The sequence below is a fragment of the Triticum urartu genome, chromosome 2A (assembly GCF_056163025.1).
Source record: "Triticum urartu cultivar PI428250 chromosome 2A, HENAU_Tu73, whole genome shotgun sequence".
In the NCBI taxonomy this organism is placed as follows: Eukaryota; Viridiplantae; Streptophyta; class Magnoliopsida; order Poales; family Poaceae; genus Triticum; species Triticum urartu.
In genome coordinates, this window is record NC_141874.1 from 757,994,304 (window position 1) to 758,066,392 (window position 72,089).

The 72,089-nt window shown below is 44.5% G+C and overlaps 4 protein-coding genes and 1 pseudogene across 4 annotated transcripts; 4 read left to right on the forward strand and 1 right to left on the reverse strand.

The window, feature by feature from the left end:
• Positions 1 to 13,528: 13,528 nt before the first annotated feature.
• Positions 13,529 to 16,154, forward strand: LOC147987894 (uncharacterized). Its single transcript, XM_087542537.1, has 2 exons — positions 13,529 to 13,755; positions 15,476 to 16,154. The coding sequence occupies exons 1-2, from the start codon at positions 13,529 to 13,531 to the stop codon at positions 16,152 to 16,154; spliced, it is 906 nt and encodes a 301-aa protein (XP_087398663.1).
• Positions 16,155 to 17,776: 1,622 nt separating this feature from the next.
• On the forward strand, positions 17,777 to 24,568 carry LOC147987895 (uncharacterized). The gene is made up of 4 exons (XM_087542538.1): positions 17,777 to 19,451; positions 19,575 to 19,901; positions 20,877 to 21,011; positions 24,117 to 24,568. Exons 1-4 carry the CDS (start codon positions 18,365 to 18,367, stop codon positions 24,566 to 24,568), a joined length of 2,001 nt encoding a protein of 666 aa, XP_087398664.1. The 5' UTR covers positions 17,777 to 18,364.
• A 4,242-nt stretch (positions 24,569 to 28,810) lies between these two features.
• LOC125538419 (uncharacterized) lies at positions 28,811 to 30,160 on the forward strand (annotated as a pseudogene).
• A 5,411-nt stretch (positions 30,161 to 35,571) lies between these two features.
• Positions 35,572 to 36,917, forward strand: LOC147987896 (uncharacterized). The gene is made up of 2 exons (XM_087540470.1): positions 35,572 to 36,785; positions 36,863 to 36,917. Exons 1-2 carry the CDS (start codon positions 35,572 to 35,574, stop codon positions 36,915 to 36,917), a joined length of 1,269 nt encoding a protein of 422 aa, XP_087396596.1.
• A 28,330-nt stretch (positions 36,918 to 65,247) lies between these two features.
• Positions 65,248 to 65,847, reverse strand: LOC147987897 (uncharacterized). The gene has a single exon (XM_087542539.1). It carries the CDS (start codon positions 65,845 to 65,847, stop codon positions 65,248 to 65,250), a length of 600 nt encoding a protein of 199 aa, XP_087398665.1.
• Between the last annotated feature and the right edge of the window lie 6,242 nt (positions 65,848 to 72,089).

The following is a 72,089-nucleotide window of genomic DNA, read 5'->3' on the forward strand; positions in this document are numbered from 1 at the left end:
TTGTCACTCCGATTGTCGGAGAGGTATCTCTGGGCCCTCTCGGTAATGCACATCACATAAGCCTTGCAAGCATTGCAACTAATGAGTTAGTTGCGAGATGATGTATTATGGAACGAGTAAAGAGACTTGTCGGTAACGAGATTGAACTAGGTATTGAGATATCGACGATCGAATCTCGGGCAAGTAACATACCGATGACAAAGGGAACAACGTATGTTGTTATGCGGTCTGACCGATAAAGATCTTCGTAGAATATGTAGGAGCCAATATGGGCATCCAGGTCCCGCTATTGGTTATTGACCGGAGATTTGTCTCAGTCATGTCTACATTGTTCTCGAACCGTAGGGTCCGCACGCTTAGCGTTACGATGACAGTTATTATGAGTTTATGCATTTTGATGTACCGAAGTTAGTTCGGAGTCCCGGATGTGATCACGGACATGACGAGGAGTCTCGAAATGGTCGAGACATAAAGATTGATATATTGGACGACTATATTCGGACACCGGAAGCGTTCCGGAGAAGTTTCGGATAAAACCGGAGCACCGGGGGGTTACCGGAACCCCCCGGGGGGTTAATGGGCCTCATGGGCCTAAAGTGGAGAAGAGGAAAGGGCTGCCAGGGCAGGCCGCGCGCCCCCTCTCCCCCTAGTCCGAATTGGACAAGGAGGGAGGGGCGGCGCCCCCCTTTCCTTCTCTCCTTCGACCTCTCCTAGTTGGACAAGGAACGGGAGGGGAGTCCTACTCCCGGTAGGAGTAGGACTCCTCCTGCGCGCCTCCTCTAGGCCGGCCGCACCCCCCCCCTTGGATCCTTTATATACGGAGGCAGGGGGCACCCTAGAACACACAAGTTGATCTTCGTGATCGTTCCTTAGCCGTGTGCGGTGCCCCCCTCCACCATATTCCACCTCGGTCATATCGTTGTAGTGCTTAGGCGAAGCCCTGCGTTGGTAGAACATCATCATCGTCACCACGCCGTTGTGCTGACGGAACTCATCCCCGAAGCTTTGCTGGATCGGAGCCCGGGGAGCGTCATGGAGCTGTACGTGTGCTAAGAACTCGGAGGTGCCGGAGCAACGGTGCTTGGATCGGTCAGATCGGAAAGACGTACGACTACTTCCTCTACGTTGTGTCAACGCTTCCGAGTCGGTCTACGAGGGTACGTAGACAACACTCTCCCCTCTCGTTGCTATGCATCACCATGATCTTGCGTGTGCGTAGGAATTTTTTTGAAATTATTACGTTTCCCAACACAGGGAACGTTCCTATGGATATAATCTGTTTCATAATTCAAATAGGTGTGAAGTGCCACCATCACAGTCGCCGTGCCCACAACGCCATTCTTTTGAATATATGATCCCTACCGAGTGGATCGAGAATATATCACTATGACACACAAACATCCAAAACTGCATTGAGACACAGTGTCGCCAAACAAACAACCTGAACTCATGAGCTCCTATCGATATAATGTGTTCCATAATTCAAATAGGTGTGAAGTGCCACCATCACAGTCGCCGTGCCCACCAACGCCATTCTTTTGAATATATGATCCCTACTAAGTGGATCGAGAATATATCACTATGACACTCAAACATCCAAAACTGCATTGAGACACAGTGTCGCCAATCAAACAACCTGAACTCATGAGATACGGTTTGTTCAGAACAACCAAGTGTTTGGCATCACTCACATGGCGACCATGTATAATTGAACTGAACAACAGTGTAACATTGTCCATCAAAAGCACTACTCATCCAACCCCGAAATACAAAAATGGTAGGTACATAATGAGAATGAGATGCATGGTAGGTACTGAACTATAGTCCCATGTAGGTATGGTTGTAGAACAAAGAACATACTACACATCAACATAATCCCTTCTTCCTGACAGTACTAAATAAGAGAACACACAGGAGTAAAATTATAATAACTGAATAAAAGAACACATAGGAGTAATTTATATTATGAATTGGACAGAAACTTTTGGATGGATTTTTTGTTACTTTCACTTTGCAATTTAATATATGCAGCAGGACACTGTGTACAATTTTCATTAAAGTAGCTACAAAAGGCCCCTAGTCAACATATTAACATCATGGGCAATGTTTCTGAATGGGTGAAACGTTACAGTGTGGCAAACAATTCTGAATTATAGCATCCTGAAATTGACATGTTTCTGTGAACATCTCAAACCTGGTGGATGCCTAAGATATATTCAACACGAATTGTTTCATTTTCTTTTATAAATGCAGGTTCAAAACTATCGCTTTTTAAGAATTTTTTCTGTACTTGTTCACTGCCAAATTATTCAGTATATTGTCAACTGAAAATAGGCTGAATCAAAATCCTCTACAATGGTCAATTCAGCAATGCCATTCATTTTCTGTAATAACAACAAAATTTGAAGTTAAACCTTCAATTTTGAAATCATCTGACAATATTGAAAAGGTTATTATAGGGTGGATTTTTGGATTTCCCGCAAGATACGGGCAGAGAACTGTGTATATAAGTAACCAGCAAGATGAGTCTGATCAAAACATCTTTGTCACACTAACACAAAGAAATAAGATGATAATGGTATTGTGATACTGCAGCAAAAAAAGAGTGTACTACTATACAAGACATACTACAGAATTAGGGACATCTTGTTCATGGTTACTACATCTTGTTCACGGTTACTACTTGCTTGCATCAAGAAGAGGTGATTGCTTGAGCCTATGCCAAGAGAAAAAATGGGTCGTCGTAGCTCCATTATAATTTGCACAAAGAAAAAAGATACCTGCGGCAAAGTAGGCCTAGGCAGCAGCTGAAGGTCTTCCAGCAAAGTCGATGGCAGATGGTTTTGCGGCAGATTCGACGGAGACGACGGTGGATGGTCTTCAGGCGAAGTCGGCGGAGGCGATGGCGAAATCGGTGAAGGCGACATTGATCTGTTCGTCTTCAGAACTTGTGATCTGATCCGGTGGAGGCTTTCTTTTTATGACACCAAAGAATATGTGAAATCTAGGTCGGGAGTAAAATTTTCAGATTCATCCAGGATGAGGGGATCATCCAAGGGGATGAGCAGCTCCTTAAATATGCGACTGATTTTTATAAGAAGCTCTTTGGGCCTGTTGAATTACTTCCCGTCTCCTTAAACATTCCTCTAACTGATATGCTTTCCGATGTGGACAAAAGTAAATTGGCTAGTAAATTTACTTTGGATGAGATAAAAACGGCTGTTTTTTCTATGAGGCATAATAGAGCAGCCGGTCCCGATGGTATGCCTATTGAATTCTTCCAAACCTTTTGGCACCTCATTTGCAATGATTTGTTGAGTCTCTTTCAAGATTTTTATGATGATATGATTGATATTTCTAGGCTAAACTATGGGGTAGTTACTTTGTTAGCTAAGGGTCAAGGGGCGGATAGGATTCAGATGTATAGACCTATATGCATGCTCAATGTCCCGTTTAAAATCTTTACCAAAGTCTTAAACAATAGAGCTATGGCTACTGCTCACAAGACGATTTCTAAGGTACAATCTGCGTTTATCAAAGGGCGTTATATTTTAGATAATGTTTTAGATAATGTCGCTGTTCTCCATGAGACGCTTCACTCACTACATAAGTCTAAATGCGCTGCTGTTATTTTTAAGGTTGATTTTGAGAAAGCTTATGATAAAATTAATTGGGACTTTATGCTTAGTACGCTGAAAATGAAGGGGTTTCCTGATAAATTTATTCGTTGGACAAAAGCAGTTATTCATAATGGTAAAGTAGCTATTACTTTAAATGACTTGATTGGCCCCTATTTTGTTACTAGGAAAGGATTGAGGCAGGGGGACCCGTTCTCCCCCCTATTGTTTAACCTTGCTGCTGATGTTCTTGCTACCCTGGTTCAAAGGGCGAAAGAACAAGGATTTATTAAAGGAGTTCTGCCTAGATTGTACGAGGGTGGTCTTACTGTCTTACAATACGCCGATGATACGATTTTCTGCTTTGAAGATGACTTAGAAGGGGCTAGAAACCTTAAAGTCATTCTATGCATGTTTGAGCACTTGACGGGTTTGAAAATCAATTTCTTAAAAAGTGAAATCCATTGCTTTAGTGCCGCTTTATTGAAACAAGAAGAATATGCTCAGATTTTTCACTTGTGCGGTCGGGGACTTCCCCTTTACTTATTTAGGCCTTCCTTTACATTTTAAAAAGTTGCATAATGCGCATTGGAAACCAGCTGAAGAGAAAATTGAGAAGAAGGCAGCAACCTGGCAAGGGGGTTTGCTTTCAATGGGTGATAGGATTACCCTCGCTGAGACTTGTATGAGTAATGTTCCTAGCCATTTGCTTTCTTTTTTTAAACTACCTAAAGGTGTAGGCAAGAGAATGGACTTTGTTCGTGCTCGTATGGTTTGGCAAGAAAGGGATGGAGTGAGAAAGTATCACTTAGTCAAGTGGGTGGACGTATGCCAACCTAGAGACCAGGGGGGGTCTAGGGATTACTAATTTGGAGATTAAAAACATCAGCCTCTTATGTAAGTGGTTATGGAGATTAGAGAACGAGGAAGGGGATTGGCAGGAAATGATTAGAGCCAAATATTTGAGTAGGAAAACTCTGGTTCAATGTGAAGCATCTCGGGGTAATTCCCATTTTTGGAATGGGTTGTTGAGTATAAAGGATATCTTCTATTCTTGCTGTCAAAGGGTGGTGGGTGATGGTTGTAAGACGAGATTTTGGGAGGACACATGGCTGGGGAGAAAGCCACTTTGTCAACTTTTCCCCCGCTTGTATAATTTAACTTTCTGTCAACATGTTACTGTTGCTAAAGTCTTTAACCAGGATTTTGATTGTATTAGATTTAGGAGATGTCTTTATGCAGAAACTCTTACAATGTGGAATGAATTACTTGATATGTGTAGTCAGGTTACTCTGCCGGAGGAGCCTGACAGAGTTAAATGGCTTTTAACTAAATCTGGATCCTTCTCGGTTAAGTCGCTTTATCATTACCTTATAGCTAGAGTTGTTGCTTTTCCTTTTAAACTTCTTTGGAGGTTGAGAATACCTCTAAAAGTAAAAGCGTTTATATGGTTAGTGATCAAAGGGAGGATCCTAACCAAGGATAACTTATCTAGACGAGGGTGGAAAGGACCAAATTTCTGCGAGTTTTGTGGCGTTTCTGAGAGCATTGATCATCTATTCTTTTCGTGCTCTTGTGCTAGGTTTTTATGGAATGTGATATGCGGTACACTAGGTAACCTGAAATTACCTTTATCTTTCTTTGATCTTTGTCAAAACTGGATACCATCCTATTCTGGAAAGGATAGGGCTATTGTTTCTATTGGTGCTGCTGCTTTGATAGGGACAATTTGGAAAACAAGGAACAGATCCTGTTTTCAACGTGTTTTCCTTTCAAATCCTATCAATGTAATATTTACCCTATGTTCTTTGTTGGATTCATGGATGATTCTATAGAGAAAAGGTGTGCAAAAAATGCTTAGGGAGGTTTCCAAGAGGTTATCTCGGGTAGCAAATGAAGTCTACAGAAGAACATATGGGTGGAATCCTTCTGCTCTAAGACTGGGTTTTGTGTCTACCTGAAATTGGGCGATTCTGTAGTATGTTTTGCCTATTGTTTTGGCTGGTGTGCAAATTGTAAAAGATGTTTAAAAGTCTGTTCTCTCTCCGGTAGTGGGTGATTTGGCATCCTATAGATATGGTTATATGTCTAGGATGTAGGTTGCTTATCAGTTGATGAGGTGATGCATCAGGTCTGATGAAAAAAAGTGGTGTGGTGGTTGTATCTAGACTTCTATTTTCTTAATGAAAATGGGGGCCATGTGGCCCTTTTATCGAAAAAAATCCAGGTCGGGCACCCATGGCAATCGTGTTGGAGTAGTTCTCCTGCACAAACATGGAACTGAATCCGATCCAAATCAGACATGACCGCCAGCGCCGGCCGTGGAGGAGGCTGGGTCCTCCCCCTTGCCTCGAGCCTCCCGCGCCATCCAGCCGCGCGCATCCGCTCGCGCGCGCTAGCCACAGCCGCCATGGCTAATGGTCTTCAGAGCGTCGCCGCGGAGCTTCTCCTATCGCTGCTCGCCTCCGTTCGTACGAGCCCCAAGCACCATCGCTGTTGGGCCTCCTGACGCCCCCCCCCCCGGCGCTCCTTCTACTCCGCCGCGGCAGAAGCCGTCTGCCAGCAAGGGCGCGCCCCCCTCACCTTCTTCTGCTCTACCGCGGCTGGAAAGGGAGCGGGCGTGGTCCGCGAGGAGGGCCCTGCTGCCGTTGTGCCGCCTGAGCCCCATGACGGTGCCGCTCCTTCCTGGGCTCCTGCGGCGTTGACGCCGACGGCAAGCGGCGGCCGGTGTCTGGCGGTGGAGAGCGCGAATGGATAAGCGGCGCTGGTGTGAAGCAGTTTAATTAAAGGATCTCGGGTAGAATTGTTACTAATACAGGGTTTTCTTTGCAAAACCGAAGCGTTTTCTTATATACCTACTTAAAATAGAACTGCGGGTTGAATTCTAGAAAACGGAGGGGGTTTTCTGCAAAATTGACGATGACGGACGACCAGAAGCCATCGCTGGTTTATTAGTAGGTAAAGATATAATCTAGTTTTCAAAATTTGTAAATTCCCGATGTTCGGAATTTGGGAACGGATCCAAACGATTAATGCTGCCGTCCGATCATGATCGCACGCTGAGGAATAATTGCCACTTTAATGAGATCCGTTTTTATGGAAACACTCAAGCCGTTGAATAATTGCCTCTTTAATAAGATCCAATTTAGGAAACAATTGACACCTTTAAATGACTTTCCGATCGCGTGTCGTGAAATTGTTGGCATTTTAATGGGATCCGATTTTACAACGGATTTTTCCGAGGTCGTGATTAATGACTTTCCAATCATGCGCCCCAAAATTGTTGACTCTTTAATGGGTTTTGATTATATAGAAAATTTTATTGTGGTACAAGGCCTCCAGATAAATTTCCAAAAATATCACTATAATGTACGTACCACAGACTTGATAACTCATTCACAAACACAGTGATAACTTTGACCCGAGAGGAAAAAGTTACTGAAAATATCCCTCGATAACATCGGTCTAAATAACATGTTAATGCACAGTTGATAACTCAGAAACAAACACCGAACTTACTTTTTGAACTGGGTATTAGCCAGCTGGAGCTTCCCCCTAGAACGGAGGCCAATGTCATTCGGGGGTTGGCAAAACTCCATATCTGAATTTTGTACAGGGCAAAACACAATACTTTTTTTAATTTGTGCTTTCTCTGGAAACAAATCTTCACAAATGTTCACAATTTGGGGGGGCCATGGCCCCCGAGATGCGCTAAGCTCCGCCAGAGTTGGTGCCTCCAGTTTTCTGTTTCGTTTTCCTTTTCTATTGACGGGAAGGCAGGCATGTTGTTTTCCTTACTAGTTTACGTACGTGACAGAATGTTGTCACTCGCGCTTGTTTTATATTTCTGGAACGGTTCGTGCAAAATGAGTAAATCTACACTCTAAACTACGTCTATATACATGCTCGACTACGTTCGCTTCCGTGCCGTCTGCTCGAGCTGCCGTTCCGCCACGGTCTCCCCGCGCGGCCGCGGCATCGTCGATCCACAGTTAAACCCGCGCCGTTGGACGATGATGCTTCGTGATGACGAGATATATTTCTTCAACCTCTCAACCGGAGTTTTGGTTTGCCCTAGAATTCCTCATGTAGGCCACAACGTTCTCTGCATGGTTGAAGGCCTCCTCTTGCTGAGGGGCAACACAACCATGGAATCATTGTTCGTGTACTCCACCCTTTCACCGGTGATATTGCGAATTTACCACCTCTCACGTCTCTCAAAAGAAGCTTGGTAGCCCATCATCTGGTTCCGAATGTGACATACGATTGTTCATCTGGCGTGAATGCCGCCTTGAGTGTCAGTGCGGATGGAATCCGCACGGTAATGATCGTGTTCAGAAACTTTCATGCGTGATATGTGCTACCACCAAGGACAAGCAATGGAGCGTATTAGCCAGCTGGAGCTTCCCCTAGAACGGAGGCCAATGTCATTCGGGGGTTGGCAAAACGCCATATCTGCATTTTGTAGAGGGCAAAACACAATACTTTTTCTAGTTTGTGCTTTCTCTGGAAAAAAATCTTCACAAATGTGCAGAATTTGGGGGGCCATGGCCCCCGAGATGCGCTAAGATCCGCTAGTATTGGTGCCCCCAGTTTTTTGTTTCGTTTTGCTTTTTTATTGATGGGAAGGCAGGCCTGTTGTTTTCCTAGCTAGTTTACATACGTGACAGAATGTTGTCACTCGCGCATCTTTTCTGTTTCCGGAATGGTTTGTGCAAAATGAATAAATCTACACTCTAAACTACGTCTATATACATGCTCGACTACGTCCGCTTCCGTGCCGTCTGCTCGTGCTGGCGTTCCGCCACGGTCTCCCCGCGCGGCCGCGGCATTGTCGATCCGCAGTTTCACCCGCGCCGTTGGACGATAATGCTTCATGATGACGAGATATATTTCTTCAACCTCTCAACCGCAGTTTTGGTTTGCCGTAGAATTCCTCATGTAGGTCACAACGTTCTCTGCATGGTTGAAGGCCTCCTCTTGCTGAGGGGAAACACAATCATGGAAACATTTTTGGTGTACTCCACCCTTTCACCGGTGATGTTGCGGATCTCCCACCTCTCACGTCTCTCAAAAGAAGCTTGGTAGCCCATCATCTGGTTCCGGATGTGACATATGATTGTTCATCTGGCGTGATTGCCACCTTGAGTGTCAGTGCCGATGGAATCCCCATGGTAATGATCGCGTTTCAGAAACTTTCATGCGTGATATGTGCAACCACCAAGGACGAGCAATGGAGCGTATTAGCCAGCTGGAGCTTCTAAAGGAAATATGCCCTAGAGGCAATAATAAAGTTATTATTTATTTCCTTATTTCATGACAAATGTTTATTATTCACGCTAGAATTGTATTAACCGGAAACATAATACATGTGTGAATACATAGACAAACAAAGTGTCACTAGTATGCCTCTACTTGACTAGCTCGTTAATCAAAGATGGTTATGTTTCCTAACCATGAACAATGAGTTGTTATTTGATTAACGAGGTCATATCATTAGTTGAATGATCTGATTGACATGACCCATTCCGTTAGCTTAGCACTCGATCGTTTAGTATGTTGCTATTGCGTTCTTCGTGACTTATACATGTTCCTATGACTATGAGATTATGCAACTCCCGTTTGCCAGAGGAACACTTTGTGTGCTACCAGACGTCACAACGTAACTGGGTGATTATAAAGGAGCATTACAGGTGTCTCCAAAGGTAGATGTTGGGTTGGCGTATTTCGAGATTAGGATTTGTCACTCCGATTGTCGGAGAGGTATCTCTGGGCCCTCTCGGTAATGCACATCATATAAGCCTTGCAAGCATTGCAACTAATGAGTTAGTTGCGAGATGATGTATTACGGAACGAGTAAAGAGACTTGCCGGTAATGAGATTGAACTAGGTATTGAGATATCGACGATCGAATCTCGGGCAAGTAACATACCGATGACAAAGGGAACAATGTATGTTGTTATGCGGTCTGACCGATAAAGATCTTCGTAGAATATGTAGGAGCCAATATGGGCATCCAGGTCCCGCTGTTGGTTTTTGACCAGAGAGATGTCTCGGTCATGTCTACATAGTTCTCGAACCCATAGGGTTCGCACGCTTAACGTTCGTTGACGATATAGTACTATGTGAGTTATGTATGTTGGTGACCGAATGTTGTTCGGAGTCCGGGATGAGATCAGGGACATGACGAGGAACTCCGGAATGGTCCGGAGACGAAGTTTGATATATGGGATAATAGTGTTTGGTCACCGGAAGGGGTTCCGGATGTTTCCCGAAATGTTTGGGTACGAGAACACTTTATTTGGGCCAAAGGGGAAAGCCCACAAGGTTTTTGGAAAGCGCAAAAGGAAGTTTTGCGGAGTCCAGGGGCCAGACGCCAGGGTCCCTGGCGTCTGGGTCCAGACGCCGGGATCCCTGGCGTCTGGCCCTGGAGTCCGAGAAGGACTCTTGCCTTTCGGGTGAAACCGACTTTGTGGAGGCTTTTACTCCAAGTTTCGACCCCAGGGCTCAACATATAAATAGAGGGGCTGGGCTAGCACCAAAGAGACATCAAGAAACACCAAGCCGTGTGCCGGCAACCCCGTCTCCTCTAGTTTATCCTCCGTCATAGTTTTCGTAGTGCTTAGGCGAAGCCCTGCGGAGATTGTTCTTCACCAACACCGTCACCACGCCGTCATGCTGCCGGAACTCATCTACTACTTCGCCCCTCTTGCTGGATCGACAAGGCGAGGACGTCACCGAGCCGAACGTGTGCAGAACTCGGAGGTGCCGTTCTTTCGGTACTTGGATCGGTCGGACGTGAAGACGTACGACTACATCAACCGCGTTGATATAACGCTTCCGCGAACGGTCTACGAGGGTACGTAGACAACACTCTCCCCTCTCGTTGCTATGCATCACCATGATCTTGCGTGTGCATAGGAATTTTTTTGAAATTACTACGTTCCCCAACAGTGGCATCCGAGCCAGGTTTTATGCGTTGATGTTGTGCACGAGTAGAACACAAGTGAGTTGTGGGCGATATAAGTCATACTGCTTACCAGCATGTCATACTTTGATTCGGCGGTATTGTTGGATGAAGCAGCCCGGACCGACATTACGCGTACGCTTACGCGAGACTGGTTCTACCGACGTGCTTTGCACACAGGTGGCTGGCGGGTGTCAGTTTCTCCAAATTTAGTTGAACCAAGTGTGGCTACGCCCGGTCCTTGCGAAGGTTAAAACAGCACCAACTTGACAAACTATCGTTGTGGTTTTGATGCGTAGGTAAGAACGGTTTTTGCTAAGCCCGTAGCAGCCACGTAAAACTTGCAACAACAAAGTAGAGGACGTCTAACTTGTTTTTGCAGGGCATGTTGTGATGTGATATGGTCAAGACATGATGCTAAATTTTATTGTATGAGATGATCATGTTTTGTAACCGAGTTATCGGCAACTGGCAGGAGCCGTATGGTTGTCGCTTTATTGTATGCAATGCAATTGTGCTGTAATGCTTACTTTATCACTAAGCGGTAGCGATAGTCGTGGAAGCATAAGATTGGCGAGACGACAATGATGCTACGATGGAGATCAAGGTGTCGCGCCGATGACGATGGTGATCATGACGGTGCTTCAGAGATGGAGATCACAAGCACAAGATGATGATGGCCATATCATATCACTTATATTGATTGCATGTGATGTTTATCTTTTATGCATCTTATCTTGCTTTGATTGACGGTAGCATTATAAGATGACCTCTCACTAAATTTCAAGATAAAAGTGTTCTCCCTGAGTATGCACCGTTGCCAAAGTTCGTCGTGTTGGGGAACGTAGTAATTTCAAAAAAATTCCTACGCACACGCAAGATCATGGTGATGCATAGCAACGAGTGAAGGAAATATGCCCTAGAGGCAATAATAAAGTTATTATTTATTTCCTTATGATCATGATAAATGTTTATTATTCATGCTAGAATTGTATTAACCGGAAACATAATACATGTGTGAATACATAGACAAACAAAGTGTCACTAGTATGCCTCTACTTGACTAGCTCGTTAATCAAAGATGGTTATGTTTCCTAACCATGAACAATGAGTTGTTATTTGATTAACGAGGTCATATCATTAGTTGAATGATCTGATTGACATGACCCATTCCATTAGCTTAGCACCCGATCGTTTAGTATGTTGCTATTGCTTTCTTCATGACTTATACATGTTCCTATGACTATGAGATTATGCAACTCCCGTTTGCCAGAGGAACACTTTGTGTGCTACCAGACGTCACAACGTAACTGGGTGATTATAAAGGAGCATTACAGGTGTCTCCAAAGGTAGATGTTGGGTTGACGTATTTCGAGATTAGGATTTGTCACTCCGATTGTCGGAGAGGTATCTCTGGGCCCTCTCGGTAATGCACATCACATAAGCCTTGCAAGCATTGCAACTAATGAGTTAGTTGCGAGATGATGTATTATGGAACGAGTAAAGAGACTTGTCGGTAACGAGATTGAACTAGGTATTGAGATATCGACGATCGAATCTCGGGCAAGTAACATACCGATGACAAAGGGAACAACGTATGTTGTTATGCGGTCTGACCGATAAAGATCTTCGTAGAATATGTAGGAGCCAATATGGGCATCCAGGTCCCGCTATTGGTTATTGACCGGAGAGATGTCTCGGTCATGTCTACATAGTTCTCGAACCCGTAGGGTCCGCACGCTTAACGTTCGTTGACGATATAGTACTATGTGAGTTATGTATGTTGGTGACCGAATGTTGTTCGGAGTCCGGGATGAGATCAGGGACATGACGAGGAACTCCGGAATGGTCCGGAGACAAATTTTGATATATGGGATAATAGTGTTTGGTCACCGGAAGGGTTCCGGAAATCACCGGAAGGGGTTCCGGATGTTTCCCGAAATGTTTGGGTACGAGAACACTTTATTTGGGCCAAAGGGGAAAGCCCACAAGGTTTTTGGAAAGCGCAAAAGGAAGTTTTGCGGAGTCCAGGGGCCAGACGCCAGGGTCCCTGGCGTCTGGCCTTGGAGTCCGAGAAGGACTCTTGCCTTTCGGGTGAAATCGACTTTGTGGAGGATTTTACTCCAAGTTTCGACCCCAGGGCTCAACATATAAATAGAGGGGCAGGGCTAGCACCAAAGAGACATCAAGAAACACCAAGCCGTGTGCCGGCAACCCCGTCTCCTCTAATTTATCCTCCGTCATAGTTTTCGTAGTGCTTAGGCGAAGCCCTGCGGAGATTGTTCTTCACCAACACCGTCACCACGCCGTCGTGCTGCCGGAACTCATCTACTACTTCGCCCCTCTTGCTGGATCGAGAAGGCGAGGACGTCACTGAGCCGAACATGTGCAGAACTTGGAGGTGCCGTGCTTTCGGTACTTGGATCGGTCGGACGTGAAGACGTACGACTACATCAACCGCGTTGGTATAACGCTTCCGCGAACGGTCTACGAGGGTAGGTCGACAACACTCTCCCCTCTCTTTGCTATGCATCACCATGATCTTGCGTGTGCGTAGGAATTTTTTTTGAAATTACTACGTTCCCCAACAGCTTCCACCTAGAACGAAGGCCAATGTCATTCGGGGGTTGGCAAAACTCCATATCTGAATTTTGTAGAGAGCAAAACACAATACTTTTTCTAATATGTGCTTTCTCTGGAAAAAAATCTTGACAAATGTGCACAATTTGGGGGGCCATGGCCCCCGAGATGCGTTAAGCTCCGCCAGTGTTGGTGCCCCCAGTTTTCTGTATCGTTTTCCTTTTTTATTTACGGGAAGGCAGGCCTGTTGTTTTCCTAGCTAATTTACGTACGTGACAGAATGTTGTCACTCGCGCTTCTTTTATGTTTCTGGAACGGTTTGTGCAAAATGAGTAAATCTACACTCTAAACTACGTCTATATACATGCTCGACTACATCCACTTCCGTGCCGTCTGCTCGTGCTGGCGTTCTGCCACGGTCTCCCCTCGCGGCCGCGGCATTGTCGATCCGCAGTTTCATCCGCGCCGTTGGACGATAATGCTTCGTGATGACGAGATATATTTCTTCAACCTCTCAACCGGAGTTTTGGTTTGCCCTAGAATTCCTCATGTAGGCCACAACGTTCTCTGCATGGTTGAAGGCCTCCTTTTGCTGAGGGGAAACACAACCATAGAAACATTGTTCGTGTACTCCACCCTTTCACCGCTGATGTTGCGGATCTCCCACCTCTCACATCTCTCAAAAGAAGCTTGATAGCCCATCATCTGGTTCCGGATGTGACATATGATTGTTCATCTGGTGTGATTGCTGCCTTGAGTGTCAGTGCGGATGGAATACCCACGATAATGATCGCGTTTCAGAAACTTTCATGCATGATATGTGCTACCACCAAGGACAAGCAATGGAGCGTATTAGCCAGCTAGAGCTTCCCCTAGAACGGAGGCCAATGTCATTCGGGGGTTGGCAAAACTCCATATCTGAATTTTGTAGAGGGCAAAACACAATACCTTTTCTAGTCTGTGCTTTCTCTGGAAAAAAGCCTTCACAAATGTGCACAATTTGGGGGGGGGGGGGGGGGGGGGGGGGGCCATGGCCCCCGAGATGCGCTAAGCTCCGCCAATGTTGGTGCCCCCAGTTTTTTGTTTCGTTTTCCTTTTTTATTGACGGGAAGGCCGGCCTGTTGTTTTCCTAGCTAGTTTACGTACGTGAAAGAATGTTGTCACTCACGCTTCTTTTATGTTTCTGGAACGGTTCGCGCAAAATGAATAAATCTACACTCTAAACTACGTCTATATACATGCTCGACTACGTCCGCTTCCGTGCCGTCTGCTCGTGCTGGCGTTCCGCCACGGTCTCCCCGCGCGGCCGCGGCATCGTTGATCCGCAGTTTCACTCGCGCCGTTAGACGATAATGCTTCGGGATGACAAGATATATTTCTTCAACCTCTCAACCGCAGTTTTGGTTTGCCGTAGAATTCCTCATGTAGGCCACAACGTTCTCTGCATGGTTGAAGGCCTCCTCTTGCTGAGGGGAAACACAATCATGGAAACATTGTTCGTGTACTCCACCCTTTCACCGGTGTTGTTGCGGATCTCCCACCTCTCATGTCTCTCAAAAGAAACTTGGTAGCCCATCATCTGGTTCCGGATGTGACATATGATTGTTCATCTGGCGTGATTGCCGCCTTGAGTGTCAGTGCCGATGGAATCCCCACGGTAATGATCATGTTTCAGAAACTTTCATGCGTGTTATGTGCTACCATCAAAGGACGAGCAATGAAGCGTATTAGCCAGCTGGAGCTTCCCCCTAGAATGGAGGCCAATGTCATTCGGGGGTTGGCAAAACTCCATATCTGAATTTTGTAGAGGGCAAAACACAATACTTTTTCTAATTTGTGCTTTCTCTGAAAAAAAATCTTCACAAATGTGCACAATTTGGGGGACCATGGCCCCCGAGATGCGCTAGGCTCCGCCAGTGTTGGTGCCCCCAGTTTTCTGTTTCATTTTCCTTTTTTATTGGCAGGAAGGCAGGCCTGTTGTTTTCCTAGCTAGTTTACGTACGTGACAGAATGTTGTCACTCGCGCTTCTTTTATGTTTCTGGAACGGTTCGTGCAAAATGAGTAAATCGACACTCTAAACTACGTCTATATACATGCTCAACTACGTCCGCTTCTGTGCCGTCTGCTCGTGCTGGCGTTCCGCCACTATCTTCCCTCGCGGCCGCGGCATCGCCGATCCGCAGTTTCACCCGCATCGTTGGAAGATAATGCTTCGTGATGACGAGATATATTTCTTCAACCTCTCAACCGCAGTTTTGGTTTTCCCTAGAATTCCTCATGTAGGCCACAACGTTCTCTGCATGGTTGAAGGCCTCCTCTTGCTGAGGGGCAACACGACCATGGAAACATTGTTCGTGTACTTCACCCGTTCACCGGTGATGTTGCGGATCTCCCACCTCTCACGTCTCTCGAAAGAAGCTTGGTAGCCCATCATCTGGTTTCGGATGTGACATATGATTATTCATCTGGCGTGATTGCCGCCTTGAGTGTCAGTGCCGATGGAATTCCCATGGTAATGATCGCGTTTCAGAAACTTTCATGCATGATATGTGCTACCACCAAGGACGAGCAATGGAGAGTATTAGCCAGCTGGAGCTTCCCCCTAGAACGGACGCCAATGTCATTCCAAGGAAAGATATACATGTTGTATCGTCCCACAGTCGAGGACGGTGTACAAATTCTCCAGATAGACGCATCTAAATATCTGTCTGGGTTATGTCTGGCGCCACTAAAGTTGATTGCCACGTGTCCGGCATGGAATATCTACGCACCTTTTGACTTGGTAGAATGTGACTCAGAGATTCTCCTAGTCGGTCGTGCTTCCGAGGGCATGGTAGTTTACAGAGTAGATGATCTTATTCTAGGGAGGGTAATCCCTCTGACAAGCATCGGAGGCAATGCTATTTTGATGGACATCGAAAAGACTCTGAGTGTTAGTTCCAAGGCGATGCCTGCTATTGCTGGTGACATAATTCTGATGAGGTACTAATCTGGTATTAAATATAATAGGCACTACCATCTCAGTAGTGGCACACATTCATCGGTACCAGCATGTCATGGTGGTGGCGTGACCTGTGCTTTTAGCCCTGTTCAAAATATCTATGGTTTATGCCACTGTGCTATTATGTGGTGAGCTAGCTTTCGTTATCATTATCATTAACTTACTTAGTAGTATAGATTACTTAACTAACCTTCTTCCTATGCAGGTTTGCACCCAGTTGGGAAGTTCTTTCGTTGGATTGATCGATGGGGATTTGACCTAGGTGGGACATGGGTAAGTTTCTACATGTAACTATGTCCGTTTTTTAATTCTATATTGCGCTTGTGATCCAATAAATAGTCGGTCTACTATTTCTCTTATGAAGTATGTATGTATATTTTATTGGCAGCATAGGCATTCATGAAAACTGGTTTTCAAAAATCAAGGTTTGACCACCTTTATGCAGAAAAAACTATAATATTTTGAATACATTTTTTTGGTATGATACATGTAGATGTTTGTTTTGTAAATTTGATCAAATTTAGGAAGGCTAAAGCTTGGAGCCAGTGTGCCCATCGCTTCTTGCACACGCTCGCTCTGGCCAGCCTCATGGTAGTGCTCACTGGTAGAACGATCTTATATTGTGGGACAGAGAGAGTAGCTATTTGACATGTCTAGATTGTTCTTTGTTGTGCATGTATTTTTGCTCTTTTATTGTTATTTCTGATTATATGGCCAGTTTAGTTGTTATGGATGATTACCTAGCCATTTGACATGTTCTTTTCTACTTGTGTGTTTTGCTAGGCGCCATGGTTTTTGCACCATACATGGATGTGCATGGCGGCCGATTTGCTTTGCATCTTGGACACCGCCAGATCAGAGGCTAATGGCGTCCTTCAATTCTGCTACATCCTCTGTCTCGAAATGTAAAACTTTTTTTTGACACTATCAAGGGGTAGTTAATTACTTGGGCATGTCCTCCATACTACATGCATTCCTAGTTAGTAAAAAAGCTGGCTACAACTGAAAACTTGTAGCTCATTTATCTCAAAAACTTTTGTGCCTGAAATTTATTGATTGGTTCATTCATGTTTCATCTCATCTGATTCTGTGTAAACTATTTTGCACCACATCCTCCCTTCTTCTCTCCCCTATCTTTGCAGTTCCGATTCTCTCACACGCTACAGTCCAAAAGCAGTAATAGAATCACAGAAGACACTCCTTCTAAGTTCTAACTAGGCTAGAGATTTTAGTGACTATCCATCCATGACTATGGATGGATGAATATGTCTACCAGATCCATTTGCTTGTAAATGCTAAGCCAACATATGCTTGCTTCTTGCAATTCTTGTGAAATACACGGGAAAAGAGACAGTCCATGCCCATCTTCTACATCAAAGAAGGCTTGAACATTAGAAACAACAAACTATAGAACAACTGAGCTTATCCTTTTGACATCCATGAAGAAAAACCACAATATGTAGAGAGCTAGACCAACTTGGAAAGTGTTGGTGTATGACTATATTTACCTAGTTCCTTAGGGACTAAAATGTAAAATGTACACATACTATAGATGTATACAGAGAGAGGGACCGAGGAGAATGGTCGAGAAATTTCCCCAAATCCTCTCCATGGTTCTTCCAATCCCTAAAACTATTCTCTCAAATCTTGCTTGATTTTCAAGATGGCATCGGAGCAGGTTGAAATCCACTGCGTTTCTTCTGTGATTTGAGGTTGGCGGTGCTGTGTTGCCGTCCAGATTCGCCAGCTTGACTACGGCGGCTAGGCGGTAAGCTTTGAATCATCAAGTCGCCCCTGTGTTAGTTGATAAGGAAACGAGAAGCTAGTGATGTCTTGCCGCATCTAGCCGCACTGCCGCCGGTATACAGATTTGTTAATCTGCAGGCGAGCTTCTTGCTGTCATCCGCCAATATACGGCCACTGCCTCCTCTGCATCTGACCATCTGTATGAGAAGGTGATAATAGCACATGTGATTCCCTTTGGATTATTGCGATTAGTACTGACTGACTGTGAGCTCGTCAAGTCAAGCTTATCTTTGCTTGGTGGCCGGATTAAAATATTCTGCTTGTGCTGCGTGTGTGCATCTGAGAGCAACTCATACTAATACATCTACTTGCCATTGTGTACGAGTGTGTTGCTGGTGGAGTGCTAAAAACAAGTCCTGTGTGACTGGGTGTTTGTTTTGTCGTGGTGAACTATGGCAGATCCAAGCAAGGATAAAGCAGGGGATTCTAGTGTGGATAAGCTATGTGAAATTTTCAGCAAAATGTTTGAGCAGCAGCAACAACTCAGAGTGGTTCCTGAAGGAATCAAATATGCACTTGAGCCTAATCCAGTAAAGCTGGCTGGACCGGGCAATTACATCAGCTGGGCACGACATGCCCAGTTAATCCTGAGTTCTCATGGTTATGATGACTTGCTTAGTGCTGATGAAGGAAAACAGCTAAGTGACACTAGTGTAAAACAGGTTAATGACAGAGTGTTGGTCTGGTTATTAGGAAGCATGGAACCACCAATTCGAGAACAAGTTGAGACTATGACTACTGTATCTGAAGTACGGGCAGCTTTGGAGAAGCAGTTTGCAGGGAGATCCAATAAAATGCAAGGTAATCGTATTATGCATGAATTGACAAACCTGAAGCAAGGCGCAAAGTCTGTGACAGAGTATGCTGGTGAGACCAAAAGACTGTACAGAGAACTGCATTATTATCATCCCTTTGAGCCCGTTGACAAACAAGACTTGGCTATTCATCATACCTGGTTTGAGCCATTTGTGAGCAAGCTCTTTCTTGATGGCTTAAATGAGGAATTTGACCTTCGACGCCAACTTATATTCTCAAAAACTGAGTGGCTTAGTCTTGATGATGTTATCTCAAGTGTGATAGAGGAGGAGACTCGGTTGGCTCAGCCTGAGAATGGCCTAAAGTATACAGATGCTCGTGCAGCCTTATCCATGCAAGCTCAACGTGCCCCAAAGTTTGTTGGCAAATCAGATAAAAACAAACTTTTCTGCAACCATTGTAAAAGGACTGGACACATAAAGGATGCATGCTTTGAGCTGCATGGCTTTCCAACTTGGTGGGAAAAAGGAAAGTCTCGGCCAGGGGGAGTTCATGGAGCAAACAAAAAACAAGCTAACCTCACTACATCCAAGGGGGAGCTACCAGTGGTCGATGTGCGAGCTCTTGAGGATTTTACTTCCAAGCTTAGACTCTCAGAAGGCTCGTCTACTTCCCAGGATTCCTCTAAAGCTGAATCTAGTTTCTATATCAATTCACACCAAGGTATGAAACCTCACCAGACCCACACTTCTACAACACAATCAAACCCTTGGGTTATTGATACAGGAGCTACTAACCACATGATAGGAGCCTCAAATTTGTTCACTTCTTACACACCTTGTTCAGGTAAGGACAAGGTACGTGTAGCTGATGGATCCATGGCACCTATTGTAGGACATGGATCCGTTAGGTGCACTAAGACATTGTCCTTATCTCCGGTTCTACATGTTCCTAAATTTCCAATCAACCTCTTATCTGTTAGCTCTATTACTAAATCCCTTAACTGTAGAGGTTGGTTTGATCCTACCTGTTGTGCTTTTCAGGAGCTAGCGACAGGGAGACTGTTGGGGACTGGGACCGTGCATGATGGACTCCACTATCTTGATGAAGGAAGTGATGAAGTTGCTTTTGCATCATGCTTGTCTTCTAGCCAAGAACTGCTACTCCATCATCGCAGGCTTGGCCATCTATCTTTTGCTGCATTATTACGTATTTACCCCTCTCTTTTCAAGTTGTGTCCCAAGGAGCTCCTTGTATGTGATGCTTGTGAGTTAGCTAAACATACAAGGGGTTCCTATCCTAGTATAGGTTTAAGAAGTGCCAAACCATTTGAAATGATTCACTCGGATGTTTGGGGACCCTGTGAGGTTCGTTCCATTTTTGGGCACCGATGGTTTGTGACTTTTATTGATTGCTTTAGTCGTTACACTTGGCTTTATCTCTTGAAGCATAAGAGTGATGTGTTCTTGGTTTTTAAGGATTTATGTGCTCTCATTAAAAATCAACATGGGGCAACTATTAAAACCTTGCGTTCAGACAATGGTACTGAATATATCAACAACGAGTTTGGACAGTTCCTTGCCTCAAATGGCATTGAACATCAAACTACCTGTGTTGATACTCCGGAACAAAATGGTGTTGCGGAGCGTAAAAATAGACATTTTCTTGAGGTTGCACGCTCACTTATGTTTACAATGAATGTGCCTAAATTTCTTTGGGGGGAAGCAATAAAAACCACAGCATATTTGATAAACCATATGCCTCTTCGGGTTCTTGGTCACAAGACTCCCGCTGAGTGTCTCTTGAATTCTAATGACTTTGTAGTTCCTCGAAAGGTCTTTGGGTGTGTGTGCTTTGTGCATGATTATAGGAACTCTGTTGGAAAATTAGATCCCCGTGCTCTCAAATGTGTTTTCATGGGTTATTCCCCCTCTCAAAAGGGTTATAGATGTTGGTGCCCTTCAGAGCACCGTTTTTTTGTGAGCATGGATGTGACGTTCCGTGAGCATGAACCATATTATGGCTCAACATGTGACACTGGCATTGCATTATCCCCACGTGAAGTGCAACAAGAAGGGGAGAGTAGTAATGTAGACTCTCCATTAAGCCCCATTCTTGTTTCCACTTCAAGTGGTTTACCCATTCTAGATAATGCTCAAAATCAGGGGGAGGAGACAAATAATGATGGGTGCAATAATGGTTCTGGTCATGGAGACACAGAAAATGCAATAGAAAATTCTTCATTTCCTTCACAAGACGGTGAGCTTCACATGCATGAGGACCCAGGTACTAACACTAACCCATGTAGTTCCGCCACTCCTATTAGCACCGCGGGGCAGAGTGAGAATCAATTATCTACCCTTGCTCCTGAAAATAATCTACTGATTGCTTTGCGAAAACCTACTAGAAATCGAAACATTCCAGGAGACCTCAAAGATTATAAACATGATATTGCCAATTTCATTTCCTATGAATATTGTAATCCACCCTTCAAAAGCTTTATTGCCTCTTTAGACTCTGTGTCCATACCATCTAATTGGAAAATAGCTATAGAGGATCCAAAATGGAAGGAAGCAATGTTTGATGAGATGAAAGCCTTCGAGAAGAATGAGACTTGGGAGCTCGTGGATCTACCGCCAGGTAAGCAACCTGTAGGTTGTAAGTGGGTTTTCACTATTAAGCAGACCCCCGAGGGAAAGGTGGAGAGGTATAAAGCCCTTCTTGTGGCGAAGGGCTACACACAAACATATGGAATCGACTATGAAGAGACCTTTGCACCGGTGGCAAAGATGAATTCGGTAAGGACACTGAAAGTGCAACTATCCCTAGGTGGTTTTGGTAATTCATAACAACATATAGCTCATTGAGCTAATACTATTCCAAGATAATTATTTCAGGAAAGCTCAATGATTGGCATGGCATGGCATGGATGTGAAAGTGGAACCCTCAAAATGCTAAGGACAAAGGATTGGCTCAAGCTCAAAAGCTTAAGACTCTTCATTTTATATTTTAGTGATCCAAGATCACATTGAGTCTTTAGGAAAAGCCAATACTATTAAGGAGGGATGAGGTGTTGCTTAATGAGCCTCTTGCTTCATGTGCTTAGTGATATGCTCCAAAACCCTCAACTACTTTCCCATATCCACATATGACCTAAACCCTAAGCCAAACTCGGTCCTACCGATTCTTCCTATCCGGCGCCACCGAGTTTCACTTGTCATTAGCCACTGCCAAACCCTAGCAATTCGGTTCTACCGATAAGGATCTCGGTCTCACCGAGATGGGGTTGCAAAATCTCTGGTTCCCTTTCGTAACTTTTCGGTCTTACCGAAAGAGCGAATCGGTCCCACCGAGATTGCAATGTAAACTCAGTGTTTCCCCTTTGTAACTTTTCGGTCTCACCGAGTTCCACTCGGTCTCACCGAAAGAGCAAATCGGTCCCACCGAGTTTGCCTGACCAACTCTCTGGTTAGCTAATTACCAAATTCGGTCTCACCGAGTTTGTGTAATCGGTCTCACCGAGATTACGTTATGCCCAAACCCTAACCGAATCGGTCCTACCGAGTTGCATGTCAGCCCCACCGAAATTCCTAACGGTCACTAGGTTTACTATTTCGGTCAGACCGAGTTTTCTGATTCGGTCCCACCGAGATTGGTAAATTGTGTGTAACGGTTGGATTTTGTGTGGAGGCTATATATACCCCTCCACCTCCTTCTCATTCGATGAGAGAGCCATCAGAACACACACACCATTCCAACTCATATGTTCTGAGAAAGAACCACCTACTCATGTGTTGAGACCAAGACATTCCATTCCTACCATATGAATCTTGATCTCTAGCCTTCCCAAGTTGCTTTCCACTCAAATCTTCTTTCCACCAAATCCAAATCCTATGAGAGAGAGTTGAGTGTTGGGGAGACTATCATTTGAAGCACAAGAGCAAGGAGTTCATTACCTACACACCATTTGTTACTTCTTGGAGAGTGGTGTCTCCTAGATTGGCTAGGTGTCACTTGGGAGCCTCCGACAAGATTGTGGAGTTGAACCAAGGAGTTTGTAAGGGCAAGGAGATCGCCTACTTCGTGAAGATCTACCGCTAGTGAGGCAAGTCCTTCGTGGGCGATGGCCATGGTGGGATAGACAAAGTTGCTTCTTCGTGGACCCTTTGTGGGTGGTTGCTTCTTCGTTGACCCTTCGTGGGTGGAGCCCTGTGTGGACTCGCGCAACTGTTGCCCTTGGGTGGAGCCCTGTATGGACTCGCGCAACCGTTACCCTTCGTGGGTTGAAGTCTCCATCAACGTGGATGTAGGATAGCACCACCTATCCAAACCACGGGAAAAACATCCGTGTCTCCAATAGCGTTTGAATTCTCCAAACCCTTCCCTTTACATTCTCGCAAGTTGCATGCTTTACTTTCCGCTGCCCATAAACTCTTTGCATGCTTGCTTGAGTGATGTGATGATTGCTTGACTTGTCCTAAAATAGCTAAAATCTGCCAAGAACTAAAATTGGGAAAAGGTTAAGTTTTTATTTGGTCAAGTAGTCTAATCACCCCCCTCTAGACATACTTTCGATCCTACAGACACTTATGTCATGTGCTGTAAACCTTGATTGGGATATTTACCAGATGGATGTGAAGAATGCTTTCCTTCATGGTGATCTCCAAGAAGAAGTATACATGCATATACCTCCTGGGTTTGAGTCCAGTCAAACCGGTGGAAAGGTGTTGCGCCTACATCGTTCTCTATACGGCTTAAAGCAGTCACCACGAGCTTGGTTTGACCGGTTCAGACAATCCATGCTGAAAAGGGGCTATGTTCAAAGCAATTCTGACCATACACTATTCTACAAGCATAGTAATAGCAAGGTTGCAATACTGATAGTGTATGTCGATGACATTGTGATTACCGGAGATGATTCCACTGAAGTTGCAAATCTGAAGCATCATCTTGCACAGGAATTTGAAGTGAAGGACTTGGGAAAACTGAGACATTTTCTTGGTATAGAGGTCTCACGGCGGTCAAAGGGCATTTTTCTCTCACAACGGAAATATATCTTGGATTTGCTCAAGGAAACAGGTATGCTTGGTTGCCGACCTGCAGCTACACCTATTGAGCAAAATCATCATTTAAGTAGTGATGCAGGTACACCCGTGGATCGAGAGCGCTATCAGAGACTTGTTGGAAGGTTAATATATTTATCTCATACCCGTCCAGATATTGCTTTTGCTATGAGTGTAGTTAGCCAGTATATGCATGACCCAAAATCAGCTCATATGGAAGCTGTAAACAGGATCCTAAGGTATCTTAAAGGGTGCCCAGGAAGAGGCCTTTTATATACCAGACAAGGAGACTTACAAGTTGAGTGCTATACTGACGCTGATTGGGCTGGTTCCCTAGATGACCGACGCTCAACATCTGGTTATTGTGCATTTGTAGGAGGAAACCTAGTTTCTTGGCGAAGTAAAAAGCAAGGTGTAGTGGCTCGATCTACTGCAGAGGCTGAGTTTAGATCTATGGCTCACGGCATATGTGAGTTACTATGGATACATATCCTCCTAGCAGAGCTGCGGCTGTACAGGTGCAAGCCTCTGATGTTGTACTGTGACAACAAAGCTGCCATTGACATTGCAAATAACCCTGTTCAGCATGATCGAACCAAGCACATAGAAATTGATCGTCATTTTATTAAGGAGAAGCTTGATAGAGGGATAGTTTGCCTACCGTATGTAACCTCAGCTAGTCAGGTAGCAGATGTCCTTACAAAAGGACTCCCTGAAAAAACATTCTCCATGTTTTGTAGCAAGATGGGTTTGTATGATGTATTTGCCCCATCTTGAGGGGGAGTGTTGGTGTATGACTATATTTACCTAGTTCCTTAGGGACTAAAATGTAAAATGTACACATACTATAGATGTATACAGAGAGAGGGACCGAGGAGAATGGTCCAGAAATTTCCCCAAATCCTCTCCATGGTTCTTCCAATCCCTAAAACTATTCTCTCAAATCTTGCTTGATTTTCAAGAGAAAGTTTGTTAAAAACAGAGATACTTGAACATTAGAAACATAAAAACGAGAAACTCTAGAACATTTGAGCTTGTATTTTTTTTTGACATCCTCAAAGAAACCATAATAGATAGCTTGTCTGGCTTGGAAAGTTTGCTAAAAAAAAGGAACTTGAAGTCGATAAAACATTCTTGACGCTGCAAAAGCTATTAGAAACACGTGCCACCTAATAATTTCCTTTTTATTGAAAACAAAACGGATCATCAACATCATCATATATAAGCGATTAAACACACCCTAGCTAGGGATGCCCAACAACCATCCAGGATTGCGGAACCTCACCTATCCGCGACACCGCGGACTCCTCATTCTCTCCACCATGCCTCTATATATACCAGGAAGCGTCATCCATCTGCGTGTGGGTGCGTGTGCGACTTGAGACTTGGGACTTGGGATTTGGGAGCAAGGAGAAGGAGAAGCACTGGTCAAGCCGCGAAAAGATGGGACATTTGTGATTTTGTGCAGTAGTGGCACTAACGAGATGGAGATGCATAGCCAGAGCTAGAGCCTCCGAAGCTCCGGCCATTGGAGGTCCTCTTGTTGTGGACGTGGTAAGAAACCGTCTTTTAACCATGATGTTGCAATTGCTGTCCATATATCGCCTGAGGTGTCGGCGGCGGCTCTTGACCTACCAGAGAGGAAGGAGACGAGGTCGGTCGCCTGAGTCCACCAATTTATGGCCACGTGTAGTGGTACGGACTTACGGTAGGGTAGGGAAGGAGGAGGAAGGTGGAGAGAGAGAGAGAGAGAAAAGATGGAGTCTGACTTTGGTTTTTGCTCCTTGTGTTGGAATTGGAATTGACGGGCGTGGAAGAAACAGGATTGACCTCCAGGAATGGCGGCGCACTGAGCGGCGAGCAACGGCCGAATGAGCCTGCAGCTCTACGAAGACGAGGTGTGAAGGTGGTGACGAGAGGGCACGCACAGCCGACCATGCTGCATGAGAAAGGAAGGAAGGAAAGGATGCGAAACTTGTGGACCAGCGACCGAGGAAACCTGGCGATTTGTTCTCGTTTAGGCGCGCGCGTTGATTCATTTGCATCAACCGACTCCATTCGGGCCGCTCCTTCTTACTCTACTTTTGTTTTTCTTTTGATGAAGTTCAGACAGGCCAAATGCAGGACAACCCATGCCTGCTCTGGCGAATCGTTGTTGCGATTTATCGATTTAATTCTTGAGGGCAGAGTCTCAAACACAAGAATCGAAAGAGGACACGCCGCCGAGGTCTAGATCGATTTCCTTTTGCGATCGACCGCTACAACCATCGATGTCATCGACGGCCAACTGCCAACGCCCTCACGCCCACGCTTCCTATGCTGCCGGTAGACGTATGTTAGGACTGCACCACCCCAACACCTGACCGGCAGGCCCCAGGAGCAGGCTGACCCCACGGTCAGCCATGACGACCACTGAAGAGGACAGCTTGGCAAGCGATGACGAGATGCGAGACGGTGATTGGCCCAGACCTGTTAGCATGGTCAGGCGGCTCCTTATAGGCTAGTGAGTGGTGTGGTGTGGGTTATGACAAATGTATTATGACCGGAACCGGAGCTGATCTCCTGGAACTCCTCTTATCTATCGATCCCCTTCTTCCTCCTCCTACCTACTCCCTCCTCCTTCTAGATCCACCGCGACTAGGCACGTTACATCTGGTATTAGAGGTCCAGCGATCCCTCGGCCTGGAGACCGCCTACCCCAAGCCCCGATATCAGACAATGCAGGCAGCGGTGATGGAGGTGCAGATCACAGCTCTTACCAAAGCCGTCAACAACGGGCGCATCGCCAACAAGGCGAGGCTGGAGGTGATCCAGACCTCCCTGGAGCTTTGGCGTCCCGCTGTCACCAACATCCAGAAGCAGGTGGATGACCTGCGCACGCAGGTGGGGCGCATCGCCCTCCACCCCGTGCTGGTGCCGCCTCCGGATCCGATCCCGGAGGGCGACGCGGTGGTGCAGCGGGAGTCGACTATGAACCACGACGTCCCCAAACACCACAAGCCGAGAGGCTGCAGGGCGATCGACCACATCGGAGGGCCGGCATATGGTGTGGTTACCACCCATGTGCCACCTCCGGTCAAGGGAACTTCCTTGACCGATTCCCCATCATCGCATCTCGTAGAGTTCGATCCTCGCACACTGCACATCAATCCCCACAATTGGTCGCTACCCAAGTTGGATTTTCCGCCATTCGATGACGAGAATCCACGGTTCTAGAAAATGCGATGTGAAAAGTACTTCTTCGTGTATGGGGTTCAAGAAGAGTTGTGGGTCAGGGTAGCCACCCTGCACTTCACAGGCAACAGCGCGCTGGTTGCAACTACATGAGGCTCAAAGCAAGTCCATGTTGTGGGACGAGTTTTGCACAGCCTTGTGTGGAAAATTTGGCCGGGAACAATATCATACTCACCTCTGTCAGTTCCGTACTCTCCGTCAGACAAGTACTGTCCACAATTACATTTTACAATTCGAAGAGCTTATGCATCAGTTGCTAGCACACAATCCTTCCTTCGACCCCATATGTTTCACCACACAGTTCTTAGAGGGATCGCGGCATGAAATTCATGCCAGTGTGGTTTTACATCAACCAAAAGACTTGGACTCCGTCTTTTCCTTGGCTTCCATGCAAGAGGATCTCTTGGATGCACTACCTCGGCGAGAGTATCGGCGGCAGGAAGAGCCACCGCCACGAGCGGCCGGGAGGCCCTTGCTGGTGTTGGATGTGCCACCGGCTCGAGCGGCAGCTCCCGCGATTCCAGCCGCTGCTGAAGATAGGCGTGGGGTCGAGGCGGCCAATCCGCCTGACCGGGCACAAGAAGGAGATGACCGTGTGGCTGCGCTCCGGAATTACAGACGAGCGTGAGGGTTTTCTTTTAATTATGGGGAACGCTGGGGCCAAGGCCGCCAGTGTGCCGCCACGGTCCAACTCCGTATGGTGGAGGAGTTGCTCGATCTTCTCCAAGCAGGTGATCAGTTCCAAGACCAACACGCTGGTGACTCCAATGATGAAGTGCTTATGTCTATTTCGAAGTTGTTCACTACAGGGCAAACCACACCTCATACAACGCTTCTTGTTGGCAAAATTGACACCAAGTAAGTTCTGATTCTGGTGGACTCGGGTAGCTCTAGCAGTTTTATCAGTGAGTTAGTCGCAGTGACGATGGCAGACGGGATTCAGAGAACTGCAACCTCTTCCGTGAAAATTGCTGATGGGGGGTACTTAATGGTTCCTTCATTTGCTTACTAGCTAGCGTGTCGGGTTCTCTCTATATGTATAGTACCTAGTGTCGACCAAGCACGGAGATAAGAGAGGTCACTTCTTCTATTAGCTAGCTAACATAATATATGAAACTCCTAAATTAACCCTCCAACCACCCCCCTTTAAAAAAAACAAAAACCCCAGCTCCTGAGCTGCTGACGCGTGGATACTTTTTGATCCCGGTTGGTATTACCAACTGGGACTAAAGGCCCTCTTGTCTGAGCGCTCCGCAGCGGCTAACGTGGAGCACCTTCTGTCCCGGTTCATAAACGAACCGGGACTAAAGGTTTTGGGCTTTAGTCTCGGTTCCAGAACCGGGACAAATGTGTCTTTTTCTACTAGTGTTAGATTCTAATATAGACTACATGTGAAGTAAAATGAGTGAAAATCTGCACTCTAAAGTACATCTACACATCTGTACGTAGTTCATATAATTTTTTAAAAAGGTCTTATATTTAGGAATGGATGGAGTACCTCTGCGTCGAAGAGAAATTACCCACACATAAAATTTAATCCAAAAGAAACTAAGAGAATAGTGAAGCTCGCAGTTTTCTATACGTCGTAAAAACATTTGTTTTTAGGAAAGAACGTTCGGAAGCAGACTGCTTTTTTTAGTTTTTTTTAGGGGTACTTACTTTTCTTAGTTATATATATGGGCCTAGCTCACATGGGCCAATGCCAGAGACAGCCCCGGCCTGGTCCGGTAAATAGTTGTTGCATGTTCAGGGTTGCGATCGGTTTAATTCCCAGAGGGCTGACACGCTGGACCCTGCTTAGGTCAAGATCGATTTGCGATCGATACAACCATGTCGCCGGCGGCGAACTGCAAGCGACCAAAAGCCGACGCTCCCGGTAGCTTCGACGACGAGCCCCCCTGGGCGTCTCTCCCTGCAGATCTGGCCCGGCATGTGGGCTGGCGGGTATTGGCTGGAGACCTGCTCGACTATGTCCGGTTCCGCGCCGTCTGCTCTCACTGGCGTTCCGCTACGATGTCCCCGCGCGGCCATGGCATCACTGATCCGCGGTTTCATCCCCGGCGGTGGATGATGCTGCCTGAGGGCCATGGCCTTCACCCTGCCGGCAAGAAGCGTTTCTTCAACATTTCTACTGGAGTCTTCGTGCGCCACCGAGTTCCTCTTCTCTTGGACTACAACTACTTGGTTTTCTGCCCGGTGGAAGGGCTTCTCCTGCTGCAGGGCAACACGGCGATGGAAATACTCTTCTTCTCCTCCACCCTTTCACGGGCGACATCGCGGAGCTGCCGTCGGTCACGTCTATCAAAAGAAACTTGAGAGCCCATGTGGATCCACATGGGACATATGAAAATTACACTGATGTGATCGCCTCCGTGAGCGTCAATGCCGCTGGAATCCCCAGGGTCGTGATTGTGCTTCTAGATTTTTCATATGCACTGTGTGCTACTACCAAGGACGAGCAATGGAGTGTCTTGGCCAGCTGCTACTTCCCACACGGGTGGCCAATGACATCTCAAGGAAAGATCTACATTTTTGAGCGTTCCACAGACGACAACAAGTTGCAAATTCTTCAAATTGACCCTACTCAGCAAGGACCAGGGTTATGTTCGAAGCCACTAAAATTGATTATTGCTACATGTCCAGCTGACAAGATCTACCCACCATTTCACTTAGTAGATTGTGACTCAGACATCCTACTAGTTGGATACACCAATTACACGCTTTCCTCGCACAGGCTAGTTTACAGAGTAGCTGATCTTATTCGAGGAAGAGTTGACCCACTAACTAGCATCGAAGGCAATGCTCTCTTGATTGGCTCCAAAACAAGTGTGAGTGTAAGTTCCAAGGCGGTGCCTGCTATCGTTCGTAACACAATTCTAAGCGCTCCCGTATCCGATAACTTTATTACGTGCTATGACCTCAACTGTGATACTTGGTCGGAAACGCCTGTTAGGCTTGTCAAGCATGGTCGTGGTATGGCGTGTACTTGTAGCTTCATTGACCACATGTTCAGTGTTTGCCACTGTCCTGCTACCCAGTAAGCTAGCTGTTTATACCATTAGTTTACTTACTGAGAGTATACCTGACTAATTTATTTCATGCCTATATACGCAGGCATGGATGGAGGAGGAATAACCTTTTCATAGGGCCGGTCTATGGAGATTGAGCCTAAGTGTTGTGACATATATGGGGTAAGTTTCCATATGCAATTCGCTCCTTAATTTCTTTCTAGTAAATGTACATGTATTCCCGGCTTACTCTTTTGCTGGTTGATCTAATAATTAGTCGGCCTTCATACTTGCAAGTAATATTATTTCTTGCTCCAAGCATGATATATGTTTGGAATCACGCATATGTGATCAGCGACATAGGACTTAGATGTGCAATACTTATGATACATCTAGATGTGCTTTAGCAAAATTGAACTAAAAATCCTTCTCAGAGTACTATAGCTTGTCTGTCTATCTGGATGTGCATGGCGGCTAGGCGGTTTGCGTTGCATCTCTTGGACACCGCAAAATCAGAGGCTTCATACCGGATTAGCTAGGACTATTATGATGTGACAGAGATTCTCTTATCTTCTGCTAGTAAATTGCTCGAGTTATACTTATATGGCAGTACATACTTCAGTTCTAACTAGATGTCCTATTTCACATGCGCTTTCCTATTCTCTTTTTTTCATCAAGGTTCATTGTGCCTCCGTTTGCGCTGCACAGGATTCTTAGTGGCGCTGGTGCACCTGTGGCCGATCTTTTTTCAATTTTTTGCATTAATATAATCAATTACTGCTTGCACAGATAGATACAACTAGTACGGCAATGGTTTGCATAACTAGGAGCATCTCCAACAAGTTGTATGTTAGTTTTATTGGTAAAATGTCCATGTCATCAACCAACAAGCTATTATACAACTACTCTAATGGGTTGTATGTAAGCCATCCAATAGATGGTGAGAAAATAAATGTGATTGCTCTCTATTTCACCTTGTAGCTTGTGCAAAGGTTGTTGGTTAATCTACATACAATTTTGCTCTCTTTCCATATTTAATACATGCCACATCAACATTATGTCCCAGGTGGCAAATTTACCAACACCTATCTTACAACTGTTGAAGATGCCCTATGAGAAGAGTAATTGAAGTTGAATTGCCACTTTGTGACGCGTTATCTGAGAGCTCCAGTGATAGTTGCGGCAGCACTTAATAATCCCTAGATAGACATGGCAGTGTTTTTTCCTTTGAGGAATTTGCAATCCCTAGAGCTTAACTAATTTTCACGTGGCCCTGACAGCTCGCTGCGGATTGATAGTTCGAATTATAGATGGAAACCGATGGACACGTAGCAAACTCCACCGGTCACCCGATAGATGCGTAGCATATAGCGCTTTCTGATACCTATATTGGCAAGAGTTTCAAAAAAGTTATATTGGCAAGACTTACCAACCAATTCGTCCGGCAATGCATACTATCTGGCGTGTATTGTCAATGCATGTCATTTTCATGCAGACAGATCGACGGCCAAGTAGTTAGAGGGTGACATGCATGCATGCTTGATGCTTGTCTAACAGACAAAGCTGCATATCTCTCTCTTCCAGCATCCAATCGGCCACCCCAGAGAAGGAAAAGACGCATGCGAATTAAGCTCAGACATGTCGATCGGGTTGTTTATGTAGTACTTGCCGCACCAATTCTGTCCTTAATATAGTGGTGGCATATAGTACACTAGAACACACCGCCCACCCAATTCTGTCCGTCAGGTACATGGAAAAAAATGATGCATGGACAAATGGTACTCGCTCCATTCCATAATACTTGTCGTGATTTTAGTTTAAATTTAAAGTAAAACCACACCAAGTATTTTGGAACGGAGGGAGTAATATATAGAGGGATTGCAACAGAGACAAATTATAATACTGTTAAGTTCAGTTTTGTGAGTAAACGCGTGTTGCTTTTCTTTTCTTCTATCAACAAAGGGATCTACCTATCTAGCTAATTTATGTTATAGGGCAAAGCTAGGCAAGCTAAGTTGAGTCCAAAGCTGCCTTGCTATGGCACCGCACCTTGCACAGTCTAGTACTCCTAGCTAGTGCTTGATTGATGCATCGGGTCGCTCGAGTGGCTTATAAGTAGCTTGGCATCTTTGTTCCACTCAGGATTATCACAGAGAGAGTATCTTGCATGTATCAAGTTCGCAGCTTAGCTTACTTGAAAATTGAAATGCTAGCTAGTACCACCTGCTCTGATCTGCATGTTATGATGTAGACTTGTAAAACACACATGTGAAACACGTATAACGTGACATTTGCAACAAGCCATTCAAGCATCTTCCGTCTTCCAGTCTCTCTGGTGCGTTGTTGCCTTTTAATTAATCTGTGGAGAACGATAAAAAAAGTGCATGGCATGTTTCAGTGAACTAACCAAACTAGCTAGGCACACGTCAATCAAATTAGGAGAAAAATCATAGGGAGTTCAAAAGATCAAATTAGAGAAAGTGACTGGCCTAGCTTCATGCAAGATAAGCAGACAATCTTGTGCTTTGATTTGGATTAGGCATCGAATTTGATTAGCTAGATTGCCAGCTTTGCATGCCACAATAGCACGAGATCTTGTCTCGTCTTCTCATTTTGGCATCTGGCGCGTTGCTTTTCCATTAACTTGGAATGAGACAGCTGCAATGCATATGCATGGTCGGCCACAACTCAATCAAACTAGTTAATTATTTAGCCAGGAGGAAAACTAAAGAAATTGATTGAGCTCGAAGCAGACAAGGTTGAACTTTAACAATTAGCTGACTCAACCCGTCCGAATTATATTGCTTTGCATGTATGGTGGCACATTTGATTTTAGTTAACTATCTACCTATGTACACTAACGTAAGATGTTTTTGCAGTTTAAATTAAACTGCAAAAATATCTTATATTAGTGTACAGAGGTACTAGTTAGTAGGGAACCTTCTTATTAATAGGTTATCCTACCGACGTTGCAACTAGTGCTTCAGGTATCATCGCAATAATCAGGCGCTTTTTCTGCAATGCATATGACTGAGGAGTGGAATATATGACGACTCTGTGTTATTCTAGTTGCACTCCATGGGTCGGGTGTCAACAAGAGCCATCAATCAAAAGGGATGAAAGGAAACAAAGTACTCGATTCTATTAAAGAAGTAATGGATGATGCATATTGCATCTATTCCATATGCAACAAGTGCAATATTGAGTATTAAGCACACAAATATATCAAGTATACTAAGAGCTTCAGATTTGGTTGACTACCAAGGAAGCTTTGATCGGTGGTCGATATACATGGTCAATTACAAAGATTTTCTCTTGTTTGGAGTGCATGCTCTATCAAGTCATAGCGTTAGTTTACTTTTTACATTAATTGTCTTTTGTTGTTTCAGATTTTCAAAACCCTTATGCTCCAGGGCCTCATGGGCTATGGCCATTCTCTCCCTAAAGTATGGCGACATGGTTGACTAGAACTTGAGGAATACTTTTCCCTCCCATTGTGCTTTACCGATACTATACCAAGTAGGTGCAAAACAGAGTAGCTGAGAGCTGACATCGGCCGCATGCATGCATGCATGTACGTTTCATGTTTGGCTTCGAATAAATGTCGTTTGGAACAAAGGAAACAATATTTTACATGATATAACGTTTATTGAAATTTTTCTTTGATTCCATTTGAAAGTTGAAACATAGGCAGATATCTTCCTTTTTAAATTTTATTGAATGGTATATTGTATATAGACATTTGGAACAAAGGAACCGGTACTAAAGGGTGGGCACTAAAGGTACCCCCCTTTGGTGCCGGTTCAACACGAACCCGTGCTAAAGGCCCACCACGTGGCACCAGCCCGCGCCGTGGTCTGGGCGACCCTTAGTACCGGTTGGTAACCGGTACTAAAGGATATTTTTTAAAAAAAATTGAAAATTTGTTTTCAATTTTTTGAAATTTTTTGTTTTTTTTATTTTTGTTTTTTGAATTATTTGACGATTTAGCCTCTAATCACCCCTCATAACTTGTCAAGTGTACACCACTAATTCCAAATCATCTAACTTCCCGGTCGGTCACCCATCCTCTCACTACTCCCGCCTGAGCATGCTTAACTTCCAAGTTCTAAGCCCCCTAGTCTCCAAGTCAGCACTTGTTGTTTTCCTGACAATAGTAAGCTGTCAATCCTATTAACCCTCAAGAGTTTAGCTCGAGTACGAAGTCACAAGTATCACTGTTTGAGATTGAAACTGTTATTTTAAAATACAATAATTATTTAGTAACACTAATATTTCTCGAATAAGTAGTTTGACCATAGTTTGACCAGATTTGACCAAATTCAAAAAAACTGAACTAATTATTTATTAACTCTAATATTATTGAATAAATATTTAGTAACACTAATATTTATTGAATAAGTAGTTTGACCATAGTTTGACCAAAAATTCAAAAAAACTGAAATTTGAGCATAACTTTTTTTCCTTTGTGAATTTGAGGATTCTAAAAATCTTCAACGGGGTTCCCCCGGTAGAAATCGGATGTGGATTTTAATTCCCTACATTTTGATATATTATACATTTTTTTCCGACATCGTATGCAAAAGTTATAGCCGTTTTACGTTTTCATTACACTTTTTTGCAAAACATGTCCAAATTTATATTTTAAAATTTTCCTAATTACTAGATGTAGTAACATAACTACATCTCGAAGGATTTTAATTTTTGAAGTTTTTTTAATTTTGTTTTGTTTTTTTTGCAAAACTGAAAAGGCGATAGGGGGGGGGTTAGTTTGAAAATTGCCCCTTTAGTGTGGGTTCGTGGCACGAACCGGTACTATAGGTTAGACCTTACAAACCGGTACTAAAGGGGCTCGTAGGGACCCGGCCTGACGCCAGCCTGCCACTACCCCTTTAGAACCGGTACTAAAGGCTCAACACGAACCGGTACTAATGCATATGGTGCCTTTAGTGCCGGGCCAATTTCAAACCCACACTAATGTGTCTCACATTAGACCCTTTTTCTACTAGTGTATATTTGCACCATATATGCACGCCCCAGCTAAGTTCTAGCACCCGTTCAAAGTATGACGCAAATTTTACCAATAAGTGATTTTTCGTGTGAAGTTTAAGTACCGGTGATGTAATTGACTGTTTTTTAAAAACGAAAAATCAGGATAGAAGCCGATGGCATGCATGCAAGCTGCTGCTATGCTCTGCATCTCCCACTCAAAATATATACCTCTGCATCTTTTCTTGCTTCGAGCAGACTTCAACCATCAAAGAGGACACGGGAAAAACTATCCAAGAAAATGGAAAAATGAGAGCAAAACATCGTCCAAAGCTGCTTTTTTTTTACGGAAAATAATATCGTCCGTAAGCAGGCTTACTTTTCTGAATCAGCTGGGCCAAAGGCAAAGACAGCCCCGGCCTGGTCCGGTAGTTTCTTTGTCAGAGTTGTGATCGGTTTAATTCATCGAGGGTAGAGTCTCAAACGGAGGAATCGAAAGAGGACACGCAGCCGACGTCCATCCAGATTGATTTTATGATCGGTACCACTATGTCATCGGCGGCGAACTGCGAGCGCCCGCCGGCCAACGCTTCCTCCGCTGCCGGTAGACTCAAGGACGAGTCCCCGTGGGCTTCTCTCCCTGCAGATTTGGCCCGGCTTGTGGGCTGGCAGGTGTTGGCCGGAGACCTCCTCGACTACGTCCGGTTCCGCGCCGTCTGCTCTGACTGGCGTTCCGCCACGGTCTCCCCGCACGGCCATGGCATCACTGATCCGCGGTTTCATCCCCGCCGGTGGATGCTGCTGCCCGAGGGCCACGGCCTCCACCCTGCGGGAAAGAAACGCTTCTTCAACCTCTCTACCGGAGTCTTCGTGCGCCACCGACTTCCTCTGCTCATGGACCACCTTGTTCTCTGCCCCGTGGAAGGGCTTCTCCTACTGCAGCAGGGGCAACACGGCCATGGGAATACTCTCCTTCTCCTCCACCCTTTCACCGGCGATGCTGCGGAGCTGCCGTCGGTCGCGTCTCTGAAAAGATGCTTGAGAGCACATCTAAATCCACATGGGAGATATGCTTGGCATGTTGACAAGATGGCATCTTTGAGCGTGAGTGCCGATGGAATCCCCAAGATCATGATTGCAATTTTAGATTTTTCATGCGTAGTATGTGCTACTACCAAGGATGACCATTGGAGTGTCTTGGCGAGCTGGAGCTTCATACCAAAAGGAAGGCCAATGTCATCCCGGGGAAGCATATACATTTTACAGTGTTCCACAGGTCACAGCGAGCTACAAATTCTCAGAATTGACCCAGCTCAGTATGGATCGGGGTTACGTTCACAACCACCGAAACTGATTGCTACATGCCCGGCAGGCACGATCTACCCACCTCTGCATTTAGTAGAATGTGACTCGGAGATCCTACTAGTTGGATACACCAATTACACGATTTCCTCGCGCATGCTAGTTTATAGGGTAGCTGATCTTATCCAAGGAAGTGTTGTCCCACTGACTAGCATCCAAGGCAATGCTCTTTTGGTTAGGTTTGGATGGAGCTTGAGTGTTAGCTTCAAGGCAATGCCTACTGTTGTTGGCGACACAATTGTGGGCATGTACCACGATGGTAAACATATTACGTACTACGACCTCCATAGTGGCACTTGGTCAGCAACACCGGCAAGGCTTGTAATGCATGATGGTGGCATGAAGTGTACTTGTAGCCTTATTGACCATATGTATAATGTCTGCCATTGTGATACTACCTGGTGAGCTAGTTATTTTTGCCCATATTTAACTTATTGAGAGTATGTCTGACTAACTGGTTTCCCACGTAAATTTGCAGGTATGAACACATGAGATATAATCTTCTTTTCATAGGCCCGGTCTATGGAGATTGAGCCTATGTGTTGTGAGTGGTGGCATCTATGGGGTAAGTTTCATATGCAATTCATACCTTGTTTTCCTAGTACATGCCACATGCATTCCCTACTCGCTCGCTTTTGCTGGCGATCCAACAATTAATCAGCCATACAAGAGTACTCCGCAAAGGAGTATTTAGTGTCCAGCTAGATTGTTCTTTGTCCTGCATGTGTTTTTTTCAAAAAAAAATTTCTATTGTTGACACGTGCTTTTCTACTTCTCTTATTTTGCTATAAGCGCCATGGTTTTTGTGCCATATATACATGGAGGTGGATGGTGGCCGGCCGGTTTACTTTGCATCTCTTGGACACTGCAAAATAAGAGGCTTCTTCCCAGTGTATCTGGGACTATAATGCTGTGGCAGCACTTAATAATACTTATTAATAGACGGCAGTGTTCATTCCTTTGAGAAATTTGCAATCCCCAGAGCTTAGGTCTCACGCGGCTTTGATAGCTCGCTGTTTTGATGGTTCGAAATGGTAAGCCTAGCTGACACATATGGACGCGTACCGAGCTCCATCTGCAACCGGATAGATGCATGTAGCTTGCTTGATGCTCAGTCTAGTAGTGTTGGCATCTTTCTTCCACTCAAGCCTATCATTGAGCGAGTATCTTGCATGTATGAAGTTCCCAACTTAGCTTACTTTGAAAGTTGAAATGCTAGCTAGTACCACCTGCTCTGATCTGAATGATATGATGTAGACTTGTCAGACGCACATGTGAAACACGAATTACGTGACATTTGCAACAAGCCATCCAAGCATCTTCCGTCTTCTACTCTCTGGTGTGCGTTGTTGCCTTTTTGTTATTTTGTGGAGAAGAATAAAATAAAGTGCATGTCATTTTTCAGGGAACTAACCAAACTAGCTAGCCACACGTTGGAATGATCAAATTAGAGAAAGTGACTGGATTAAATGCAAGATAAGCAGACAATGTTGTGCTTTTATTTAGATTAGGCATCCAATTTAATTTGCTAGCTTGCTAGCTTTGCATGCAACAACAGCACGAGATCTCGTCTCGTCTTCTCATTTGGGCATCTGGCGTTTGCTTTTTCGTTAACTTGGAATGAGACAACTGCTATGCGTGACTCAATCAAACTAGTTAATTATTTAGCTAGGAGGAAAACTAAAGAAAGTGGTAGGGCTGGAAGCAGACAATTAGCTGACTCGACCGATCCTTATACTAGTCAGAACTAAACTGCTTTGCATGTACGGTGGCACATTTGATTTCAGTTAATTACTCCCTACAAAAATGTCTTATATTAGTGTACAGAAGTAGTGGTTAGCAGGGATCCTTCTTGTTAATTAGGTTATCCCGCCGAGGATGCAAGTAGCCCTTTTCCGCAATGCATATGACGGACGAACGGAATATATGACAACTCCGTGTTATTCTAGGTGCGCTCCATGGGCCAGGTGTCAACAAGAGCCATCAATCAAAAGGTGAAAGGAAACAAAGTACTCAATTCTATTAGAAAAAAGTAAAGGATGATGCATATTGCATCTATTTATGTAACAAGTGCAAGACTGAGTATTAAGCAAACAAATACATAAAGTATATTATGAGCTTCAGATTTGGTTGACTACCTAGGAAGCTTCGGTCGGTGACCGATATGCATGGTCGACTACTAAGATTTTCCCTGTTTGGATGCATGCTCTATCAATTAATAGCGTTAGTTTTCTTTTTTACTTTAATTATCTTATGTTGTTTCATATTTTCAAAACTCTTATACTCCAGGTCCTCATGGGCTATGGCCATTCTCTCTCAAAAGTATGACGACATGGTTGACTGGAACTTGAGGAGTACTTTTTCCTTCCATTGTGCTTTACTGATAATATACCGAGGAGGTGCAAAACAGAGCAGCCGAACTTGAGGAATACTTTTCCCTTCCATTGTGCTTTACCGATGCTATACAGAAATATAATTTTTCTTAGATGCCATTTGGAAGTTGAAACATAGATCGATATCTTTTTTAATTTTAGTGAATGCTATATCTTACGTAGATATTTTGGAGGAAACCAAAACATAATGTAAGAGCTCTGGGGCGGCGTTTTTGCTCCCGGGTGAACAATACCCTGAAAAAAATGTTTTCAAAATTTCTGATTTTTTTTATAGATGATCAGGTTGATGTCGCAAGCATGCTTGACAATTTTCATGCGGAACGGTGCAGCTGGTTTCGTTGGTCAAAAACCAAATTGGGGTGACATTTGGTCTTCAATTTGTTTTTTTTCGTAGGCCAAAATGCTTAATCTTTTTGCCTCAAAATTTGCAGGTACCATTTGTATGTGACATAGATCACAAAAAAATTGCCTCAATTTTGTTGACATTTGAAAAAAAAAAATTGGGCCCAGGAGCATGTGCTCCCGGAGCCAAATTGACTTGACGTAACAGCTCATGCTTTCTAGTTCTAATTTTGGACCTATAATTCCTGTGTGGTATCCGAACGATACTTCTAACAATTTTTGTTTGGCTTAACTTAAAACTCGCTTGGAATAAAGAGAAAAAGCAAATAGATCTGAATGATAGAATTTCCATAAATATCCCCATCATTTTGCTGCAAGATAGTTTGACAAATATTTAATTCGTTCTCTTTTAGCAATTCTTGCAGCCATTCATCTATGTGGACTGTTTGCCCTTCTTGTGCAACCTTCTTCTTCATCCTTCTGCGGATCCTGCAAAAAAAAATTTACTTCTCCCAAGGTGGGTGTTATCTGATCTTGTTCATTGATCACTAGTGGGTTATCGTAGAAAACTTTTAAGCAGAAAAAGTATGAATAAGTTGCAACTTCATGTAAATCAGAATGACTGGATCATCCTTATTCTCCATACCTAAGTTACGATGTAGAACATCAAAGACACCCTCAAGAAGTACAAATTGTAAGAACACCAATATGGCATTCAATTTATCACTGGAATTATAGCTCGCCAGTACAAGTCGATATTACACTTACATTGATATCTCAGGTGCTCTTCGGCTCAACAGTCTATGCATGGTAATGGTTATGAACACGTATAAGGGACGCACTTTTCTTTACCAATTGTAACCAACCATTTAGCGTTGCTTCATCAGTGGCTGAAAACAATTTCTCTTTCTAGCTCCTCTCCTCCATTGCAGATTTCTGTTGTTCCTAAGTAGACATCTCAAAAGACAGGATGAGCATATTTTTCATAATTGTTGGATTTATAGCAACAAAAAAAATAAACTATGTGTGAATAGGAAAGTAATAGTCAAGCACTATGCTCTCAGGCAACGACACCAGAAAAAGCTATGCAAAAATGACTTTTTCACTCTCTGAAATGGAGTCTGGGAGCAGAATGTCGTCCATTTGAACTCATTTCATCGTGCTAAGTCCATGGGAAGTCCTCATAACCTAACAAACACACAAAGACAATGAAAACTAATAGAAAGTAACAAAGAATAAAGATTGTGCAATGCTCATGGTGAAAAGTGCAAAAACTGGAAATCAGGCATATGGGCATGTAATTGCCTCAATGGGACATGATATACGGACATAATATGCAACAAATGAGCTCTAAATATTCGTAAAATATGGATCCATAAACCCCTATTCATAAGTACAACACGAGCAGGAGTAGGATTTTACCTCCACCGTGAGGGCTTGAACTTGGGTAATCCGGTCTCTCATGTGTTCCCTCTGATCTACTCCCCTAGCTGATCCCCTATTGAGTGATCTGCCAAAAAATAACTCTGACAAATGGAAATTCGATCTAGGTGGAACATGGATAAGTTTTGAAATGTAACTTTGTATGATTTTGTTATTCTAGCATGCTTGTGTTCCAACAATTAATCGCCCTACTATTTTTCTTGTGAAGTATGTATGTTTTATTAGCAGCATAGACATTAACCAAGATATGTTTTCTAAAATCAAAGTTTGACCACATTTACGCCGAAAAAAAACTTCAATACATACAATAAAAAAATTTATATATATCATGAAATGTGTATGCATATTATACATATATTATTATTTTTTGTAGGTAGATGTTGATTTTTTATAAATTTGATAAAATTTAAGAATGTTTGATTTCCGACAGTTCAAAGAATTTTTTAGGTTGGGGGGGGGGGGGTGTGGGGGGTATTGTTTCCTAATTTAATTAATTAGCAGCTACAGGGATCGTCTTTTATTGTGCGTGTATATCCTATTTCGCTCTTCTTGTTTCTGATAATATGGTCTGGTTGGTATGGTTACTAATTACCTAGCTATTTGGCATGCGCTTGTCTACTAGCGTTCTTCTGCTAATTTCTAGGCACAGATGGTCTAGTTGGTATGGTTAATCACCTAGCTATTTTCACATGTGCTTGCGGACCTGTGTTTTTGCTGCTTTGGTCTCTGATCAGATTAGTTTAGCTGGTATGGTGAACTATTATTCGACAAGTGCCTTTCCTACTTTGTGTGATTTATGGTGCATATATATGTGGAAGTGCATTGCGTTGTGCCTCGGTTTGCTCTGCATCTTTGAGACGGCGAAAAGTAGAGGATTCTTGATTATTATGCCGTCCTAGCTAGTGGCCCTGATGTGACCGGTCTTTTCTTTCTTCCATTAACTAATTATTACCGATTGCACATACAGACACTACGAACTAGTAGTACATGCATTACAGAGGCAGTGGTCGTTTCCCTTTGAGAAATTTTCTTGCCCTTGCTGAGCCACGTACCTCGCTGGTGGTGAAATGAAACGATGGATCGATCGAGTTGATCTGCTGGCTGGCTTTGACAGCTCGATGGCTAGCTGGATCAACGGATCGAGATGGTAACCCTGGCGCTGATAGACGCATACCCAACTCCATCACTAGCTAGCTGGACGGGCTCATCGAACGCGTTGGGTGCACGCGGGACGTACAGGACGTACTGGTGCAGTCAGACTCATCGGGCGCGTCGGGGCTCCCAGGGACGCCAGGCGTGTGCCACCAGCAGCGAAGGAGCTCGGCGTATGTCGCCGGACTCGTGACGGAACACAGTGGTGCGGGCTGGGTCACGGCTATAACGATGATGGCGGCAACAATTCCGGGGGCGACAAGGTCATGACTTGGGAGGTGAATGTTGAAAACAAGCCATGCCCGTGTGTCGACCCGCCAGGTCTGGTCCATGCAGGGCGTGGGCATGCATACGCGTAGTGCGCGGAGGCGCCGCGTGAGCTGCTGGGAGACCGCTTCCTCAGGCGTTGCGTGCATAGGCAGCCGATGGTCAGGTTGTTCGTTAGTGGATTGCCCATCTAGTACTGCATGCATACGTGGGTTAGTTGGGATAATGATGCATGGCTATGTATGTGCTAGTGGTGGCCGGATCCATCGCGTGTAGTGTGTGTGCATCTGGCTATAAAAGCCCCCGTGTGTATTGCTTGTAGTTGCGTCGGTTTGTTGCCGCGTCACGGTGATGGTATGTGCCGAGCCGGAAGGGGAGGGGCCTAAGGAAATGCTGCGACTCAGGCATTACTCAATAAAGGTGCAAGGCTTACAGAAGTGCCCAAACAACCACAATATGAACCATGAATACAAAAGATCGGAAATGTCCGTTCGTTCTTCTCCACCTGATGACAAAGTGCCCGGTCTCAATGATAATAAAAGGTTGAAGGATGTGGCTGAACTAAGCAGGGTAATCCGAGAAGGATTGAATAAGGGTAAGACTTGCGAGGATGATCGTGTTGATGAAAGTGATTCTATAGAAGTGAAAGATCTGGGGTATGTGCCCGGTCGATGTGAGAGTTCTTCCGGGGTTGTGCTGCATGTGTGCGTGTGTACTTTCATGTATATGTTTGAGTAGTTGAGTTGAATAAAGCCAAGATACATGCGTTCGTGCGCCGCAGCGTTCGTCGCCAGAAAAAGTCATGGTGTCTCCCTCATCTACCTCTGTTCCGCGTTGATCGCCGGTGGGTTTGTCCCAACATCGTCTTCCCATTTGGGCATCTGGCGTTTGCTTTTTCGTTAACTTGGAATGAGACAGCTGCAATGCATAACTCAACCAAACTAGTTAATTATTTAGCTAGGAGGAAAACTAAAGAAAGTGATAGGGCTGGAAGCAGAGAATTAGCTGACTCGACCGATCCTTGTACTAGTCCAAATTAGACTGATTTGCATGTACGGTGGCACATTTGATATTAGTTAAAACTCCCTTTGTACACTAATATAAGACGTTTTTATAGTTTTAAAAGTAAACTAAAAAACATTTTATATTAGTGTACAGAGGTAGTGGTTAGCAGGGAACCTTCTTGTTAATTAGGTTATCCCACCGAGGATACAACTAGTGCTTCACGTATCATCGCAGTAATCAGGCCCTTTTCCGCAATGCATATGACGGACGAGCGGAATATATGACAATCCGTGTTATTCTAGGTGCGCTTCATGGGCTGGGTGTCAACAAGAGCCATCAATCGAAAGGTGAAAGGAAACAAAGTAAAGGATGATGCATATTCCATCTATTTATGTAACAAGTGCAAGACTAAGTATTAAGCAAACAAATACATAAAGTATACTATGAGCTTCAGATTTGGTTGACTACCTACTAAGATTTTGCCTGTTTGGAGTGCATGCTCTATCAATTCAAAGCGTTAGTTTACTTTTTTACTTTAATTATCTTGTGTTGTTTCATATTTCAAAACTCTTATACTCCAGGTTCTCATGGGCTATGGCCATTCTCTCTCAAAAGTATGACGACATGGTTGACTGGAACTTGAGGAGTAATTTTCCCTTCCATTGTGCTTTACTGATACTATACCGAGGAGGTGCAAAACAGAGCAGCCAAACTTGAGGAATATTTTTCCCTTCCATTGTGCTTTACCGATGCTATTCAGATATATAATATTTCTTTGATGCCATTTGGAAGTTGAAACATAGATAATTTTTTTTATTTTATGGAATGATATATTTTACGTAGATATTTTGGAGGAAACCAAAACATAATATAAGAGCTTGCGGGCGGCGTTTTCGCTCCCGGGTGAACAGTACCCTGAAAAAATTGTTTTCAGAAAAATCTGAATTTTCTATAGATGATAAGGTTGATGTCGCAAGCATGCTTGACAATTTTCATTCGTAACGGAGCAGCTGGTTTCGTTGGTAAAAAAACAAAATTGGGGTGACATTTGGTCTTCAATTTGTTTTTTTTCGTAGGCCAAAATGCTTAATCTTTTTGCCTCATAATTTGCAGGTAGCATTTGTATGTGACAAAGATCACAAAAAAATTGTCTCAATTTTGTTGACATTTAAAAAAAAATGGGCCCAGGAGCATGTGCTCCCGGAGCCAAATTGACTTTCCGTAACAGCTCATGCTTTCTAGTTTGAATTTTGGACCTATAATTCATGTGTGGTATCCGAATGATTCTTGCAGCCATTCATCTATGGGGGGCTATTTGCTCTTCTTGTGCAACCTTCTTCTTCATCCTTCTGCGGATCCTGCATTTTTTTTACTTCTCCCGAGGTGGGTGTTATCTGATCTTGTTCATTGATCACTAGTGGGTTATCTTAGAAAACATTTAAGCAGAAAAAAGTATGAATAAGTTGCAACTTCATGTAAATCAAAATGACTGGATCATCCTTATTCTCCATACCTAAGGTACGATGTAGAACATCATCGACATCCTCAAGAAGTACAAATTGTAAGATGACCAATATGGCATTCAATTTATCACTGGAATTATAGCTCGCCAGTACGGTTTGATATTACACTTACATTGATATCTCAGGTGCTCTTCGGCTCAACAGTCTATGCATGGCAACGGTTATGAACACATATAAGGGACGCACTTTTCTTTACCAATTGTAAACATCCATTTAGCGTTGCTTCATCAGTAGCTGAAAACAGTTTCTCTTTCTAGCTCATCTCCTCCATTGCAGATTTCTGTTGTTCCTAAGTAGACATCTCAAAAGACAGGATGAGCATATTTTTTTATAATTGTTGGATTTATAGCAACAAAAAAACTATGTGTGAACAGGAAAGTAATAGTCAAGCGCTATGCTCCCAGGCAACAACACCAGAAAAAGCTTTGCAAAAATGACTTTTTCACTCTCTGAAATGGAGTCTGGGAGCAGAATGTCGTCCATTTGAACTCATTTCATCGTGCTAAGTGCATGGGAAGTCCTCATAACCTACCAAACACACAAAGGCAATGAAAACTAATAGAAAGTAACAAAGAATAAAGATTGTGCAATACTCATGGTGAAAAGTGCAAAAACTGGAAATCATGCATATGGGCAGTGGCGGACCTAGACAAACGGCAGGACCCAGGCCGCCCCAGGCCAGCTTCGCAGCACTGTAGCTACAGTACTGTACTGTAGCTACAGTCAACAAAGGGAATCGCCAACACGCCCCAGGCAGCGGCCCGGGCTGCCTGGGGCCTAAATCCGCCTCTGCATATGGGCATGTAATTGCCTCAATGGGACATGATATACGGACATAATATGCAACAAATGAGCTCTAAATATTCGTAAAATATGGATCCATAAACCCCTATTCATAAGTACAACACGAGCAGGAGTAGGATTTTACCTCCACCGTGAGGGCTTGAACTTGGGTAATCCGGTCTCTCATGTGTTCCCTCTGATCTACTCCCCTAGCTGATCCCCTATTGAGTGATCTGCCAAAAAATAACTCTGACAAATGGAAATTCGATCTAGGTGGAACATGGATAAGTTTTGAAATGTAACTTTGTATGATTTTGTTATTCTAGCATGCTTGTGTTCCAACAATTAATCGCCCTACTATTTTTCTTGTGAAGTATGTATGTTTTATTAGCAGCATAGACATTAACCAAGATATGTTTTCTAAAATCAAAGTTTGACCACATTTACGCCGAAAAAAAACTTCAATACATACAATAAAAAAATTTATATATATCATGAAATGTGTATGCATATTATACATATATTATTATTTTTTGTAGGTAGATGTTGATTTTTTATAAATTTGATAAAATTTAAGAATGTTTGATTTCCGACAGTTCAAAGAATTTTTTAGGTTGGGGGGGGGGGGTGTGGGGGGTATTGTTTCCTAATTTAATTAATTAGCAGCTACAGGGATCGTCTTTTATTGTGCGTGTATATCCTATTTCGCTCTTCTTGTTTCTGATAATATGGTCTGGTTGGTATGGTTACTAATTACCTAGCTATTTGGCATGCGCTTGTCTACTAGCGTTCTTCTGCTAATTTCTAGGCACAGATGGTCTAGTTGGTATGGTTAATCACCTAGCTATTTTCACATGTGCTTGCGGACCTGTGTTTTTGCTGCTTTGGTCTCTGATCAGATTAGTTTAGCTGGTATGGTGAACTATTATTCGACAAGTGCCTTTCCTACTTTGTGTGATTTATGGTGCATATATATGTGGAAGTGCATTGCGTTGTGCCTCGGTTTGCTCTGCATCTTTGAGACGGCGAAAAGTAGAGGATTCTTGATTATTATGCCGTCCTAGCTAGTGGCCCTGATGTGACCGGTCTTTTCTTTCTTCCATTAACTAATTATTACCGATTGCACATACAGACACTACGAACTAGTAGTACATGCATTACAGAGGCAGTGGTCGTTTCCCTTTGAGAAATTTTCTTGCCCTTGCTGAGCCACGTACCTCGCTGGTGGTGAAATGAAACGATGGATCGATCGAGTTGATCTGCTGGCTGGCTTTGACAGCTCGATGGCTAGCTGGATCAACGGATCGAGATGGTAACCCTGGCGCTGATAGACGCATACCCAACTCCATCACTAGCTAGCTGGACGGGCTCATCGAACGCGTTGGGTGCACGCGGGACGTACAGGACGTACTGGTGCAGTCAGACTCATCGGGCGCGTCGGGGCTCCCAGGGACGCCAGGCGTGTGCCACCAGCAGCGAAGGAGCTCGGCGTATGTCGCCGGACTCGTGACGGAACACAGTGGTGCGGGCTGGGTCACGGCTATAACGATGATGGCGGCAACAATTCCGGGGGCGACAAGGTCATGACTTGGGAGGTGAATGTTGAAAACAAGCCATGCCCGTGTGTCGACCCGCCAGGTCTGGTCCATGCAGGGCGTGGGCATGCATACGCGTAGTGCGCGGAGGCGCCGCGTGAGCTGCTGGGAGACCGCTTCCTCAGGCGTTGCGTGCATAGGCAGCCGATGGTCAGGTTGTTCGTTAGTGGATTGCCCATCTAGTACTGCATGCATACGTGGGTTAGTTGGGATAATGATGCATGGCTATGTATGTGCTAGTGGTGGCCGGATCCATCGCGTGTAGTGTGTGTGCATCTGGCTATAAAAGCCCCCGTGTGTATTGCTTGTAGTTGCGTCGGTTTGTTGCCGCGTCACGGTGATGGTATGTGCCGAGCCGGAAGGGGAGGGGCCTAAGGAAATGCTGCGACTCAGGCATTACTCAATAAAGGTGCAAGGCTTACAGAAGTGCCCAAACAACCACAATATGAACCATGAATACAAAAGATCGGAAATGTCCGTTCGTTCTTCTCCACCTGATGACAAAGTGCCCGGTCTCAATGATAATAAAAGGTTGAAGGATGTGGCTGAACTAAGCAGGGTAATCCGAGAAGGATTGAATAAGGGTAAGACTTGCGAGGATGATCGTGTTGATGAAAGTGATTCTATAGAAGTGAAAGATCTGGGGTATGTGCCCGGTCGATGTGAGAGTTCTTCCGGGGTTGTGCTGCATGTGTGCGTGTGTACTTTCATGTATATGTTTGAGTAGTTGAGTTGAATAAAGCCAAGATACATGCGTTCGTGCGCCGCAGCGTTCGTCGCCAGAAAAAGTCATGGTGTCTCCCTCATCTACCTCTGTTCCGCGTTGATCGCCGGTGGGTTTGTCCCAACATCGTCTTCCCATTTGGGCATCTGGCGTTTGCTTTTTCGTTAACTTGGAATGAGACAGCTGCAATGCATAACTCAACCAAACTAGTTAATTATTTAGCTAGGAGGAAAACTAAAGAAAGTGATAGGGCTGGAAGCAGAGAATTAGCTGACTCGACCGATCCTTGTACTAGTCCAAATTAGACTGATTTGCATGTACGGTGGCACATTTGATATTAGTTAAAACTCCCTTTGTACACTAATATAAGACGTTTTTATAGTTTTAAAAGTAAACTAAAAAACATTTTATATTAGTGTACAGAGGTAGTGGTTAGCAGGGAACCTTCTTGTTAATTAGGTTATCCCACCGAGGATACAACTAGTGCTTCACGTATCATCGCAGTAATCAGGCCCTTTTCCGCAATGCATATGACGGACGAGCGGAATATATGACAATCCGTGTTATTCTAGGTGCGCTTCATGGGCTGGGTGTCAACAAGAGCCATCAATCGAAAGGTGAAAGGAAACAAAGTAAAGGATGATGCATATTCTATCTATTTATGTAACAAGTGCAAGACTAAGTATTAAGCAAACAAATACATAAAGTATACTATGAGCTTCAGATTTGGTTGACTACCTACTAAGATTTTGCCTGTTTGGAGTGCATGCTCTATCAATTCAAAGCGTTAGTTTACTTTTTTACTTTAATTATCTTGTGTTGTTTCATATTTCAAAACTCTTATACTCCAGGTTCTCATGGGCTATGGCCATTCTCTCTCAAAAGTATGACGACATGGTTGACTGGAACTTGAGGAGTAATTTTCCCTTCCATTGTGCTTTACTGATACTATACCGAGGAGGTGCAAAACAGAGCAGCCAAACTTGAGGAATATTTTTCCCTTCCATTGTGCTTTACCGATGCTATTCAGATATATAATATTTCTTTGATGCCATTTGGAAGTTGAAACATAGATAAATTTTTTTATTTTATGGAATGATATATTTTACGTAGATATTTTGGAGGAAACCAAAACATAATATAAGAGCTTGCGGGCGGCGTTTTCGCTCCCGGGTGAACAGTACCCTGAAAAAAATGTTTTCAAAAAAATCTGAATTTTCTATAGATGATAAGGTTGATGTCGCAAGCATGCTTGACAATTTTCATTCGTAACGGAGCAGCTGGTTTCGTTGGTAAAAAAACAAAATTGGGGTGACATTTGGTCTTCAATTTGTTTTTTTTCGTAGGCCAAAATGCTTAATCTTTTTGCCTCATAATTTGCAGGTAGCATTTGTATGTGACAAAGATCACAAAAAAATTGTCTCAATTTTGTTGACATTTAAAAAAAAATGGGCCCAGGAGCATGTGCTCCCGGAGCCAAATTGACTTTCCGTAACAGCTCATGCTTTCTAGTTTGAATTTTGGACCTATAATTCATGTGTGGTATCCGAATGATTCTTGCAGCCATTCATCTATGGGGGGCTATTTGCTCTTCTTGTGCAACCTTCTTCTTCATCCTTCTGCGGATCCTGCATTTTTTTTACTTCTCCCGAGGTGGGTGTTATCTGATCTTGTTCATTGATCACTAGTGGGTTATCTTAGAAAACATTTAAGCAGAAAAAAGTATGAATAAGTTGCAACTTCATGTAAATCAAAATGACTGGATCATCCTTATTCTCCATACTTAAGGTACGATGTAGAACATCATCGACATCCTCAAGAAGTACAAATTGTAAGATGACCAATATGGCATTCAATTTATCACTGGAATTATAGCTCGCCAGTACGGTTTGATATTACACTTACATTGATATCTCAGGTGCTCTTCGGCTCAACAGTCTATGCATGGCAACGGTTATGAACACATATAAGGGACGCACTTTTCTTTACCAATTGTAAACATCCATTTAGCGTTGCTTCATCAGTAGCTGAAAACAGTTTCTCTTTCTAGCTCATCTCCTCCATTGCAGATTTCTGTTGTTCCTAAGTAGACATCTCAAAAGACAGGATGAGCATATTTTTTTATAATTGTTGGATTTATAGCAACAAAAAAACTATGTGTGAACAGGAAAGTAATAGTCAAGCGCTATGCTCCCAGGCAACAACACCAGAAAAAGCTTTGCAAAAATGACTTTTTCACTCTCTGAAATGGAGTCTGGGAGCAGAATGTCGTCCATTTGAACTCATTTCATCGTGCTAAGTGCATGGGAAGTCCTCATAACCTACCAAACACACAAAGGCAATGAAAACTAATAGAAAGTAACAAAGAATAAAGATTGTGCAATACTCATGGTGAAAAGTGCAAAAACTGGAAATCATGCATATGGGCAGTGGCGGACCTAGACAAACGGCAGGACCCAGGCCGCCCCAGGCCAGCTTCGCAGCACTGTAGCTACAGTACTGTACTGTAGCTACAGTCAACAAAGGGAATCGCCAACACGCCCCAGGCAGCGGCCCGGGCTGCCTGGGGCCTAAATCCGCCTCTGCATATGGGCATGTAATTGCCTCAATGGGACATGATATACGGACATAATATGCAACAAATGAGCTCTAAATATTCGTAAAATATGGATCCATAAACCCCTATTCATAAGTACAACACGAGCAGGAGTAGGATTTTACCTCCACCGTGAGGGCTTGAACTTGGGTAATCCGGTCTCTCATGTGTTCCCTCTGATCTACTCCCCTAGCTGATCCCCTATTGAGTGATCTGCCAAAAAATAACTCTGACAAATGGAAATTCGATCTAGGTGGAACATGGATAAGTTTTGAAATGTAACTTTGTATGATTTTGTTATTCTAGCATGCTTGTGTTCCAACAATTAATCGCCCTACTATTTTTCTTGTGAAGTATGTATGTTTTATTAGCAGCATAGACATTAACCAAGATATGTTTTCTAAAATCAAAGTTTGACCACATTTACGCCGAAAAAAAACTTCAATACATACAATAAAAAAATTTATATATATCATGAAATGTGTATGCATATTATACATATATTATTATTTTTTGTAGGTAGATGTTGATTTTTTATAAATTTGATAAAATTTAAGAATGTTTGATTTCCGACAGTTCAAAGAATTTTTTAGGTTGGGGGGGGGGGGTGTGGGGGGTATTGTTTCCTAATTTAATTAATTAGCAGCTACAGGGATCGTCTTTTATTGTGCGTGTATATCCTATTTCGCTCTTCTTGTTTCTGATAATATGGTCTGGTTGGTATGGTTACTAATTACCTAGCTATTTGGCATGCGCTTGTCTACTAGCGTTCTTCTGCTAATTTCTAGGCACAGATGGTCTAGTTGGTATGGTTAATCACCTAGCTATTTTCACATGTGCTTGCGGACCTGTGTTTTTGCTGCTTTGGTCTCTGATCAGATTAGTTTAGCTGGTATGGTGAACTATTATTCGACAAGTGCCTTTCCTACTTTGTGTGATTTATGGTGCATATATATGTGGAAGTGCATTGCGTTGTGCCTCGGTTTGCTCTGCATCTTTGAGACGGCGAAAAGTAGAGGATTCTTGATTATTATGCCGTCCTAGCTAGTGGCCCTGATGTGACCGGTCTTTTCTTTCTTCCATTAACTAATTATTACCGATTGCACATACAGACACTACGAACTAGTAGTACATGCATTACAGAGGCAGTGGTCGTTTCCCTTTGAGAAATTTTCTTGCCCTTGCTGAGCCACGTACCTCGCTGGTGGTGAAATGAAACGATGGATCGATCGAGTTGATCTGCTGGCTGGCTTTGACAGCTCGATGGCTAGCTGGATCAACGGATCGAGATGGTAACCCTGGCGCTGATAGACGCATACCCAACTCCATCACTAGCTAGCTGGACGGGCTCATCGAACGCGTTGGGTGCACGCGGGACGTACAGGACGTACTGGTGCAGTCAGACTCATCGGGCGCGTCGGGGCTCCCAGGGACGCCAGGCGTGTGCCACCAGCAGCGAAGGAGCTCGGCGTATGTCGCCGGACTCGTGACGGAACACAGTGGTGCGGGCTGGGTCACGGCTATAACGATGATGGCGGCAACAATTCCGGGGGCGACAAGGTCATGACTTGGGAGGTGAATGTTGAAAACAAGCCATGCCCGTGTGTCGACCCGCCAGGTCTGGTCCATGCAGGGCGTGGGCATGCATACGCGTAGTGCGCGGAGGCGCCGCGTGAGCTGCTGGGAGACCGCTTCCTCAGGCGTTGCGTGCATAGGCAGCCGATGGTCAGGTTGTTCGTTAGTGGATTGCCCATCTAGTACTGCATGCATACATGGGTTAGTTGGGATAATGATGCATGGCTATGTATGTGCTAGTGGTGGCCGGATCCATCGCGTGTAGTGTGTGTGCATCTGGCTATAAAAGCCCCCGTGTGTATTGCTTGTAGTTGCGTCGGTTTGTTGCCGCGTCACGGTGATGGTATGTGCCGAGCCGGAAGGGGAGGGGCCTAAGGAAATGCTGCGACTCAGGCATTACTCAATAAAGGTGCAAGGCTTACAGAAGTGCCCAAACAACCACAATATGAACCATGAATACAAAAGATCGGAAATGTCCGTTCGTTCTTCTCCACCTGATGACAAAGTGCCCGGTCTCAATGATAATAAAAGGTTGAAGGATGTGGCTGAACTAAGCAGGGTAATCCGAGAAGGATTGAATAAGGGTAAGACTTGCGAGGATGATCGTGTTGATGAAAGTGATTCTATAGAAGTGAAAGATCTGGGGTATGTGCCCGGTCGATGTGAGAGTTCTTCCGGGGTTGTGCTGCATGTGTGCGTGTGTACTTTCATGTATATGTTTGAGTAGTTGAGTTGAATAAAGCCAAGATACATGCGTTCGTGCGCCGCAGCGTTCGTCGCCAGAAAAAGTCATGGTGTCTCCCTCATCTACCTCTGTTCCGCGTTGATCGCCGGTGGGTTTGTCCCAACATCGTCTTCCCATTTGGGCATCTGGCGTTTGCTTTTTCGTTAACTTGGAATGAGACAGCTGCAATGCATAACTCAACCAAACTAGTTAATTATTTAGCTAGGAGGAAAACTAAAGAAAGTGATAGGGCTGGAAGCAGAGAATTAGCTAACTCGACCGATCCTTGTACTAGTCCAAATTAGACTGATTTGCATGTACGGTGGCACATTTGATATTAGTTAAAACTCCCTTTGTACACTAATATAAGACGTTTTTATAGTTTTAAAAGTAAACTAAAAAACATTTTATATTAGTGTACAGAGGTAGTGGTTAGCAGGGAACCTTCTTGTTAATTAGGTTATCCCACCGAGGATACAACTAGTGCTTCACGTATCATCGCAGTAATCAGGCCCTTTTCCGCAATGCATATGACGGACGAGCGGAATATATGACAATCCGTGTTATTCTAGGTGCGCTTCATGGGCTGGGTGTCAACAAGAGCCATCAATCGAAAGGTGAAAGGAAACAAAGTAAAGGATGATGCATATTCCATCTATTTATGTAACAAGTGCAAGACTAAGTATTAAGCAAACAAATACATAAAGTATACTATGAGCTTCAGATTTGGTTGACTACCTACGAAGATTTTGCCTGTTTGGAGTGCATGCTCTATCAATTCAAAGCGTTAGTTTACTTTTTTACTTTAATTATCTTGTGTTGTTTCATATTTCAAAACTCTTATACTCCAGGTTCTCATGGGCTATGGCCATTCTCTCTCAAAAGTATGACGACATGGTTGACTGGAACTTGAGGAGTAATTTTCCCTTCCATTGTGCTTTACTGATACTATACCGAGGAGGTGCAAAACAGAGCAGCCAAACTTGAGGAATATTTTTCCCTTCCATTGTGCTTTACCGATGCTATTCAGATATATAATATTTCTTTGATGCCATTTGGAAGTTGAAACATAGATAATTTTTTTTATTTTATGGAATGATATATTTTACGTAGATATTTTGGAGGAAACCAAAACATAATATAAGAGCTTGCGGGCGGCGTTTTCGCTCCCGGGTGAACAGTACCCTGAAAAAATTGTTTTCAGAAAAATCTGAATTTTCTATAGATGATAAGGTTGATGTCGCAAGCATGCTTGACAATTTTCATTCGTAACGGAGCAGCTGGTTTCGTTGGTAAAAAAACAAAATTGGGGTGACATTTGGTCTTCAATTTGTTTTTTTTCGTAGGCCAAAATGCTTAATCTTTTTGCCTCATAATTTGCAGGTAGCATTTGTATGTGACAAAGATCACAAAAAAATTGTCTCAATTTTGTTGACATTTAAAAAAAAATGGGCCCAGGAGCATGTGCTCCCGGAGCCAAATTGACTTTCCGTAACAGCTCATGCTTTCTAGTTTGAATTTTGGACCTATAATTCATGTGTGGTATCCGAATGATTCTTGCAGCCATTCATCTATGGGGGGCTATTTGCTCTTCTTGTGCAACCTTCTTCTTCATCCTTCTGCGGATCCTGCATTTTTTTTACTTCTCCCGAGGTGGGTGTTATCTGATCTTGTTCATTGATCACTAGTGGGTTATCTTAGAAAACATTTAAGCAGAAAAAAGTATGAATAAGTTGCAACTTCATGTAAATCAAAATGACTGGATCATCCTTATTCTCCATACCTAAGGTACGATGTAGAACATCATCGACATCCTCAAGAAGTACAAATTGTAAGATGACCAATATGGCATTCAATTTATCACTGGAATTATAGCTCGCCAGTACGGTTTGATATTACACTTACATTGATATCTCAGGTGCTCTTCGGCTCAACAGTCTATGCATGGCAACGGTTATGAACACATATAAGGGACGCACTTTTCTTTACCAATTGTAAACATCCATTTAGCGTTGCTTCATCAGTAGCTGAAAACAGTTTCTCTTTCTAGCTCATCTCCTCCATTGCAGATTTCTGTTGTTCCTAAGTAGACATCTCAAAAGACAGGATGAGCATATTTTTTTATAATTGTTGGATTTATAGCAACAAAAAAACTATGTGTGAACAGGAAAGTAATAGTCAAGCGCTATGCTCCCAGGCAACAACACCAGAAAAAGCTTTGCAAAAATGACTTTTTCACTCTCTGAAATGGAGTCTGGGAGCAGAATGTCGTCCATTTGAACTCATTTCATCGTGCTAAGTGCATGGGAAGTCCTCATAACCTACCAAACACACAAAGGCAATGAAAACTAATAGAAAGTAACAAAGAATAAAGATTGTGCAATACTCATGGTGAAAAGTGCAAAAACTGGAAATCATGCATATGGGCAGTGGCGGACCTAGACAAACGGCAGGACCCAGGCCGCCCCAGGCCAGCTTCGCAGCACTGTAGCTACAGTACTGTACTGTAGCTACAGTCAACAAAGGGAATCGCCAACACGCCCCAGGCAGCGGCCCGGGCTGCCTGGGGCCTAAATCCGCCTCTGCATATGGGCATGTAATTGCCTCAATGGGACATGATATACGGACATAATATGCAACAAATGAGCTCTAAATATTCGTAAAATATGGATCCATAAACCCCTATTCATAAGTACAACACGAGCAGGAGTAGGATTTTACCTCCACCGTGAGGGCTTGAACTTGGGTAATCCGGTCTCTCATGTGTTCCCTCTGATCTACTCCCCTAGCTGATCCCCTATTGAGTGATCTGCCAAAAAATAACTCTGACAAATGGAAATTCGATCTAGGTGGAACATGGATAAGTTTTGAAATGTAACTTTGTATGATTTTTTTATTCTAGCATGCTTGTGTTCCAACAATTAATCGCCCTACTATTTTTCTTGTGAAGTATGTATGTTTTATTAGCAGCATAGACATTAACCAAGATATGTTTTCTAAAATCAAAGTTTGACCACATTTACGCCGAAAAAAAACTTCAATACATACAATAAAAAAATTTATATATATCATGAAATGTGTATGCATATTATACATATATTATTATTTTTTGTAGGTAGATGTTGATTTTTTATAAATTTGATAAAATTTAAGAATGTTTGATTTCCGACAGTTCAAAGAATTTTTTAGGTTGGGGGGGGGGGGGGGGGTGTGGGGGGTATTGTTTCCTAATTTAATTAATTAGCAGCTACAGGGATCGTCTTTTATTGTGCGTGTATATCCTATTTCGCTCTTCTTGTTTCTGATAATATGGTCTGGTTGGTATGGTTACTAATTACCTAGCTATTTGGCATGCGCTTGTCTACTAGCGTTCTTCTGCTAATTTCTAGGCACAGATGGTCTAGTTGGTATGGTTAATCACCTAGCTATTTTCACATGTGCTTGCGGACCTGTGTTTTTGCTGCTTTGGTCTCTGATCAGATTAGTTTAGCTGGTATGGTGAACTATTATTCGACAAGTGCCTTTCCTACTTTGTGTGATTTATGGTGCATATATATGTGGAAGTGCATTGCGTTGTGCCTCGGTTTGCTCTGCATCTTTGAGACGGCGAAAAGTAGAGGATTCTTGATTATTATGCCGTCCTAGCTAGTGGCCCTGATGTGACCGGTCTTTTCTTTCTTCCATTAACTAATTATTACCGATTGCACATACAGACACTACGAACTAGTAGTACATGCATTACAGAGGCAGTGGTCGTTTCCCTTTGAGAAATTTTCTTGCCCTTGCTGAGCCACGTACCTCGCTGGTGGTGAAATGAAACGATGGATCGATCGAGTTGATCTGCTGGCTGGCTTTGACAGCTCGATGGCTAGCTGGATCAACGGATCGAGATGGTAACCCTGGCGCTGATAGACGCATACCCAACTCCATCACTAGCTAGCTGGACGGGCTCATCGAACGCGTTGGGTGCACGCGGGACGTACAGGACGTACTGGTGCAGTCAGACTCATCGGGCGCGTCGGGGCTCCCAGGGACGCCAGGCGTGTGCCACCAGCAGCGAAGGAGCTCGGCGTATGTCGCCGGACTCGTGACGGAACACAGTGGTGCGGGCTGGGTCACGGCTATAACGATGATGGCGGCAACAATTCCGGGGGCGACAAGGTCATGACTTGGGAGGTGAATGTTGAAAACAAGCCATGCCCGTGTGTCGACCCGCCAGGTCTGGTCCATGCAGGGCGTGGGCATGCATACGCGTAGTGCGCGGAGGCGCCGCGTGAGCTGCTGGGAGACCGCTTCCTCAGGCGTTGCGTGCATAGGCAGCCGATGGTCAGGTTGTTCGTTAGTGGATTGCCCATCTAGTACTGCATGCATACATGGGTTAGTTGGGATAATGATGCATGGCTATGTATGTGCTAGTGGTGGCCGGATCCATCGCGTGTAGTGTGTGTGCATCTGGCTATAAAAGCCCCCGTGTGTATTGCTTGTAGTTGCGTCGGTTTGTTGCCGCGTCACGGTGATGGTATGTGCCGAGCCGGAAGGGGAGGGGCCTAAGGAAATGCTGCGACTCAGGCATTACTCAATAAAGGTGCAAGGCTTACAGAAGTGCCCAAACAACCACAATATGAACCATGAATACAAAAGATCGGAAATGTCCGTTCGTTCTTCTCCACCTGATGACAAAGTGCCCGGTCTCAATGATAATAAAAGGTTGAAGGATGTGGCTGAACTAAGCAGGGTAATCCGAGAAGGATTGAATAAGGGTAAGACTTGCGAGGATGATCGTGTTGATGAAAGTGATTCTATAGAAGTGAAAGATCTGGGGTATGTGCCCGGTCGATGTGAGAGTTCTTCCGGGGTTGTGCTGCATGTGTGCGTGTGTACTTTCATGTATATGTTTGAGTAGTTGAGTTGAATAAAGCCAAGATACATGCGTTCGTGCGCCGCAGCGTTCGTCGCCAGAAAAAGTCATGGTGTCTCCCTCATCTACCTCTGTTCCGCGTTGATCGCCGGTGGGTTTGTCCCAACATCGTCTTCCCATTTGGGCATCTGGCGTTTGCTTTTTCGTTAACTTGGAATGAGACAGCTGCAATGCATAACTCAACCAAACTAGTTAATTATTTAGCTAGGAGGAAAACTAAAGAAAGTGATAGGGCTGGAAGCAGAGAATTAGCTGACTCGACCGATCCTTGTACTAGTCCAAATTAGACTGATTTGCATGTACGGTGGCACATTTGATATTAGTTAAAACTCCCTTTGTACACTAATATAAGACGTTTTTATAGTTTTAAAAGTAAACTAAAAAACATTTTATATTAGTGTACAGAGGTAGTGGTTAGCAGGGAACCTTCTTGTTAATTAGGTTATCCCACCGAGGATACAACTAGTGCTTCACGTATCATCGCAGTAATCAGGCCCTTTTCCGCAATGCATATGACGGACGAGCGGAATATATGACAATCCGTGTTATTCTAGGTGCGCTTCATGGGCTGGGTGTCAACAAGAGCCATCAATCGAAAGGTGAAAGGAAACAAAGTAAAGGATGATGCATATTCTATCTATTTATGTAACAAGTGCAAGACTAAGTATTAAGCAAACAAATACATAAAGTATACTATGAGCTTCAGATTTGGTTGACTACCTACTAAGATTTTGCCTGTTTGGAGTGCATGCTCTATCAATTCAAAGCGTTAGTTTACTTTTTTACTTTAATTATCTTGTGTTGTTTCATATTTCAAAACTCTTATACTCCAGGTTCTCATGGGCTATGGCCATTCTCTCTCAAAAGTATGACGACATGGTTGACTGGAACTTGAGGAGTAATTTTCCCTTCCATTGTGCTTTACTGATACTATACCGAGGAGGTGCAAAACAGAGCAGCCAAACTTGAGGAATATTTTTCCCTTCCATTGTGCTTTACCGATGCTATTCAGATATATAATATTTCTTTGATGCCATTTGGAAGTTGAAACATAGATAAATTTTTTTATTTTATGGAATGATATATTTTACGTAGATATTTTGGAGGAAACCAAAACATAATATAAGAGCTTGCGGGCGGCGTTTTCGCTCCCGGGTGAACAGTACCCTGAAAAAAATGTTTTCAAAAAAATCTGAATTTTCTATAGATGATAAGGTTGATGTCGCAAGCATGCTTGACAATTTTCATTCGTAACGGAGCAGCTGGTTTCGTTGGTAAAAAAACAAAATTGGGGTGACATTTGGTCTTCAATTTGTTTTTTTTCGTAGGCCAAAATGCTTAATCTTTTTGCCTCATAATTTGCAGGTAGCATTTGTATGTGACAAAGATCACAAAAAAATTGTCTCAATTTTGTTGACATTTAAAAAAAAATGGGCCCAGGAGCATGTGCTCCCGGAGCCAAATTGACTTTCCGTAACAGCTCATGCTTTCTAGTTTGAATTTTGGACCTATAATTCATGTGTGGTATCCGAATGATTCTTGCAGCCATTCATCTATGGGGGGCTATTTGCTCTTCTTGTGCAACCTTCTTCTTCATCCTTCTGCGGATCCTGCATTTTTTTTACTTCTCCCGAGGTGGGTGTTATCTGATCTTGTTCATTGATCACTAGTGGGTTATCTTAGAAAACATTTAAGCAGAAAAAAGTATGAATAAGTTGCAACTTCATGTAAATCAAAATGACTGGATCATCCTTATTCTCCATACCTAAGGTACGATGTAGAACATCATCGACATCCTCAAGAAGTACAAATTGTAAGATGACCAATATGGCATTCAATTTATCACTGGAATTATAGCTCGCCAGTACGGTTTGATATTACACTTACATTGATATCTCAGGTGCTCTTCGGCTCAACAGTCTATGCATGGCAACGGTTATGAACACATATAAGGGACGCACTTTTCTTTACCAATTGTAAACATCCATTTAGCGTTGCTTCATCAGTAGCTGAAAACAGTTTCTCTTTCTAGCTCATCTCCTCCATTGCAGATTTCTGTTGTTCCTAAGTAGACATCTCAAAAGACAGGATGAGCATATTTTTTTATAATTGTTGGATTTATAGCAACAAAAAAACTATGTGTGAACAGGAAAGTAATAGTCAAGCGCTATGCTCCCAGGCAACAACACCAGAAAAAGCTTTGCAAAAATGACTTTTTCACTCTCTGAAATGGAGTCTGGGAGCAGAATGTCGTCCATTTGAACTCATTTCATCGTGCTAAGTGCATGGGAAGTCCTCATAACCTACCAAACACACAAAGGCAATGAAAACTAATAGAAAGTAACAAAGAATAAAGATTGTGCAATACTCATGGTGAAAAGTGCAAAAACTGGAAATCATGCATATGGGCAGTGGCGGACCTAGACAAACGGCAGGACCCAGGCCGCCCCAGGCCAGCTTCGCAGCACTGTAGCTACAGTACTGTACTGTAGCTACAGTCAACAAAGGGAATCGCCAACACGCCCCAGGCAGCGGCCCGGGCTGCCTGGGGCCTAAATCCGCCTCTGCATATGGGCATGTAATTGCCTCAATGGGACATGATATACGGACATAATATGCAACAAATGAGCTCTAAATATTCGTAAAATATGGATCCATAAACCCCTATTCATAAGTACAACACGAGCAGGAGTAGGATTTTACCTCCACCGTGAGGGCTTGAACTTGGGTAATCCGGTCTCTCATGTGTTCCCTCTGATCTACTCCCCTAGCTGATCCCCTATTGAGTGATCTGCCAAAAAATAACTCTGACAAATGGAAATTCGATCTAGGTGGAACATGGATAAGTTTTGAAATGTAACTTTGTATGATTTTGTTATTCTAGCATGCTTGTGTTCCAACAATTAATCGCCCTACTATTTTTCTTGTGAAGTATGTATGTTTTATTAGCAGCATAGACATTAACCAAGATATGTTTTCTAAAATCAAAGTTTGACCACATTTACGCCGAAAAAAAACTTCAATACATACAATAAAAAAATTTATATATATCATGAAATGTGTATGCATATTATACATATATTATTATTTTTTGTAGGTAGATGTTGATTTTTTATAAATTTGATAAAATTTAAGAATGTTTGATTTCCGACAGTTCAAAGAATTTTTTAGGTTGGGGGGGGGGGGGTGTGGGGGGTATTGTTTCCTAATTTAATTAATTAGCAGCTACAGGGATCGTCTTTTATTGTGCGTGTATATCCTATTTCGCTCTTCTTGTTTCTGATAATATGGTCTGGTTGGTATGGTTACTAATTACCTAGCTATTTGGCATGCGCTTGTCTACTAGCGTTCTTCTGCTAATTTCTAGGCACAGATGGTCTAGTTGGTATGGTTAATCACCTAGCTATTTTCACATGTGCTTGCGGACCTGTGTTTTTGCTGCTTTGGTCTCTGATCAGATTAGTTTAGCTGGTATGGTGAACTATTATTCGACAAGTGCCTTTCCTACTTTGTGTGATTTATGGTGCATATATATGTGGAAGTGCATTGCGTTGTGCCTCGGTTTGCTCTGCATCTTTGAGACGGCGAAAAGTAGAGGATTCTTGATTATTATGCCGTCCTAGCTAGTGGCCCTGATGTGACCGGTCTTTTCTTTCTTCCATTAACTAATTATTACCGATTGCACATACAGACACTACGAACTAGTAGTACATGCATTACAGAGGCAGTGGTCGTTTCCCTTTGAGAAATTTTCTTGCCCTTGCTGAGCCACGTACCTCGCCGGTGGTGAAATGAAACGATGGATCTATCAAGTTGGTCTGCTGGCAGGATCGAAATGGTAACCCTGACACTGATAGACGCATACCAAACTCCATCACTTGCTAGCTAGCTAGATGAAGTATACTGTATATATATATATCTTGCATGCATGCGCTTTCTGATCCAGATAATCTGTACAAGACTTACCAACCAATTTGTACGTGCATTCTCTTTAATGGACAGAGACATGCATGCATATCACTTTATACAGACAGATCGGCCAACTATTTTGAGGGTAACATGCATCTGCATGCATGCTTCATGCTGCTACGTAGAATAATGCAGCTGCAAATCTTTCACTTGCAGCATCTAATCGGCCATCCCACAGAAGGAAAAGACGCGTGCAGATTAAGCTCTTGCAAGCAAGCACAGATCGATCACTGACCAGACCGATCGGCCGCTCTATCTAGCATAGTACGCTACAACGCCGCCCACCCAGTTTCGCCCGTCCGTCAGGTGGCACGGTTTATGCCATATTAGTGGCATATATATCTAGTAGCAGAGACAAACTATTGTTATGATCAGTCCTTAGATTTGGGAATAGCGTGTGCTGCTGCCCAGTGGCGGAGGCAAGGGGGGGGGGGAGGGGGGGGCGGAGCAGGGGCCTGGCCCCCCCTAACGAGCGATGCGTGAAAGATGCATAGGCAATCAGCGATACGATCGCACGTACAAGCATCCTGGCCCCCCCTATCTCAGGTTCTGTATGTGTATTTAGGGTAAAGGAGGAAAAAGCCCATAGTAAAAGAGCCCACTAGCCGCCATATGGGCAATGTAGCCTCCGATCTAATATCCTGAGATACTGCTTAAAAAAACTAATCTCCTGAGATGCCTCTTTCATCCGTGAATTTTTTTTTTGCGACAGAAAGAGAGTTTTATTCCATAATCAGAGGGTTACAATCGAGAGGCACCAACTCCTCAATACAAGGTGGGCTCCTTCCCAGCCATACGGCAGTAGTAGACTCCGTACGACTATACAATGCCAACCGATGTGCTACCCTATTTTGCTCACGCTTTATTTTTGATGGAACAAACTCTCGATCCTGAAGATGACGCTTGATCTCTAGTACCAAATGCCCATAAACAGACCTGGACAAGCTGTCCCCGGTCATTGCAGCTAGTGCCGTAGATGAGTCTGACTGAACCACAATTGGCAAGGATGAGTGCTGCAGGGCCAAGGCCATACCCTGGATTATTGCATGTAGTTCCGCTTCCAGCGCGTCGTTACAGTTGAAGATGCACCTGTATGCCGCGAAGATCACACCACCCTCATGATTCCGAAGTATCATACCTGCTGCCGCCGACCCGTCCTCTTGCATGAAGGCACCATCCACCGAAAGCGCAGCCCATCCCGTGGGCGGCCGCGGCCAATGAAGAGGTATTGGCGGGGCGGGTACCTCGGCGTTTGCATCCCGGACCACTGGCATTTTCCCTTTGAGAATATCATCTGTGGAGAAAGTACCACACAGGTTCAAGGAATTCATATAACTTTGAAGGTAATCCGACGTTGCCGTTACGAACGAAGCATCCTTTCCGTGTGTAAGGTCCGATCGTAGCGACCAAATCCTCCATATCAACATGATCGTGCAATCCCGCATGTGATCATCGCAGTTTGCCAGGACATTTAAAAGCCATTCCTTCCCAGTATCATGAAGGAGCTCCTGGCTCGGTAGACGCCAAACAGTTCTCATCTGAGCCCATATCCTCTGCGCATGCTCACATGACACTAGAGCATGAAAGCTAGTCTCCTTTTCTCGGCCACACACCCGACATCTATCCCTAGTAGATATGTGACGATACTTCTTGCATTCATTTGTAGCTAAAGCTCCGGAGACAACCTTCCAGGCCATAATTCTCATCTTTAGGGGCACTTTAGAGCTCCAAATCCGCTGCCAAATGGGCCTCCGACCTGAAGAATTACTACTTGACGAGCTGAGCCGCATGGAGTGCTGGACTTCTGTTGCTACATGATAAGCACTACGCACAGTGAACTGTCCAGACCGCTCTGGGGCCCAAGCGATGAAATCCTGCCCGTTCCTTGGAGATGTGCGTATCTTCACGATCTCCCTGACATCCATGTCCCAAAAATGCTCCCTAAGCCGTTCCACATCCCATGCTCCATGCTCATTCAGAAAATCAGCCACCCGATTGTACCGACAATTCCCTTTAGGAGTGATCGGTCTGAAATTGTGACCACAAGGAATCCAAGCATCTCTCCAGGTTTTTATCATTGTGCCGTTGCCAACGCGCCATATAATGCCCTTTTTCACCAGATCAAGTCCATGAACAATACCCTTCCAGACCGCCGAACTGTTAGACGAGAAAACAGTGTCAAGCAAATTTCCCCTAGGGTAGTATTTGGCCTTCAATAATCTCGCACAAAGGCTATCTGGGCTATCCAAGAGGCGCCAAGCCTGCTTGGCAAGCAGAGCTTGATTAAACGCCCTCATGTCTCGGAATCCCATGCCCCCCATTGCTTTGGGTAACATCATCCTCTCCCAACTTAACCATGCCATCTTCCTTTTGCCACTTTCCACACCCCACCAATATTGCCGCATCATCTTGGTTAGATCATCACACACTGAGGCCGGCAATTTGAACACACTCATTACATAGGTGGGAATCGCCTGAGCCACGGCCTTGATAAGAATCTCTTTATTTCCAACTGAAACATATTGTTCACTCCAATCAATAAGAATTTTCCTCAATCTATCTTGCAGTGTCTCAAACTGCCCCTTGTGAACTCTTCCTTCAGGGACCGGGAGTCCAAGGTATTTTGGTTCAAACACCTGCTGCGTTACCTCCAATGTACTCTTGATCTCATCCACGACTGACCCACCGCAATTGTCAGAAAAAAGGATGGAACACTTCTCGGGGTTTATAAGTTGACCTGTCGCCGAGGAATAAGTGTTCAACAAACCTTTAACAACATTCGCCTGCTGGCCTGAAGCTTCAAAAAATAGCAAGGTGTCATCCGCAAAGAGGAGATGAGAAATCTCCGGTGCACCCCGACAAATGCTCACCCCATTCAAGCTACCTTCATTCACTGATTTAGATAGGAGAGCAGATAACGCATCAGCGACAAAGAGAAACAAAAACGGAGACAATGGGTCACCTTGACGAAGGCCTCGCGATGGTGAAAAAACCTCCAGAAGTTTCCCATTCAGTTTAACCGAATAACGGACAGATTTGACACAAGACATTATCCAAGCTATCCACTGTTCCAAGAAGCCCCATCTACTCAGCGCCTTCTCCAAAAAATCCCAGTCGACCCGATCGTACGCCTTTGAGAGATCGAGTTTGTACGCGCAGGCCGCCCGACTGGTGTTCTTCAACGATTGTATGTGATGGATGCACTCAAAGGCAATAATAGAATTATCCGAGATGAGCCGGCCCGGAATAAAAGCACTTTGATTCTCAGAAATCAACTCCGACAGACAAGGACGGAGACGGTTAACCAAACATTTAGACACCAACTTGTAAATAACATTGCAGAGGCTGATCGGCCTGAAATCCTTGAGCTCCTTGGGATGAGGAACTTTCGGGACGAGGACGATCGCCGTATCATTAACCCCTTCTGGCATGGAGCCAGAGACAAAGAACTCCAACACAACAGCTGTGATTTCAGATTTTAGAGCTGCCCAATTCCGTTGATAGAACCTTGCCGGGAAGCCATCCGTGCCCGGAGCTTTAAGCGGGCCAATTTGAAATAGTGCATTCGACACTTCCTCCTCGGTAAACGGCACACATAACATGGCGTTCATCTGTTCAGTTACCTTAGGGCCAATAGCCTCAAGAACGACATCGGGGTTGAGAGTCGGGTCCTTGGTGTACACTTCCTTGAAGTAGGAAGTAGCCATGCGTTCCATGTCCGATGGAGAGGAGCACCATGATCCATCAGTACGCCGAAGTCTCTATATGTAGTTCCTCCGCGCCCGCCACACAGCTCGCCTATGCAAATATGCCGTGTTTCGTTCTCCTTCCTTCAGCCACATAATGCGCGATCCCTATAACCACATCATCTCTTCCCTATACAGCAGCTCATCGAGTTGAGCCATCTTCTGGCGAATCAACGAACGATCCGCATCCTTTAGCTGTAGGTCAGCCAGCTCGGATCTTAACTTCTCCAATTCTGTGACAACATGGCCGAAATTCTTCTTACTCCACGCCCTAAGGCCATTCATCATTTCATGTAGGGCGTCCCGCACCGCCGCCAGATTGCCGGCCGGTTTGCTTTTCCTCCATCCACTCGGCACCACCTCTGACAACGCCGGGTGGCGTTCCCACATAATCTCATACCGAGGAGAGGCTGTAGTCCTCCTCGAATCCTCAAGAGCAAGTCGAACCACGATCGGACAGTGGTCAGAACATGACGAAGCAAGGTGAACAACTTGCGCGACCGGGAAGAGCTCCCTCCACCCCTCATCCGCACAGGCTCGATCAAGGCGAACTCGCACGTTCCTCTCTCCAATCTGCCCATTATCATATGTAAATGGATACCCCAAGAAACCGAGGTCCCATAATTCGCATGCCAACAAACAGTCCCGGAATAACCCCATCTTATTTTCAGAGCGCTGGGCTCTAGACATATGCTCGTGCTGCCACATTGCCTCATTAAAGTCTCCACACACTTACCACGGCTCCGACGAAACCGCACGGAGCTGGGAAAGAGAACTCCACATGAGATGACGGTTTTCAACTCGGGGTTCACCATAGACAAACGTCGTTCTCCAACTTTTATCATTTGCCACATCTACAATCCGCACGTCAATGTACCGTGCACAAGAATCCAGCACCGTCACCTGCAACTTCTCATCCCAAAAGAGTGCAAGGCCTCCACTAAGGCCGTCACTCGACACGCCAGCAAAACCCTTCATCTGCAATCTCCACCTCAGTTTCTCCATCTTTGAATAGGCCTGTCTTGTTTCCGACAGAAAAACAAGCCCCGGGGAATTGGCTTTAGAGAGGGCCAACACCTCACAAACTGTCCGGCGGTTCCCCCCCCCCCCCCGGCAGTTCCAAGCTAGGATATTCATTGCATGCGGCGGTCCTCCTTGAAGGAGGCCGCCGATCTATCACCTGACATACCGCTTGAGTCAACACGAGCCCTCTTACTGCTAGTAGGCGAGGCATGTGCACCATCCTCATCATTCCCCTGGGTAAGTGCTAGCACACCTCTCGGCCCTACCAACGCATTGGCATCCGGTCCAACATCCTCCATGGAGAGTCTTTTGCGAGCTGCTGGATCTCCTTGCTTGGATATGTGTCCTTCCTTGGCAGGGCTTGTAGCCGTATCTAGCATGTCCGGGTCGACCATTGTCTTTCCTGGCGACTTCTGCTGGTGAGATTGAGGCGTATGTTGCTTCTGACTCCTTACCCGGCCATAACTATCGTTGGACGGCGGTTTATTTAGTCCATCAGCATAGAGCCAAGACCCATACTTCTTGTCCTTCTCCTCATGCACCCCTGATCCACACTCTTTGCAATCATGACCAATGAGCCCACACACACTGCAAAAGCGTGCCAGTTTCTCGTAACGCACCAAGTAGACTTGGCGTTCTTTCCCCCTGACAATACTGACAAACTTGGTGAGAGGCCGGCGAACGTCATGCCGAACCCTAACCCTAGTGTAGTCACCACGGGTATTCCCGTTCAGTCTCATCTCCAGGATCTCGCCAGAGTTTTTCAGCAAATTTTCCACAATGTTCTTCCTGCAGAAACCCTCCGGGATCTTGTGAATCTGTAGCCAAATTGGCATAAACACCATGGGAACTTCCTCTTCCTTTGTGAAACCATCATATGGAACCATCAACACGAGTAAATTCCTGAATAGCCAAGGCCCTTGATGCAGCATACGTTCCCAGTCTCCCAAGCAAGATGCTTGTACAACAAAAAGCTTCGGCCCAACCGGGCGAAACCTTACCGGCTGCGCGGGGTTCCAAGCCGCCCGCATATCCTTATAGAAGGCCGCTTGGCTGAAGGTTTTCTCGGTATGAACCCTAGCCAGCGCGAGCCATCTCACGCTCTCATTGATCTCCGGATCAGCCTCATCTATCACCAGATCATCAAAGTCTTCATCTTCCAGGTAGAGTTGTTCCATGAAATCACCAAGGTCCGGCGTTCCGGGAGAGCCGCCGCCAGCGCTGGTGCCTGACAGGGTGTCCGCGGGAGGCTCCACCGTTGCCGAGGGGCAGGGAGGAGCGAGTTTGGCCGATCGAGAGAGCCGCTCACGGGGAGGGAGATCGATCGGGGTGGGATACTCAGGGGCGACGACGTCGCCCGAGAGGAGAGAAACCCTAGCCTTGCGTGAGGGGATACAGACATATTTCTCCAAGAGAAGGCAGTTACAAGTTTGAGACATGGCCTCTTTCATCCGTGATTGGTGTGTAGTTGATGGGATTAGACGCGGCTGCGGCTGCGGCTGCGGCTGCCGTGTGCCCTTGCCACCGTCTGCCTCTGATCTCCTTGCCCTACTACTCACTATCTGATTCATACAATGAATTAGCAGGTTAACATATCACACTACTAATCTCTCTCAACTCTCATCTCATATCAGTGTTGAAAATTTGAAACTATACATAGATTTTAGTTTCTTTTTAGATTTGAGATGCTACCAAGAATTCATATTGTGTAAGTATCCCACAAATTATCGTGATCCAAATTATCTTGTATCTGTTCCTATTTGTGATATGAAAAATTTCTATGTCAACCGTATACAGTATAGCTAATTATGAAACTGAAATTGCTCAATTATGAAGAGAAAAAGCCCTGCCAAACACCATTAAAATTAATTTGGTTTTCAAGCTGGTTCCTTCTGAAATTGAAATTCCTCAACTATGAACAGAAAATAACCTGCTGCCAAACACCTTCAAGATTAATTATTTTCTAAGCTGGTTGCTTCGAATTCTGAACTTACTAAAATTGTTAAGGAGGCTGTTGTGCAAGTTATCAACCTTGCTCTCTGTAATTATCTTTTGCACTGGATTTTTTTCCTACTTTGCTTGGCCCCCCCTATACCCAAATCCTGGCTCCGCCCTGCTGCTACTGCTTTGCTTTCCTTTTCTTTTCTTTCAGCAAGCAAAGGGATCTACCTGTCTAGCTAGCTAATTTGTAGGGCATCCAAGGCCAGGCTAAGTTGAGCCCAAAGCTGCATTGCTTTGGCAACGCACCTTGCTCAGTCTAGTGCTTGCTTGATGCATCACATCGATCGAGTGGCTTATAAGTAGCTTTGCATCTTTCTTCCACTCATCAAGCCTGTAAATTCGGCAGCACTAGGGCTAGCTTATTTGTACTACTCTACTAGTACATATCTCTTAGGCATGCAGCTCCCAGCTTAATTAGCACACATGTGAAACACGATGTGACATTTGCAGCCAAAGACTCTCGCTCGTCTGGCGCGTTGTTGCCTTTTCGTTAAATTTGAAAAAAGTGTTATAAAGTGAATGCAAGCTGCAATATAATGCTTGGAATTTTTGGGGGGCAAACTGATCAAAGTAGCCACAAGTCACTCAAATTAGGAGAAAGATTAAAGGGGAATGAAAAAAGATCAATTAAAGATCATGCGAGGTAAGAAGACAACGTGTGCTTTTATTTTGATTAGGCCTCCAAATTAAATAGCCAGCTTTGCATGCACCAACAGCACGAGACCAGACTCGTCTCGTCTTCTCATTTGGGCATCTGGCCTGTTGCTTTTTTCGTTAAGTTGGAATGACCCAGCAGCACTGCAATGCATGGCCGGCCGCAAGTCAATCAAACTAGTTGATTAATTAGCAAGGAGAAAAAATTAAGGAATGTGATTGGGCTGGAACAGACAAGGTTGAGATTTTACAGTTAGCTGACTCGACTCATCCTTATACTAGTCCAAGATATAGACTGCTTTGCATGTACGGTGGCACATTTGATTTTAGTTAATTATCATTAGTAGGGAACCTTCTTGTTAATCATGTGGGCATTGCTTAAAGGGGGCTAGTATCAACTAGTGATTCACGTACCATCGCAATAATCAGGCCCTTTTCTGCGATGCATGACTAGTGTGGAATATATGATGACTAGAAATATATTAGCTGAGCACAATAGGCCGGGTGTCAACAAGAGCCATCAATCAAAAGGGACGAAAGGAAACAAAGTACTCTATTCAAAAAAAAAAGGGGAGGGGGGGGGGGGGGGGGCGGTAAAGAAGCTTGCATATTGCATCTATTCCATTTTTAACTAGTGCAAGATTGAGTATTAAGCACACAAATATCTTAAGTATACTATATGAGCTTCAGATTTGGTTGAGACGTTGAGTGCCTAGGAAGCTTCGTTCGGTGGTCAATTACTAACATTTTCCCTTGTTTGGAGTGCATGCTCACATCAATTCAAAGTGTTAATTTACCTTTTACTTTAATTATCTTATGTTGTGTCAGATTTTCAAACCTCTTATACTCCAGGTCCTCATGGGCTATGGCCATTATCTCGGTAAAGTATGACGTCGTTGTGCTTTACCGATACTATACACAGGAGGTGCTTAAGGAATAATTTTTCCTTCCATTGTGCTTTACCGATTCAATAAACAGGAGGTGCAAAATAGAGCGGCTGACATCGTTGGCATGCATGCATGCATGTATGTTTGGCTTAGAATAAGTGTCATTTGGAACAAAGGAAAAAAAACACGGGGTGTGACTTTAACAGAATTTTTTCGTTGATGCCAATTGGAAGTTAGAACATAGGCAGATATCTTATATTTCTTTTGAATTCCAATGAGCGGTATGTTGTATGTAGATATTTTGGAGTAAACCAAAACATAAGGTAAGAGCTCATGATCCATGCTTGATATCCGAACGACGCTTTTCAAAATGTATGTATGGCTTAACTTAAATCTAGTTTGGAATAAAAAAAGCACATAAATTTCGAGGATCGAATTTCCATAGAACAAAAATCTTAGACACCGTTTGGAACAAAGGCAGATATCTTATATTTCATTTGAGATTCCAATGAATTACATATAGGAATCTTAGAGGGTACCAAACTAAAATTAAGAGATTATGATTCCTTCATCTAATTTGGGTATACAATTCCCGCGGCACATTTGAAATTTTCATGTGCTCTTGGTTGGGTTCCTATGGGAATACAGTTCATGTGTTTCATGCATTATTAGTAGCATTTCAATTCTCTAATAATCAAAGTCTCCTACAATTTTTACTAAACACTCCATCCCCGTGTTCCAAGAGCTGTAGTTTCAAATTTTGGCACGGCCATTGGGTACAGCTTCTGGAGTATTTCAGCGGTTGCGGCCATGCATTTGCATTGGGAACGAGCAGGCCGGTGGCTAGGAGGGCTTGCACACCGCTTTCCTGCGTGCAATCACCAGGCAGGACCTACCTCGTCTCCATATTCTCTCCTGTATCTTTTCATGCAGTTCTGAATTATGATTCTCTGGTCCTCAACATTTTAGCATCAACGACAGAGCCACTCCTTCTAACTAGACTATAGATTTTGTTGGGCTAATAAGCCGTGGCGACGTGTCGAGCATGCCCAGCGCGTGTATGGGCGAGCTGTGTGTGTTGGACGCGTCGGGTCCGCGGCGGGGTAGTGTGTGTGTGCGTGCAGGTGCAGCACGGGCGTGTCCGTGCCGGTGTGCACCTTGTGCGTGTGACTAGATCTAGGCTGTTAGCGAGTCGCATGGTGTGATCGAGGGTGCTGCCATGGGAGCTCGCCGTGGGCCGCGCGCGTCAGAGCGCGATGCGAGCACGAGCAGAGCGGGTGAAGCGCGAATGTTCGGGGGGAGTGGAGGCGTGGGTTTGTGCCCGGTGCGCTGGCTCGTGTATAAAGCCACGCGATGGCCGTTGTAACAAATGTGGAGTGAGCTCGAGTTCGTGCTCGAGGGGAAACAAGCCTTATGCTGCAGGTGATGTCCAAGAAGACGGCGGTGCAGGTGAGGAGCAGCCTCAAGGCGAGGTTCGTCGGGGTGGACCGCGTGCAGGTGGCGCGGTTGGGCACTCTCCGCGGCGAATTCGAGGTGCTGCACATGGCGGAGGCCGACACGCTGGACATGTTCGTTGGCAAGCTCGGTGGCATGGCGGCGCACTTCATGGGGCTCAGATCGACGCTGGAGGATGCCGCACTAGTGGAGAAGCTGCTCGACTCCGTGCCGGACCGCCTGTACGCGGCGGTGGCTGGAATCGAGAAGTTCTACGACGTGTTGACAATGGCGTTCGAGGAAGCGTTGGGCCATCTGAAGGCGTTCGACGAACGGCTGCGATGGCGTGGACAGGGCGGGCGGCAAGTGGGCAGATGACCAGCTCATGTACATGGCAGCGCAGTGGCGGGCGCGGCAGCGGCAGCACGGTATGGCTCAGGACGACGACGATGACGACGGCAGGAGCATGGCGCCGGGCAAGGGCGGCAACCGACGCGGGCGCTGCTACAAGTGCAGCGAGTGCGGCCACTTCAAGAGGGAGTGCCCTCAGCTGCATAAGGCGGCGGCAGCGGAGCGCACATGGCTGGTGGACGGCGGCGTCGAGGACGACGGGCTCCTCTGAGCCACGGCTTAGGAGGAGTGTGTTGGGCTAATAAGCCGTGGCGACGCGTCGAGCGCGCCCGGTTCTTGTATGGGCGCGCACTATGTGTTGGACGCGTCGGGTCCGCGGCGGGGTAGTGTGTGTGTGTGTGCGTGCGGGTGCAGCATGAGCGTGTCCGTGCAGGTGTGCACCATGTGCATGTGACTAGGTCTAGGTGTTGGCGAGTTGCGTGGCGTGATCGAGGGTGCTGCCGTTGGAACTCGCCGTGGGCCGCGCGCGTCGGAGCGCGATGTGGGCACGTGCAGAGCCGATGAAGCGCGAGCGATCGGGAGGGAGTGGAGGCGTGGGTT

Excerpts from the sequence above, each read along its gene's own strand:
- LOC147987894 (XM_087542537.1), top strand. The coding sequence starts at position 13,529 with ATGCTCGACTACATCCACTTCCGTGCCGTCTGCTCGTGCTGGCGTTCT. Across the intron at positions 13,756-15,475 it reads ATGGTTGAAGGCCTCCTTTT|GCCTCCTCTTGCTGAGGGGC; the intron begins GCTGAGGGGAAA and ends GCATGGTTGAAG.
- LOC147987895 (XM_087542538.1), top strand. The coding sequence starts at position 18,365 with ATGGCAGATCCAAGCAAGGATAAAGCAGGGGATTCTAGTGTGGATAAG. Across the intron at positions 19,452-19,574 it reads CTATATCAATTCACACCAAG|GTAAGGACAAGGTACGTGTA; the intron begins GTATGAAACCTC and ends CACCTTGTTCAG. Across the intron at positions 21,012-24,116 it reads GCTTCACATGCATGAGGACC|CTGGTTCCCTAGATGACCGA; the intron begins CAGGTACTAACA and ends ACGCTGATTGGG.
- LOC147987896 (XM_087540470.1), top strand. The coding sequence starts at position 35,572 with ATGTCATCGGCGGCGAACTGCGAGCGCCCGCCGGCCAACGCTTCCTCC. Across the intron at positions 36,786-36,862 it reads TGCCATTGTGATACTACCTG|GTATGAACACATGAGATATA; the intron begins GTGAGCTAGTTA and ends GTAAATTTGCAG.
- LOC147987897 (XM_087542539.1), bottom strand. The coding sequence starts at position 65,847 with ATGTGGCAGCACGAGCATATGTCTAGAGCCCAGCGCTCTGAAAATAAG.